Source organism: Erinaceus europaeus, chromosome 1 (assembly GCF_950295315.1).
Source record: "Erinaceus europaeus chromosome 1, mEriEur2.1, whole genome shotgun sequence".
NCBI classification, from domain to species: Eukaryota; Metazoa; Chordata; class Mammalia; order Eulipotyphla; family Erinaceidae; genus Erinaceus; species Erinaceus europaeus.
The window spans coordinates 179,130,952-179,203,040 of record NC_080162.1 but is presented as its reverse complement, the minus strand read 5'-3'; the positions used below and the strand labels follow the sequence as shown (position 1 = coordinate 179,203,040).

General features: G+C 36.8%; 1 protein-coding gene across 2 annotated transcripts; it reads left to right on the top strand.

The window, feature by feature from the left end:
* The first annotated feature begins 34,354 nt into the window (after positions 1–34,354).
* PI15 (peptidase inhibitor 15) lies at positions 34,355–69,943 on the top strand. Of its 2 annotated transcripts, none has more exons than XM_007525801.2 (6): positions 34,355–34,499; positions 35,063–35,372; positions 57,273–57,391; positions 58,312–58,444; positions 58,590–58,705; positions 61,804–69,943. In XM_007525801.2, the coding sequence occupies exons 2-6, from the start codon at positions 35,076–35,078 to the stop codon at positions 61,937–61,939; spliced, it is 801 nt and encodes a 266-aa protein (XP_007525863.2). In that variant the 5' UTR covers positions 34,355–34,499; positions 35,063–35,075; the 3' UTR covers positions 61,940–69,943. The 2 variants fall into 2 exon arrangements, with proteins under 2 accessions (XP_007525863.2, XP_060055965.1); XM_060199982.1 differs by having other exon boundaries at positions 35,036–35,372.
* The last annotated feature ends 2,146 nt before the right edge of the window (positions 69,944–72,089 follow it).

Here is a 72,089-nt window from a genome sequence, read left to right as displayed (position 1 = left end):
AATAATTTAAAGAAGACTAATAGCATACATGAAAAATTTTAAATAATGGATAAGAAAGAAAATATTTTAAAAGACTATAGTACAAAAATGACAAAAGAATTAATAAAAATAAGAGGAACAAAGGAACCTTAAAGCAACCAAAAGGACAGAAATCACTAAAGTTAGAGCAGAAATAAACAACATCGAAAATAAAAGAACCATACAAAAGATCAATGAAGCCAAATGTTGGTTCTTTGAAAGATTAAACAAAATTGACAAACCCCAAGCCAGACTCACCAAACAAAAAAGAGAGAAGACTCAAGTTAATAGAATTGTAAATGATGGAGGAGATATCACAACTGACACCACAGAAATCCAGAGAATCCTGCGAAACTTCTATAAAGAACTATATGCCACCAAGCTAGAGAATCTGGAAGAAATGGAATAATTCCTAGAAACATATGCCCTTCCAAAACTGAACCAAGAACTACAAAATCTAAATGCACCAATCACAGACAAAGAAATTGAAACAGTTATTAAGAATCTTCCCAACAACAAAAGTCCTGGACCAGATAGATGGCTTCACAAACGAATTCTACAAAACTTTCAGGAAACAATTAGTACCCATACTTCTTAAGCTTTTCCATAAGATTGAAGAAACAGGAATACTCCCTTCCACCTTCTATGAAGCCAAAATCACCCTTATACCAAAAGCTGATAGGGACAGAAAAAAAAAAAGGAAAACTACAGACCAATATCTCTGATGAACATAGATGCCAAAATATTAAACAAGATTTTGGCCAACCGGATACAGCAACATATCAAAAAGATTGTTCATCGAACCAAGTGGGATTCATCCCAGGAATGTAAGGTTGGTTCAACATCCGTAAGTCAATCAATGTCATTCACCACATCAATAAAAGCAAAGCCAAAAACCACATGATTATCTCAATTGATGCAGAGAAAGCCTTTGACAAAATCCAACACCCATTCATGCTCAAAACTCTACAAAAAATGGGAATAGACGGGAAATTCCTCAAGAGAGTGGAGTCTATATATAGCTAACCTACAGCCAACATCTTACTCAATGGACAGAAGTTCCATTCCCCCTCAGACCGGGGACTAGACAGGGCTGTCCACTGTCACCGTTACTCTTCAACATAGTATTGGAAGTTCTTGCGATAGCAATCAGGCAAGAGAAAGGAATACAGATTGGAAGGGAGGAAGTCAAGCTCTCACTATTTGCAGATGATATCATAGTATACATAGAAAGACCTAAAGAATCCAGCAGAAAATTACTGGAAGTTATTAGGCAATATAGCAAGGTATCAGGCTACAAAATCAATGTATAAAAATCAGTGGCATTTCTTTATGCAAACACTAAATCTGAAGAAGAAGACATCCAGAAATCACTCCCATTTATTGTTTCAGCAAAATCAATCAAATACCTAGGAATAAAGTTGACCAAAGAAGTGAATGACTTGTATGCTGAAAACTATGAGTCGCTACTCAAGGAAATAGAAACTGATACTAAGAAATGGAAAGATATCCCATGCTCATGGATTGGAAGAATCAATATCATCAAAATGAATATTCTCCCCAGAGCCATATACAAATTTAATGCAATACCCATCAAAGTTCCACCAATCTTCTTTAAGAGAATAGAACAAACACTACAGTCATTTATATGGAACATGAAATCACCTAGAATTGCCAAAACCATCTTGAGGAAAAGAAACAGAAATGGAGGCATCACACTCCCAGACCTTAAACTATATTATAAAGCCATCATCATCAAAACAACATGGTACTGGAACAAAAATAGGCACAGAGAACAGTGGAACAGAATTGAAAGCCCAGAAATAAATCCCCACACCTATGGACATCTAATCTTTGATAAGGGGGCCTAAAGGATTAAATGGAAAAAGGAGGCTCTCTTCAATAAATGGTGCTGGGAAAACTGGGTTGTAACATGCAGAAGAATGAAATTGAACCACTTTATCTCACCAGAAATAAAAATAAACTCCAAATGGATCAAGGACCTAGATGTCAGACCAGAAACAATCAAATACTTAGAGGAAAACATTGGTAAAACACTTTCCCACCTACACCTCAAGGACATCTTTGATGAATCAAACCCAATTGCAAGGAAGACTAAAGCAGAAACAAACCAATGGGACTACATCAGATTGAAAAGCTTCTGCACATCCAAAGAAACTATTAAACAAACAGAGAGACCCCTCACAGAATGGGAGATCTTCACATGCCATACATCAGACAAGAAACTAATCACCAAAATATATAAAGAGCTCAGCAAACTTAGCACCAAAAAAGCAAATGGCCCCATCCAAAAATGGGCAGAGGATATGAACAGAACATTCACTACAGAGGAGATCCAAAAGGCTAACAAACATATGAAAAACTGCTCTAGGTCACGGATTGTCAGAGAAATGCAAATTAAGACAACACTAAGATACCACCTCACTCCTGTAAGAATGGCATACATCAAAAAGGACAGCAGCAACAAATGATGGAGAGGTTGTGGGGACAGAGGAACCCTTTTACATTGCTGATGGGAATGTAAATTGGTACGGCCTCTGTGGAGAGCAGTCTGGAAAACTCTCAGAAGGCTAGACATGGACCTTCCATATGATCCAGTAATTCCTCTCCTGGGGTTATACCCCAAGGACTCCATAACACCCAACCAAAAAGAGGTGTGTACTCCTATGTTCATAGCAGCACAATTCATAATAGTTAAAACCTGGAAGCAACCCAGGTGCCCAACAACAGATGAGTGGCTGAGAAAGCTGTGGTATATATACACAATAGAATACTATGTAGCTATCAAGAAGAATTAACCCACCTTCTCTGACCCATCTTGGACAGAGCTAGAAGGAATTATGTTAAGTGAGCTAAGTCAGAAAGATAAAGATGAGTATGGGATGATCCCACTCATCAACAGAAGTTGAGTAAGAAGATCTGAAAGGGAAACTAAAAGCAGGACCTGATCAAATTGTAAGTAGGGCACCAAAGTAAAAACCCTGTGGTGAGGGGTAGACATGCAGCTTCCTGGGCCAGTGGGGGGTGGGAGTGGGTGGGAGGGATAGGTCACAGTCTTTTGGTGGTGGGAATGGTGTTTATGTACACTCCTAGCAAAATGTAGACATATAAATCAGTAGTTGATTAATATGAGAGGGGGAAAATCAATTGTATGTCTCAAAGTTTTTCAAAACACAAACTGAATCTTTTTAATATATAGGCTGTGTATTTGATATGCAGACTCTCTCAAAAGCCTAGACCAAGTAGATTAGAAGCATCCAATAGCACAGCTATATACAAGATACTGGGTACTGTACAGCAAACCATAACAAAAGGACTTTTCAAAGTTAACCTAATTACCAAATAATGTGATGATAACATTAACTATCAATTGTCTTTTTGAACCCTAAGACAGCAGGAACCTCACATCTCCACTATAGAGCTCCTACTTCCCCCAGTCCTGGAACCCTTGGATAGGGCCCACTTTCCCGTATGCCTCTCCCAATCCATACCAAATAATATTGCATCTGCTGATCGCAACCCAACCAACGCAACGATTTCCACCTCAACATGCTTCACCTCAGACTGTGTCCAGAGACTTCACGTGTGGAATGACAACCCTTCAGCTTCATTACTCAGGTGTGACCTTACCTTTCATAGTACACTCTAATTTCATGTCAGGTGGTTCACTTTCTAACAAAGTCCCAAAACCTAGATATACACCAGTTTCTGTGAGAGAGAGCTTATGTGCACACGTATCCATAAACTACTGCAAAATATATACCTGAAAGCAGAAGTACACTAGAGTTTGCAGTGAGTACCCCCCTAACACTTCCTCTCCACTATTCCAAGCTTTGGGTCCATGATTGCTCAACAATTTGTTTGGCTTCGTATGTTAACTCTCTTTTCAATCACCAGGTTCTAGATGCCACCAGGATGCTGGCCAGGATTCCCTGGATTGAAGACCCCACCAATGTGTCCTGGAGCTCAGCTTCCCCAGAGACACACCCTACTAGGGAAAGAGAGAGGCAGACTGGGAGTATGGACCGACCAGTCAACGCCCATGTTCAGCGAGGAAGCAATTACAGAAGCCAGACCTTCTACCTTCTGCAACCCTCAATGACCCTGGGTCCATGCTCCCAGAGGGATAGAGAATGGGAAAGCTATCAGGGGAGGGGGTGGGTTATGGAGATTGGGTGGTGGGAATTGTGTGGAGTTGTACCCCTCCTACCTTATGGTTTTGTTAATTAATCCTTTCTTAAAAAAAAGAATTAATAAAAATTATGATAATACATATCAAGGAAACAGATTATTATTTTTATTTTTTATTTTATTTATTCTCCCTTTTGTTGCCCTTGTTTTTTTTTTTTTGTTTTTTTTTTTTACCAGAGCACTGCTCAGCTCTGGTTTATAGTGGTGCAGGGGATTTAACCTTGGACTTTGGAGCCTCAGGCATGAGTGTCTCTTTGCATAACCATTATGCTATGTACCCCTGCCCACCCTTGTTTTTTATTGTTGTTGTAGTTATTGTTGTTGTTACTGATGTCATCATTGTTGGATAGGACAGAGAGAAATGGAGAGAGGAGGGGAAGAAAGAGAGGGGTAGAGAAAGATAGACACCTGTAGACCTGCTTCACCACTTGTGAAGCAACCCCCCTTGCAGGTGGGGTGCCAGGGGCTTGAACGGAATCTTTACGCTGGTTCTCGCACTTTTGCACCATGTGTGCTTAACCTGCTGGGCTACCACCTGGCCCCTGCCAATGTCTTTTTAATCTACTTACTGAGCAAAGAGCTAAAATATCTCCCTTTCAGTATATTACAGAACAATGAAATGAATGACAATATAGAACTCATGAAGCACAGAATCAATGTAGTTGATTCATCGATGGATATAAAATTTTCCTATAAAAATGATACTTTAAAAAGTTTCTATTGTCGGGCTGTAGCGCAGCGGGTTAAGCGCAGGTGGCGCAAAGCACAAGGACCAGCATAAGGATCCCGGTTCGAGCCCCGGCTCCCCACCTGCAGGGGAGTCGCTTCACAGGCGGTGAAGCAGGTCTACAGGTGTCTATCTTTCTCTCCTCCTCTCTGTCTTCCCCTCCTCTCTCCATTTCTCTCTGTCCTATCCAACAATGACAACAACAATAATAATAACTACAACTATACAACAACAAGGGCAACAAAAGGGAATAAATAAATAAATAAATAAAAAAATAAAAAAGAAAAAAAAAGTTTCTATTGTGCATGGAACATTTACAAGAAGGGTTAAATAATGAGTTTAAAAGCAAACCACAAAAAATTTCATAAAGCAGTAATGTATAGGCTACTTCTTCTGACCCTTAAGTGACAAAGCTAGAAATCTGTAATAAATTTAAAAGTCTGAGAAATTTTTCTAAACAACACTCCCACAAATGTATTAAATCAAAGATGAAATTAAATTTAACAGCACAGTACTAAGAAGGAAATGTCATATCTCAAAACATCACATAAAAAGCAAATTATAATCTTAAATCAACTTATTATTAAGGCAAGGAAACAGGAGGAACCTTCAAATTCTTTGTGTTTCCTTGTTTTTAAGTGGACATGAATGCAGATTTTTATATTTGAAACTATTTAATTTTTTTTCTTTTTTTTATTTATAAAAAGGAAACACTGACAAAACCATAGGATAAGAGGGGTACAACTCCACACAGTTCCACCAGAACTCCTTACCCCATCCCATCCCTTGATAGCTTTCCTATTCTTTAACCCTTTGTGAGTATGGACCCAAGGTCATTGTGAGATGCAGAAGGCGGGAGGTCAGGCCTCTGTAATTGCCCCCCCACCTTGAACATGGGCATTGACAGGTCGATCCATACTCCCAGCCTGTCTCTCTCTTTCCCTAGTGGGGCAGGGCTCTGGGGAATCAGAGCTACAGGACAGATTGGTGGGATTGTCTGTACAGGGAAGTCTGGTTGGCATCAGGCTAGCATCTGGAACCTGGTGGCTGAAAAGAGAGTTAATGTACAAAGTCAAATAAATTGTTGACCAATCATGAACCTAAAGGCTGGAACAGTGCAGATGAAGCATTGGGGGGGGGGGTGTCCTCCATTTTGTAGATAGCTGGTAGGCATATTTTAGTTATATTCCAAAGAGACTGAGGCTATACTAGTTTTTTTTTTTTTTCTTTTTTTCCCTGGGACTGAAATCTGATATGCAGGTGGATTCAAGTTATTGTCTGCGGAGATGATGTCATGGCTGGAAAAAGGATCAGAAAGCTGGATCAGGGAAGAGAGTAGCTCCCTAATATGGGAAAGGGGTATAAATATTGTTGACTGTAAACCCCATCAATTTGATGTGATCTGTTTCTCTCTCTCTCTCTCTCTCTCTCTGATAGAGACATAGAGAAATTGAAATGGATAGGCAACGAGTAAGAATCATGAATATTCAATTGAACAAAGAGTAAAATACAAAGAGATAACTAATATAGAGATCCCAAATCAACTTATAATTTATTAAAGAAATGTAAGATATCATAGTAATGATGTGACATATTTTTATCAAACTGAAAAACTTAAAAATATAATACTTAGTGGAGGCAAGGTTATAGTACCTTGGGCTTTCTAATACAAAACTGATATGATAACAAAGTACTTTAAACTGCAGGTGGGCTAAAGGCATTGTCTGGGGAGATGGTGTCATATTGGAAAGAGGACCAGAAAGCTGAATCAAGTAAGAAAGTACTCCTAAATATAGGAAAAGTGTATACATGCTGTTACCTGTAAACCCTGTCGATCTGATCTGGGGCCCATATTCAACACAGAAGCCTGTGCAGTCTCTGCATCCCTATAGGTGTGAGCTCACATTCTGTGGTCATAGCTAGGAACATTCTTGGCTGCACTCATTTCAAGATCTGTCTTGATCGTGGCAGAGTATGTTGACCAAATAAGTGACTTCCTACAGTGATCAAGTTTTAATGATTATAGGAAAATTAAGTGCTTTTGGAAGAGAATTCAATTTACAAATGGAATCAAAGGAGCTATATGCTATAGTCAGTCATACTCCTGGTGATGGTAGACCTCTATTTAGTCACAGAAAGAGACACAGGGTACAGATCCAGACTGTTTGGAAAGGATAATATAAAACTAGAAACCATCTAGACTCAACCAATCATTGTTCATAAAGCAGAATGAAGTTATTCAGGAACATAAAGGCAGAATTTTGAGACCTACCAAGAATGTATAATTGGTACCGATTTTAGCATCACGGACAATGAGTCTAATTTCAAGCTACATTAGAAGTAAACCGTGAAACGTCAGATGACTTTATGTCCCAATCTGAAATGCATCTAGATTTATAGGCAGAACTGAATGACCAATCCTACTGAGAGGATCTCAGAGAAAGAAAGGATATAAAACAGGGCCCGGCACTGTATATAATGGAGGAGAGATAGAACAAAGCTCCTGGAAGCTCAAAGATAAGTGAAAAGTATGAATAATTTATCCTCAACTAAAATTAAAAGTCCAAACTTATGGAAATTAAGTAATTGGAAAACTTTTAATTCTATGTTCCTTTGATTTATTATATAAATAAAAGTAAAAATGTTCTTGCTTTGAATGCAAAGTGGAGCTCAATCTATTTCCTAGTATTGTCACAATCATTTTAAGCACAATATTAAGGGATAGAATAAAATAAACTGTTTCTGAACAGATGTTTTTTGCTACTCTGGGAACAGCTAATATATATATGAAGGTCTAGTCTAGGAGCCAGTTCAAAAACAATGTTTTAGTTGGAATGAATGCTCTTGTGATTTACACCTAATACTGCTCTTAACTCTGACTAAAAGCCAAATGTTAGCAACAAAATGAAAACTAGTGTAATTTCCTGGTTCTGAGCAGCACTTACAAGAAGACTATGCTAACATTCAAAGGAGTTTTCTCATCTTGTCATCAGATGTTTGTAAATTGATAGACTCTAGTTCTGACTCAAAATCTACAAACTTTCCCATGTATACTGCTAATCTGTGTAAAAGTAAATGAGCTAAAATAATAAATCATGTATCTCTTATGAACCCTTTGGTTTTTGAGCATAAATAATGCTCAGAAGTTGACAAAGCTAGATTTTGAATCTCTTAAACACAGGTTTTTTTCATAAGCACCGAGTTTTTCTTATTCCTTAAGGTTTCATGATGCAGGTCTAATTTTAAGATGCATTAGATGCAGTATGTGAGACTTCTGATGACTTATATGTCTCAGTCTGAAATTCATCTAGCTTTCTGAAATCTTTACTGAAATTCATAATTATGGGTAATAGCTTCTCTTTGGTCTTCTCTTAGAATGATTTCTCCAAAGGCCAGGGCTTATTCTTTGACAGTTTACACTACCTTCTTTACATTAAATCCATTTAATTCCATTAAATTTTCAAAAACTATATATGTATGTGTGTGTGTGTGTGTGTGTGTGTGTGTGTGTGTGTGTGTGTGGTGAAGGAAGGGGGTTGCTTTAGACAAACTCAGGAAGCAGACATAAATTTTACTTGCATTATAATAAAATTAAAAACCTTTTAAAAAACACCAAAATATCACACACACACACACACACACACACACACACACACACACACACACACACACACACACACACACACGAGTACTGCTCTGACATTTTTTAGTGCTGGGACCAAATCCAGAACCTCAAACATGAAGGAGGTGGCTCTTCTACTGTGCTATCTTTCTGACTTGTAGGTTTCACTTTTAAATGTTCCTTAGGTCTACTGAGTTATTCCCTTTCCTGTCATTCTAGGTCACACTTTTGGAATGCCACAATTTTATTATTTCAAAAATATCTAGTTTCAGTCTTGTGTTCCTAGTTCCTTTTATTACCATCTATTCATATTTAAACCAGACTTTTAAGACAAATTCTCTCTTATGGTCCTTTAGATCAGAAATCTATAGGCTTTGCTATGGTCCAATGTGACATGTCTAATCACTTAATTGTTATTTTTTAGGTTTCTCATAAATAAGACCATAGCTTTTGTGCCAGTCCTGTCTCAAACCATCCTTATATATACTTTTGATAAGTCGTCATAATATTTCTCTTCTTTTCCCACACCTTCTATGTGACTTTTCTTTCACATCATTGCTTATGCTACTTTCTGGCCATGCCCTTTTAAATTTCAAGCCAAACCGTATTAATTTTTTAAGGTCTGCCTTTATTTAACCTAACCTCTCTCTATTATAGTGACTTTTTCCTTAACTATTTAGATTCCTATTCACCTTGAAATTTTTCCCCATTTGTTGCCCTTATTGTCTTTTTATTGTAGTTATTATTGTTGCTGTTATTGATGTCATCGTTGTTAGATAAGAAAGGAGAGAAATGGAAAGAGGAGGGGAAGACAAAGAGGGGGAGAGAAAGATAGACACCTGCAGACCTGCTTCACCGCCTGTGAAGCAACTCCCCTGCAAGTGGGGAGCCGGGGGCTCGAACCCAGATCTTTATGCCGGTCCTTGCGCTTTGCGCCACATGCGCTTAACCTGCTGCGCTACCACCTGACTCCCTCACCTTGAAATTTTAATTGTATTTGTATCCAAGTCACATATCACTTGATAATATATTTCTATGTAACACAACATTATTATTCTATGCTTAGTGTCTTTGCTTCTCTAAAACATCATATCTATGCATTATAGTTAATGTTACACATAAAATAGTTAAAGTCTTGACTGGCTGGTAAACATGCCCACTCTACTTCTTACATAAAAAATATCATGAACTTTTCAAAAGGGGATTTCAGAGTTTTGGACTGTGGTATTTGTGTTGTTTTAAACCTTTTAATATTCTGCTCCCAAAATATAATACTTTAGCGGGAAATCTCCTACAGTATTTGTATATATAGATCATGAGTCAGGGGAGGCATGAGGCAATTTCCCAGTTGAACTGTATCAAGATTAATATTCACATTTGAGATTTAGTTAGATGGAAAACAAAAATTAAATGGAATAATTGTATACCTTTAGTTTGCTTTCCCTGTAGGTTGCCTAGATGTTATGGAGAGGTACAGGAGATACATTTTCTTAACCAATAAGACACAAGTGAGGTGAAGAATTTGTAAATTGAATAAAAATACAAGTAAGACAGAGAAGGATAATGATGAAATCTTGATTAGACCTGTGCTAAAGATTGTCACTGATAAAACCTAACAGGGAGTTGGGCGGTAGCACAGCGGGTTAAGCACAAGTGGCACAAAATAGATCAGAAACAACTAATGGCACAGCTACATACAAGATACTGGGTACTATACAACAAACCCTAACAAAAGGACTTTTCAAAGTTAACCCAATTACCAAATAATGTGATGATGGCATTAACTATCCATTGTCTTTTTGAACCCTAAGACAGCAAGAACCTCACATCTCCACTATAGAGCCTATATTTCCCCCAGTCCTGGAACCTTAGGATAGGGCCCACTTTCCCGCATGGCTCTCCCAATCCATATCAAATAATATTGCATCTGCTGATCGCAACCTCATCAACGCAACGATTGCCACCTCAACATGCTTCACTTCAGACTGTGTCCAGAGACTGCACATGTGGAATGACAACCCTTCAGCTTCATTACTCGGGTGAGACCTTACCTTTCATAGTATTCTCTAATTCCATCCCAGGTGGTTCACTTTCTGGCAAAGTCCCAAAACCTAGATATACACCAGTTTCTGTGAGAGAGAGCTTATGTGCACACGTATCCATAGACTAGTGCAAAATATATACCTGAAAGCAAAAGTACACTAGAGTTTGCAGTGAGTACCCCCCTAACACTTCCTCTCCACTATTCCAACCTTTGGGTCCATGATTGCTCAACAATTTGTTTGACTTTGTATGTTAACTCTCTTTTCAGCCACCAGGTTCCAGATGCCATCAGATCAGGATGCCGGCCAGGCTTCCCTGGACTGAAGACCCCACCAACATGCCCTGGAGCTAAGCTTCCCCAGAGACCCACCCTACTAGGGAAAGAGAGAGGCAGACTGGGAGTATGGACCGACCAGTCAACGTCCATGTTCAGCGGGGAAGCAATTACAGAAGCCAGACCTTCCATCCTCTGCAACCCACAACGGCCCTGGGTCCATGCTCCCAGAGGGATAGAGAATGGGAAAGTTACCCCTCCTACCCTATGGTTTTGTTAATTTATACTTTCTTAAATAAAAAAAAAAAAAGAAAACTCCTACACCCAGAATATTGATTGACATTTAACAAGTGTTAGTAAAACAACTGAATTACTTAGAGATCTCTGGTTTTGCTGCACTGAAAGGAGGATATGGGTTTTTTGCTTTTGTTTTTGTTTTGTTTGTTTGTTTGCCTCCTAGCTTCTGTTGGGGTTGGTGCCTGCACTACCAATCCACTGCTCAGGAGGACATCTTTTTTCTTTCCCATTATTGTTGTTGTTGTTGCTGCTGTTGTTGTTGGACAGGAGATAAATCAAGAGAATAGGGGAAGACAGAAAGGGGGAGAGAAAGACAGACACCTGCAGACCTGCTTCACCACTTGTGAAGCAGGTGAGGAGCTGGGGGTTCGAACCAGGATTCTTGCACAGGTCCTTGCACTTTGCACTATGTACACTATGTACTCATCCTGAAAGGAGGATGTGTTTAATCATATTAAAAATGATAAATCTAAAGAGAAATAAATACAAAAATAAATATATAAAATATAAAAATGCCTCTTTAGCTTCCATCCTTTGTAATTTTTGATATTTATTTAAAAATGAACCTTCATATATTTCTCTGCCAACAGTATTACATATAGAATAACATATATGCAAACAAAATAAGTCAGTTGCCTTTTACAGTTAACCACTGATGACACATTTCTTCTGGTTGCCTTCCCAGATGTGCTTAACTATCAACACAACTCCATTGGGCTAAAATCTTATTAGAGATCACTTTTGACATAAGACCCAAACATTGCCAGAATAACTGATTTGGGGCCCTTCCAGGGATTATCTTGTCATTTGAACTTTGAGGCAGCAGATTCTAGAAGACCAAAACTCTGGAACTTCTTACTCTCCTAGAGCTCACGATCTCAGAACTTTTGGCTCCGGCCCTCTACCAAAGTGATGTTGTGGCTCTCCAAACGATGGGGTCATTGTTATTATTCTTCTAGTCTCCAAGGCAAAATGCATCGTGTGACTAGCCATGTGATACAGCCAAAAAGCACTTGGAAAAGGCCCACAGTTGTCACAGGGCCACATTGAAATGTGAATCATTGAAATTGCTGACCAGTACAAAACCATGACAATTTTGTTTTTTATCCTTAGGCACATGATGGTTAAATAAAAGGACCAAAGTAAAGACATTTAGAGGAAGAATTCAACTTGTTAAAAGTGACGTTTATTTTCTTCTGACTTACTATGACCCACATGATGTTATTCTAACTGACCTATTTAGAAACATTTAAGAGTAATATAACAAGAAGTTGGTGTATGGTTGGCAATTTTCTTAAGCTGGTTCATGCGTCACTCTTGCTTTTGTTTGTCCAGCTGCCAGTATAAATTATGATCTGTTGAAGTGGATCTTGCTTGGCATCATTTAAATTTGGCCCAGATATCTGGAGGACTGCATGTATCTCTTTCTGAACAAGTGCATCATCAATGGATGATGAGCTACTTTTGTAGCTCAGATGATACAGAGATACTCTGTAAGCACAGAGACAGTCACTATTGGTGGGAAAATGAAATAAAGAGAAATAGTAAAAGACACTTGAGTTCATCCAGTTCTAAATGTTACCCAATATGCTCTTCAGACAATGTGACACTGAGACCCAGTGGTCTAGCCATGTGGGATTTCCCAGACATTCTGACCTAATTACTTTACTGCTGGTTACTGTTAATGAGCTCTACACATCACCGCTCACTTCCCTGTAAAACCCTTCCTCCCTTCCCCACTCTCAATGTCTTTCAGGATTTGTCATCTACTGCTATTATAGCAAGTTGAACACTTCATACGAAGGAGGAAGATGGCACCTCTAAGTGGATATGGGTGATTATATCCCTTAGTTTCAGTGATTTCTTTTTGGTCCTTCCTCCTCCGCATTTATACAATTAAATCTACACTCTAAATTCATGAAATTAAATTGAAAAATTAACTCAATTGCTCTCTGATTATTTTTTCAATGATATACTGTTTAAAAGAAAGTGGTAGGGCCGGGTGGTGGCACACCTTGTTGAGCATACCCATTACCATGTGCAAAGACATGGGTTCAAGTCAATATTCCCTATCTGCAGAATGGAAGCATCACAAGTGATGAAGCAAGTCTGTAGGTGTCTGCGTTTCTCTTTCACTCTCTATCTCCTTCTCTCCCTCTTACTTTCTGTGTCTTACCTAATATAAAAGAAAGTGAAAGAAAGAAAAAAAATTGCCAGGAGTAATGGATTTGTCATACAGACACTGGGCCCCAATGATATGCTGGTGGTAATTAAAAAAGAAAAAAACTACAATAATAACAACAACAAAAACGATAAACAAGGGCAACAAAAGAGAAAAATATAGCCTCCAGGAGCAGTGGATTCCTAGTGTAGGCACTGAGCCCCAGCAATAACCCTGGAGGCAAAAAAAAAAAAAGTTAAAGTAATATAAGAATATGTTTCTTTCTTTTTTCTTACATCATTAATCTAGGGTTTCTAGACTAGAGACTCCTCACAGAATGGGAAAAGATCTTTATATGCCATACATCAGAGGCTAAGAACCAATATATATATATTCTTCACCATACTCAGCAACAAAAAAGCAAGTGACTCAATTCAAAAGTGGGGAGAATATATGAACAGAATATTCACTACAGAAGAGAGACAAAAAGCCAACAGACATATGAAAAATTGCTCCAGGTCATTGATTATCAGTTAAATGCAGATAAAGATGAGATACCACATCACCACTGTGAGAATGTCATACATTAGAAATGACAGCAAGGAAAAATGCTGGAGAGGTTGTGGGGACAAAAGAATCCTCCTGCATTGCTAGTGGGAATGCAAATTGGTCTAACCCCTGTGGAGAGTAGTCTGGAGAACCCTCACAAGGCTAGATATAGAGACCTTCCTTATGACCCAGTAGTTCCTATTCTAGAGAAGTATCCTAAGGAGTCAAACAACCCAACCAAAAAGAAATGTGTACACCTATGTTCATAGCAGGATAATTGTAATATCCCAAACTTGGAAACAACCCAGTTGTCCAACAACAGATGAGTGATTGAGAAAGTGGTGGTATGTATATACGATATAATACTACTCAGCTATGAAGATTAATGAATCCACACTCTTCCACCCATCTTGGATGGAGCTAGAAGGATGGAACCAGAAAGTGAAAGGTGAGTATGAGATGATACCACTCATAAACAGAAGTTGAGAAAGAAGACCAGAAAGGGAAACACAAATCAGACTTGACTGAGTTTGGAGTATTGCACCAAAGTAAAAAACTCTGGTGGGAGAGTGAGGGTAAATTTTCAGCTCCACTATAGAGGGGTGGGGGTAGCAACACAGACCTTTGGTTACAGGAATGGTGTTAATATATTCTCCTATTAACCTATAGTCTTATGAATCACTATTTACTCAATATGAGAGGGGGAAATAGATCAGATGTCCCGAACTTTTTAATCCCTAGACTTCAGTTCTGAGTATATATTCCTTCAGTCTAAGCACTTAAGATTTCAAATGAGAAAACTGATTGAATTTTAACATGTTAACTTAACTTGTTAATGCATTTCTAATAGTGACTATAAAAATATTAAATCATCTATAATCTTAGACCAAGGAAACCAGAAGCAACCAATCTTGTCAGTACATAAGACAGAGTTATTTGTAAATAGCATTAAATGACATAAATCATAGTAAGGTCTTATATGGTATACAGTTAATCCTAACCATGGGATTTTCAAGTTCCCAAATAACTTGGTTATAATATTAATTATCTATTGCCTTCTTAAACTCTACAACATCAAGGAACCTTTCTTATTCTCTATAAAACCTGTATTTCTCCCAGTCCTGGAACCTCTGGGGCTTTGTTCATTTTCCTTCATCCTTCTCTTGATTCATACCATTTGATCCTGCATCTACTGATCTCACCCAAATCAATGCAATCAATGACACTTCAACATGTTTCACTTCAGACTGTGTCCACAAATGCCAGGCGTGTGGTTCTAGCCCTCCAAATCCAACATTCTGGTGAGACCTTTTCTACTTCATAGGACTCATTAGTCCCATTTCAGGTGGCTCACTTCCTAACAAAGTTATAGAACCTAGATATAGACCAGGGCCCATTAGATAGGGCAAGTATGCACACGTATCCATAAGCTTGGGGGGGGGGGGTGAAATACCTTAAAATAAAAGCATGCAATAGTCTATAGTGACTCAATAAGTGCAACAAACATGTAGAAAGAACAAAAAAGACACCATAAAGTGAGATGCTTTTTACGGTGACTGGCAAGATTGCTCAATGGTAGTGTACAGGTCTTTATGGATATGGTCTTCCATTCAATTTTAGAACTGCATATGCCAGCGTGGTGTTCTGATTCCTTTAATAAATACATTTGTGCCTTTTTGGTTGGGTGTTATGGAATCCTTGGGCTATATCCTCAAGAGAGGAATTACTGGGTCATATGGTAGGGCCCTAGTAATTCCTCTCTTGGGGATATACCCCAAGGACTCCATAACACCCAACCAAAAAGATATTTGTACACCTATGTTCATAGCAGCACAATTTGTAATAGCTAAAACCTGGAAGCAACCCAGGTGCCCAACAACAGATGAGTGGCTGAGAAAGCTATAGTATATATACACAATGGAATACTATGCAGATATTAAGAACAATGAACCCACCTTCTCTGATCCACCTTGGACAGAGCTAGAAGGAATTATGTTAAATGAGCTAAATCCGAAAGATAAAGAGGAGTATGGGATGATCCCACTCATCAACATAAGTTGAGAAAGAAGAACGGAAAGGGAAACTAAAAACAGGATTTGACTAGATCTGGGGTAGGGTACCAAAGTAAAAATCCTGGGGTGAGGCTGAGGGTGGATATTTGGCGAGGGGAGGTGGGGGGGGCGGGTAGAGGATGGGATGGGACACAGTCTTTTGGTGGTGGGAATGGTGTTTATGTACACTCCTACCAATTTGTAGTCATATAAATCTCTAATATGAGAGGAGAAAAATTGACTGTATGTCTCAAACTTTTTAAAGCACAGACTTTGTCTTTTTAATGCATAGGCTGAGTCTGTGATATGTTGACTCTCTCAAAAGCCTAGACCAGGGAGAACAGAAGCAACCAGTGGCACAGCTATACACAAATAATGTCAAAGGACATAAATTATGGTGATGTTGGGTATTATACAGAAAATCCTAACAAAGGGATTTTTCAAAGTTAACCCAATTACCAAACAATGTGATGATAACAATAATATTGTCTTCTTGAACCCTAAGACAGCAGAAACCTTACATTTCCACTATAAGCCTATATTTCCCCCAGTCTTGGAACTTTAGGGTGGGCACACTTTCCTGCATGCTTCTCTTAATTCATACCAAATAATATTGCATGCGCCTATCTCAGCCTAATCAGTGCAATGAGTACCACTTCAGCAAGCTTCACTTCAGACTGCGTTCAGAGACTTCAGGTGTGGAATGACAATCCTTCAGCTTCATTACTTGGGTGAGACCTTTCCTTTCACAGTATTCTCTAATTCCATTCCAGGCAGTTCACTTCCTAACAAAGTCCCAAAACCTAGATATAGACCAGTCCCATGAGATAGATCATATGTTTACCCATATCCATAAACTAGGGCAAAATATATACCTGAAAGCAAAAGAACACAATAGTCTGCGGTGAGTACCCCCCCAACACTTCATATGCACTATTCCAGTCTTTAGATCCATGGTTGTTCAACAATTTGTTTGGCTTTGTATGTTAACTCTCATTTCAGACACCAGGGTCCAGATGCTAACATGATGCCGACCAGACTTCCCTGGACAGACGACCTCACCAATGTGTCCTGGAGCCCTGCTTTCCCAGAGCCCCACCCTAGCAGGGAAAGAGAGAGGCAGGCTTGGAGTATGGATCGACCAGTCAATACCCATGTTCAGCGGGGAAGCAATTACAGAAGCCAGACCTTCCACCTTCTGCATCCCACAGTGACCTTGGGTCCATACTCCCAGAGGGATAAAGAATGGGAAAGCTATCAGGGGAGGGGATGGGATATGGAGATCTGGTGGTGGGTATTGTGTGGAGTTGTAACCCTCTTGTTCTATGGTCTTATTAGTGTCTCCTTTTTAAAATAAATTTTAGAAATACATCTATGCAAATGTGAATATTTTTATGGGTTACTTGTATAAATTCTCACAACAACCTTTCAGGTACATTATTATATCACCTTTAAAGAAAAGTTTAGGTATAAGAAAGCTTAGGCAATCTGATTAGTAGCTTAGAACTGGGAAGTAGAGGAGCAGCAGAGTTTCTAATTCTAGGGTCATGTTATCAACTTCCCTTCTATGTAGTTGCTCACTTGTCCCCGACACAATATATGAAAACCTTCCAGTAAATGTGAGACTTGCATTCTTGCCTGCTTGGGGTTATTTACATGTAGGAACAGATATGAAGGAAGGAGACTTACTGCATATCTTTATGGCTCAATTTCCACAACTTTCTGAAAAGCCAATATACTTTTCTGTGTTCTCTGTTATAGAGCTTTTCATCTTTTGGATATCACTTGCTACTTTTCAGATCCTTAAAATCTGGCTTGAATTTGTGGCCCTCATCCAAGAACACAAGCTTGTAGGAGTTAAGGGATTACACAACTGACGTTATACTTAATGGGAGCATGCAAACATCAAAAAAAAAAAAAAAAAAAAAAAAAAGAACACAGCTTAATAAACAACTGGAAATTACAAGAAAGTGAGTAGTATGGGGTGATTTTCCCACCAGAATGTTGGGAAATTGTCCTCTTTTCTTTAATTAATTTAGTCAGAGTTGAAATTGCATGTAATGCTTGTGCAAGAAAATTTCACTTTAATTTCTTAAAGGGAAGTCACTCTATAAAAGCTACCTTTTATGTAAGTTTTAGGGTCTATGTTAATCACAGTTTAACATAGTTTATTCTCATAATCTGTATATTTTTTAAAAATAATTTAAATATTGATAGAGAAGGAGAGAATCAGAAAATCCCTTTGGTATAGGAAAGTACCAATAATTAAATTCAGGACCTAACATATGCAAGTCTTACAATCAACTGTCATTGAAGTAAATTTGATTTTTGACTTTTAGATGTCTAACAAATACAACAATGAAAAATATTGACTTCATATGTGTACAAAACACTGTTTTATATACTGTGAGATTATAAAAGATCATAATTATGGTCCACAAGAACTTTATGACTGCCTGATAATAAAATGATTAGTTTACATAAATCAGAAAAAAGAATAACATTGTTCATAATCAAGTGTAAAATAAAATGATATTAATTATAGGGGAGAAAATATTAGTTTTTACTGCTTCATCTTAATTACCAAAAAATCAGAGACCAAGCATATGAGTAAATTAGTGCAAGTGTCTCAGATGCCAGTAGAAGTGCTTTGCTAAAGTGATGGTAGTGAGCTTACCCTTAGAGATACCTCTTAACCAAAGTCACAGAGACTAGAATGAGCATAGGCATAATTTCATATAGAGTCAACAGTATAACTGGCCTATGAATGGGAACTAGGGATAGATAGTAATGGAAGAGAAGAAAGAATTCGTATTCATGGCTAAGAGTCATTAAGCTTCTTAAATGGAACAATAATGAAATATAGAGAAGTTTATAAAATTTTATCAACATGAAGCTATTCAAATATAATACAACTGTATAATCAAGCAATTCAACATTCATTTGAGAATCTCATATAAATTTATCATTAATTATAAAAATTTGGAGACAGGGCCAGGTGGTGCCTTACCTGGTAGAGTGCAAGTTACAATGCACAAAAACCTGGGTTCAAGCCCCCAGTCCCCACCTGCAGGGGGGAAAACTTTGTGAGTCATGAAGCAGTGTTGCAGGTGTCTCTCTGTATCTCTACCTCTCTATAAGTCCCTTTCCTCCAATTTCTGGCTCTGTCTCTATTCAATAAAGTACAGATAATACAATTTTTTTTAAAAAAAATAGGGATACAAATAGATAAGGAGCCATCTTATGGACACACTGCTAGTTTTCACTAGATTATATACTAGGAGTGAAAACTCATTATTTGAGGAATACAAAGACAACACTGAGATACTACTTCATGCCTAGGAGAATGCAATACATTAAACAGAATAGAAATGAGAAGTGCATAGGGAAAAAAGACTACATCTACACTACTGGTGGGAATGTAGTCTGGTTAAATCTCTGTAGAAAACATTCTAGAGGTTCTTAAGAACAGTTGAAATAGACCTCCCATATTATCCATCAGCTTTCCCCTTAGAAAATCCATTCAAAAAGCAAAAAACATCTATTGAAAGAGATGTACATCTATGTTCTTACCAGCACAATCTGTAATAGTTTAAACTTTTAAGCAACCCAGATGTTCAACGTTAAGAAAATGGTGGTATATGTGCACAATGAAATACTATTAATCTGATGGAATCATGTCAGGAGTGAGAAATTAGAAGAAGGCTAAATACTGATCAATCTTTTTTTTTAAAAAAGGACTGAATACTAGGTGATATTACTTATAGTTGGTATTTAAGAAGCAAAGCAAGAAAAAGGAAATACAGAGTGAATTTTAGACTGTGTTTGCTATATTGTGTCAAAGCAAAGGACTCTGGACTAGAAAAGGATGGGGGGGGGTGGGGAGAGGATACCAGGTAACAGGTACAAGAAGAGGACTTGAGTTGTTGGTGGAAATGAACTACAGGCACCAGTCATGAGATAGTAAACTGTACCTATGTGTTAACAACTGTCCTGTAAATCTTTATTTTCCTAATAAAATTATTTGGAGAAAATATTGTGGAGCATGTAACAATTTATCTATCATGATACAATTTATCTATCACTGTTGTTACTTAAGACAGTTCTGAATGCAGTTTGGGGTTTGAATGAGAGGTTCAGTTTGAAAGTGAAGACTTCTAGAATACTTGTATCTTAAATACCATGGAAAGATAAGGACTCCAAGGCGGGGAGCGAATGTTTGGTAACAGAAGTTTAATGTGGAGATAAACAGATTAAAGTGTCAAAAAACATATTCAACAGCTATTCTAAAATAATCAGAAAATTTAATCTGCCTAGTTCTCTTATACATAAGTATCTATGGCACTATTATGTAATAATTCCTGAAATATGAGAAAATTATATTAACTTTGCTAATATAATTTCCCAATTCTTTACTTCATGCATATTTTAAAAAGCACAGTTGGAAGAAAGGAAAACACTATATATCTATTTATATTCAGAGTGTATATCTCATGAACTTATCTGCAGTACTCTGGCAATTTGTGTGTCATTTTTTCCTTAGATAAGACTTTTAGAGATAATGACTCATAAAAATGTCCACAGGCTCATAGTTGTTGTGTAATCTGTTCAGTCATGAATAACATAATATGCAACATTTTTAAATATAAAAATGCTGTTTATGTAGGGTGAGGGTGGATGTTCGGCTTCACGGGATGGGACACAGTCTTTTGGTGGTGGGAATGGTATTTATGTGCACTCCTATTAACTTATAGTCATATAAATTACTATTTAATTAATATGAGAGAGGAGAAACTGATTGAATGTCTCAAACTTTTTAATGCACAGACCATAGGTCGAGTCTTTGAAATGTTACCCTCCTATAAGCTTAGACCAGGGAGAAGAGAAGCAACCAGTGGTGTTACTTTATAAGACATATCTATATACAAGTAATGCCAAAGGATATAAATTATGGTGATGTTGTGTATGATACAGCAAATCCTAACAAAGGGATTTTCAAAGTTAACCCAACTGTCAAATAATTTGATTACAGCAATAACTATCTATTGCCTTCTTAAACCCTAAAACAGCAGGAACCTCCCATTTCCTCTATAGAACCTATGTTTCCCCAAAGTCCTGGAACCTCTAGGTGGAACTCATTTTCCTGCATGCTTGTCTCAATTCATACCAAATGATATTGCATCTGTCAATCCCAATCTAATCAATGCAATGAGAACCACCTCAGCGTGCTTCATTTCATGATGCCAACCAGACTTCTCTGGGAAGACAGCCCCACCAATGTGTCCTGGAGCCCCACTTCGCCAGAAGCCCAGTTCCACTAGGGAAAGAGAGAGACAGGCTGGGATTATGGATTAACCTGTCAACGCCCATGTTCAGCAGGGAAGCAATTTACAGAAGCCAGACCGTCCACCTTCTGCACCCCATAATGACCCTGGGTCCATACTCCCAGAGGTAAAGAATAGGTAAGCTATCAGGAGAGGGGGTGGGATGTGAAGTTCTGTTGGTGGGAATTGGGTAGAGTTGTACCCCTCTTATCCTATGGTTTTTGTCAGTGTTTCCCTTTTATAAATAAAAATTTTTTAAAAAATGCTGCTTAAAGGTTGGGAGTATGGATCAACCTGCCAACGCCAATGTTCAGCAGAGAAGCCATTACTGAAGCTAGACCTTTCACCTTCCGCACCGCATAATGATCCTGGGTCCATGCTCCCATAGGGATAAAAATAATAGGAAATCTTTCAAGGGATAGGATAGGATCCAGAACTCTGGTTGTCTTGTTGATATTTTCATTTTATAAATAATTTTTTTAAATGCTGTTTAAGATGATATGAAGTTCAGTTATTTGATACTTTGGTTTACTTCCAGTGGAACTGTTAATGTATCTTAAATTAGTTCCTATTATCATTATCCTTAATGCAGGCTGTATAATTAAAATATTTTAATAAGTTTAATCTTCTGGTTAAGTAATCATTAATTTGATAAAATTAAAATAGAAAGCACCAGGTAAGAAAGAAACAGTAAACAACCTGGCATAATTATAACACAGCAAGTTATGAAAGAATAAATGGTTAATAGACTCTTGAAATTTCTCCAAAACACACATATTACCAGTCATTGTATGTTCATGGAAAGCCACTTCTACACAAAGACATCCTTAAATTAGGTTAAGCCCTTTATTGAGATCGTATTAGACTGACAAACATATTCATTTATTTTAGTACAGTCATTACATGCTGATAAGTTAAAATGAAATATAATCATAATATATTCATGAGTAAAATACTGCCACTTTAAGGTAAAATTCCTTCTTTTTTAAAATTTTCTTCTTTTTACTTCTTAATCCTCTTACTTTCTAAGAATTCTGCTCTAATCTATGTATCTCTCACATCATCACATCCTTGAAGGGCTAATTTGTGTTCAAGGATTTCATTCTCATATCTACTCTGAATGTTATATATACATATATGTATATGTATATATTAGTTTCTAGTCTTCTAAGAATTATTTGAAGATATAGTGCCATTTTATGTAATTGTAGTCTACTACTTGGTCAAAGTTTTTCTCCAGTCCCTCAATCTTCTCCACCATTGGAGCAGACTAAAGTTTGCCTTCTGTGATATTTGTGATAAAAGGGAGATTTGACATATGCTATATTTCCTCTGCTAAAATATGACATACCAGCAATGTTATTATACCATTTGGCTGTGGGAATTTCATATCGGTACTGGCAATATGAAATGGTCTCTCATTACAAAAGTCCAAATTAGATGTGAGTTAAAAATTTTCTACTTTTGGCTATAAACTTTGTATATATGAATTTTCAGTTTTTTCCCATCCATATCTCATTCCAGGATAGTAAACTTGGAAAGAAGTTATGACTGTACTATATATCTTCCTGTTTCTCTTTTTATTGTGCTTCTTTCTCTACATTGTAACAGTGAAGGCTTTCATTGTCATTTCTTTACCCTTGAAGCATTATCAATCCTTTCCATTCCTTGTGGTCATAGTATCATTTAGGCTTTAGATAATGCAATTTACAGAATAACAATCATTTCAGTTTGTTATTTTCAGAAATATCAACTATAATTTTATTTAGTTATGTCTCACAATTATTGATTACTAGGTTATCTAAGGTAAATATCAAATATATGGAATGGTCTTTTCAAAAGATTTTAATGTTTTCCCATCACTCTTCACAAAGGCTGCCTGACTGCACAACTCTACTCATTGTCTTTGCGAACGACAAATGATCAACTTTGTGACATAAAGCCTAATGACATTCAGAGTCCTTATATGAGAATCATTCCATATGTTCATTTCACAGTTTTTACTGGGAAGCACAGAAGACTTTCCCACAACTTTATCTAGACCTTCCCTACAGAAAAAAAGACCAAAGAGAATTGATGACTCTGGCACGAGTGCCAGAATTTGGACGTTTTTGGAGAGTCCAAGTTTTTTCTGGCTGTTTGCTGAGGTCCTGGATTAAAGAAAAGCCACACTGACATAAAATGTGTTTATTTATCAACTTTAAAAATACATATTTTGAATGTCTACTATAGGCAAACGCTGAAGTGTTGTCACAAATAACTACATTTAAACCTCTGTTTACTTGACCACAATATGATATACTTGAGCTTTATTTTGACATGGAAAGTAAACATGCTACACTTGAGTTATTGTGTTGTTCTTTACTAGCATCAATTTATCATACACATTAGAGGATTACATGTACACATGTACATATACATATATATTAAGTATATTTTAATATACTTAACATTTAAGTACTTTTCTCTGTAGTATGCCCATATAATATTTGATAGCACTATTACCAAGGTCCTAATTTCCCTCATTAAATGGCCAGCATTGTATTTCTATTTCATCTATCTGACTGTTAAGTGCTCTGGATTCTTCATGTGTTTCACCAGATATAACTAATATTTCAGACCCAGTTTTACCAGTGTAACTACATCTTTTATTTCATCACTATTAATGTGAGTTTTTTTTCATACCTCCTGGAATCAGATGGTTATAAATCCAACTATACAACCTTTCAGATTTATTAAGTTCTAACGAAATTATCATCTTCTTAGTGGAAAACAATATGGCTCTCCAATCGACTGTTTTTCTGACAGCAATACAACATATTTTCTGTCTGCCAAGTTCCTTTATCCTTGTCCTACTTCAGGTTCAGCAAAGTCTATAAATTATCTACACAGAGTATAGGATTATTTTTAATTCATTACTCATTTTGCCTCAAGATCCTATTTTAAATTACTGTCTACAATTTCTGAAAGATATCTAGAGGGGTCCAGAGAAAAATATGTCCCCATTATAAGGACTGATTATAAAAATGAATGGGGCAGCCTGCAAGATAACTAATCTGGATAGTGTGTTTGCTTTTTCATGTTCAACCCAGGTTACAGAATGGGTGCTTGCCACATCAGAAGAAGCTTCAGTGCTGTCGTATCCTTTCCTTTCTTCATGTGATTGCTGTTTCTCTGTCTCTGTCTTTTTTTTTAATAAAGTTTGTCTGAAGTTGTAAATGATGAAAACAAAACAAAAAAGATTGGATGGGATGGCCGGGCAGTAGTGAAGCGGGTTAAGCTCAAAAAGATTGGATACACTTGTCCTTTATTAACTCTAGAGAAATTATGAGCTATAGTGTTCGTATACTTTAAAAGAAATAGCACAATGCCTGAGATAATATTTAAGGATACTTCTGCTTAAAATAGGAGCAGGAAATATCTACAGTATCAACTCTTATATACATATTCACTCAGCCCCCACTGAATCATACTAAAACGGAAGCATAAATCTGGATTCAATAACACAAGGGAGGTAGACAAGAACCACTGGAAGCACGACAGAAAAATTCTAAGACGGGAGTCAGGCGGTAGCACAGTGGGTTAAGCATATGTGGTGAAAAGCACAAGGACCTGCGTAAGGATCCCAGTTCGAGCCCCGGCTCCCCACCTGTAGGGGAATTGCTTCATAGGCGGTGAAGCAGATCTACAGGTGTCTTTCTCTCCCCCTCTCTGTCTTCCCTTCCTCTCTCCGATTCTTTCTGTCCTACTAGCAACAACGACATCAATAACAGCAATAATAACTACAACAATTAAAAAAAACAAGGGAAACAAAAGGGAAAAAATCTAAGAAAAGGTTATTGAATTATTATAGTGCAAGACTCCAGTCAGGACACATAAAATATAATCAATTCCAATGAGTAAGCTCTTAGGAAAACTCAAATGCAGTTTCAGTTTTAGGTACATCTCAACTTTTCATCATATGTTTATTTTCTTAGTAGACATACTCTAATCTTCACTTTTTATCAAATTAATATGTGCTAATACATTCATTTATTTTAACTAGATGGTAAATGCACATATCTTTAAAAGTTAAATAGTTCCTATAAAGTTAATATTTTTCTTTCTTATTTGATAGGACAGAGAGAAATAGAGAAGGGAGGAGGAGATAGAAAGGAGGAGAGACTCTTACCTCATACTTTATTTCCCGCAAACACTCTATCTACTCAACTAACTACACAAAAGAAAGTAAGATGCAATTCCTAATCTCTTCCGACAAGATCAGAATTATTGTTACCTCATTGACAATCTTTAGAAAAAAACACTGTATACAATTTGCAAAGAGATATAATAAAATAAATATATATCAATTAAAGAACAATTACTGTCTCCATAATAACCTTTATCAGAATCATCAAACATGTAAATAAAGTAAAATTTGAGGTAAACTTAGACCCCATTAAAATCCTTGGCATATGTCCTCCCCAATAAAAAGAAAAACAGAAAAAAAAACCTGGTCCTTGCCCCTAGTTATGTGTGCACTCTACTGGGTGCACCGCCACACAGTTCCTATAAATTATTTAAAATATGGTAGTCCTATTATTTCTCACTGCTGTCAATATTTCTGTTCTCTAGAAGCAACCACTGATACAACTCTCATTTTGGTAATTACCACCACATTTTCAAGTAGCGGCATGCTTCTTAAGTTCAAACAATAAAAAACAAAACTAAATAAACAGACAAACAAAAAAAAAGCCCAGACTATTTTCAAGAATGTCTTGTGGAAGCCAATTATTGGGTGACCCTTAATAATTCTCATCCGCTATTTCATGTGTTTGTGTAGTCTCCTCCCACTGTGATTAGGTCTGAGTGATTCTCATAAACAAGAGAATCCTGTAGAGGTGCTAGTGTCTGTCTGCCTTCTACATGTAAGTCAGATTACACAGTGGGTCTTCTCCCTTTTTATTTTTAAAAAGGAAACACTGACAAAACCATAGGATAAGAGGGGTATAACTCCAAACAATTACCACCACCAGAACTCCATATACCATCCCCTTTCTTGATAGCTTTCCTATTCTTTAACCCTCTAGGAGTATGGACCCAAGGTCATTGTGGGAGGCAGAAGGTGGAAGGTCTGGCTTCTGTAATTGCTTCCCTGCTGAACAGGGACATTGAAAGGTTGATCCATACTCCCAGCCTGTCTCTCTCTTTCCCTAGTTGGGTGGGGTTCTGGGTAATCAGAGTTCCAGGACACATTGGTGGGGTTCAGGGAAGTCTGGTTGGCATCATATTAGCATCTGGAACATGGTGGCTAAAAGAAGAGTTAACATCTAAAGCCAAACAAACTGTTGAATAATCATGAACCTAAAGGCTAGAGTATGCAGATGAAGAGTTGGGGGGGGGGGTCTCTGTTTTGTAGATAGCTAGTAGGCATATTTTAGTTATATTCCAAAGTGCCTGTGGCTATACTAGTTTCTTTTCTTTTTTTTTTTTCCTTTCCCCTGAGTCTGAAATCTGATATGCTGGTGGATCCATGTTATTGTCTGGGGAGATGATGTCATGGCTGGAAAAAGGATCAGAAAGCTGGATCAGGGACAAAAGTAGCTCCCAAACATGGGAAAGGAGGCAAGCTCCTGCAAATAAAGCCTAAGTAAGATAAAATAGTTCATATTGACAAGGCAGTAGAATTTGACTATATGGAGAATGAACAGCTGACAAATATAAGTATAAAGAGACAGAGATAGAGATAGTTGTATCACTGATTCTCAAACTTTAAAGAGCCTACAAATCACCTAAAAAGACTAATGGTAGAGCACAGCCACTATCATGTGTAAAGCCATCAAGGACATAAGTCAAGCCCTGGACCCTAAAGTGGATCTTCTATTGCTCACTTACTCTGGAGAGGACCAGCTTTAAAACTCAGAGGATGCTCCCATGGTTTTATGGGGGTGGTCCATGTGGTGAGATCCATATGTGTCAGCCTAATGCCAACAGTACTGATTTTCTAACTATGTGAACAAACCATGCTGGAAGCTCTTCTTTAAGATCCATCTAAATATCAGCCAATTGACTACAACCTTATAAAAACCCCAGAGCCAAACTACTAAACTACTCCAGCTAAACTACTCCTGAACTCCTGATTCACAGAAGCAGTATAAAGTAATAAAAACTCAGTATTAGAAGTTGTTTTAACTTCTAGCTTTTGGGATAATTTCTTAAATAATAATTGATAGGTTATATATTCAATTTAAGTGAAGGTGAGCATTTAATTCCTTCAGGTTCCACTCCTTTTCTGCTAAATATGCACATTGATACATTTCTTTCATACTTCTAGTTGAATAATTTCATTTCTATTGGCTATGTCATTATTCACTGTTTATATTACTATTACAAATATATAAATATTCATAAGAAGGACATATTGTGATTATATTACTTCCTTCTATCATATTCTATAAGACTCTTAAGTTTCATGAAATAAATTTCTTCTTTTGAAAACACTATCTTGGAGCAACTTATATTTTTAAACCAATTTGATTTCTTTTCTTTCTATTTTATTTGATAGGACAGAAAGACAATGAGAGGGGAGGAGGAGATAGAGAAGAGAGAAAGATAGATACCTGCAGACCTGCTTCACCATTCATTAAGCATGGTGAAGCAGGTCTGCAGGTATCTATCTTGTCTGGTTCCTGGAAGCCCTGCCTGCTGCCTGCAGCACAGCCAAACCATTCAGCTTTAACCCAGACAGCACATTTGATACCACTGCAACACCTCTCCCTTTCACTCTAGAAAGTGGAGACCTCTCTCCCTCCCCATGTTCTTACTTTCTGGACACAGGGCCTTTGGTACCATTGGTGTTGGTACTAAAGAAGCTGGTTCTGCAGGTCCAACCATATCTTGAGGTCTATCTCTGACCCAAATGATCATCAGCTCCTCCATTCTGGCAACAGTGATGTTCTGCTTTTGCCGCTGGGGAGACCTCGTTGGCAGGGAACCTGTGGAGGAGGGCTTGTCAGTGAGTTCTGGGAACGGCCAAGATACAGAGACCTCTGCCTATGCTTGTCCAGCTGTGGCAGAGCTGTTGTCCACAAGCACCTTTTATTAGGGGAAAATGATAAAATCAGTTTTGTTCCTCCAACCTGGACTCGACACATAGGACCTTCTTTAACCCTTAGATGGTTCTGGGACGGGGACACATGGCGCAAAGCACAAGGACCAGCATAAAGACACCTGTTCGAGTCCCTGGCTCTCCACCTACAGGGGAGTCACTTCACAGTCAGTGAATCAGGTCTGCAGATGTCTTCCTCTCCCTCTCTCTGTCTTCCCCTCCTCTCTCCATTTCTCTCTGTCCTATCTAACAACGGTAGCATCAATAACAACAACAATAATAACTGCAACAACAATGAAAAACAACATGGGCAACAAAAGGGAAAGTAAATAAATATAAGAAAATTAATTTTAAAAAAGGGATGGTTCTGGGAATGCTGCAGAAATATTATTTAATGAGTATGTGTTATTTGAACCCCTTTTTCCCTGGAATTCTTTCTTACACTTATGTGGCTTCAGCTATTTCTTGAATTCCACATCTGCTTCTTTCTTGAAGTGTCACTTTTTGTTGTAGAAAATCTTAGAAAGCTTTTCCACTAAAAAGGAAATGTGGATATTAAGTTTGTAAGAACTTATGTGAAAGGGAGTCAGGCGGTAGCACAGCGGGTTAAAGCACAGCTGGCGCAAAGCACAAGGACCGGCTTAAGGATCCCAGTTCGAACCCCTGGCTCTCCACCTGCAGGGGAGTCCCTTCACAGATGGTGAAGCAGGTCTGCAGGTGTCTGTCTTTCTCTCCCCCTCTCTGTCTTCCCCTCCTCTCTCCATTTCCATTTCTCTCTGTCCTATCCAATAATATCTACAACAATAAAACAACAAGGGCAACAAAAGAGAGTAAATAAATATTTAAAAAATTTTAAAAAAGAACTTATGTGAAAATAAAATAACTTTATTCTAGTCTTACATTAAATATTTCACAGAAAATGTTGTTGCTGTTGTTGCCACCATAGTTATCAGTGAGATTTGATGCATGTAGGATAAATCTACCACTCCTAGCCTCAATTTTCCCTTTCTCTCTCTCTCTCTCCCTCCCTTTGCCTGCCTTCCTCCCTCCCTTCCTTCCTTCCTTCCTTCCTTCCTTCCTTCCTTCCTTCCTTCCTTCCTTCCTTCCTTCCTTCCTTGTTTCCTTCCTTTCTGTAGGACAGAGAGAAATTGAGAGGGGAGGAGGGGTGAGAGAGGGAGAGAAAGAGAGACACATGCAACACTGCTCCACTACTCATGAAGCTTTCCTCCACAAGTGAGGAACAGGGGCTTAAACCCGTGTGTTTGTCCGTGGTAACATGTGGTGTGTGCTCTAGCCATTGTGCCTCTGCATCATCACTTCTTTGTTTATTTTAAAATCAGCCATTTCAGGTACTTAAAAGGCTGCGTTAGAACCTTGTTTTTCAGAAATACTTCTAATTAGAATCTCAAGTTTGGTCACACTCAAAATTGTTAATTTTTATGCTTTTTCAATTGCAGAAAACCTGAAAGCGTTTCTTTTTTAACTTCAAGAAAAATAAATGCAGGGTGGGGGTAGATAGCATAATGGTTATGCTAACAGACTCCAAAGTCCCCAGCACTACCATAAACCAGAGCTGACAAGTAAAAAAAAAAAAAAAAAAAAGCAAGCAAGCAAGCAGTTGGAAAGTTGGAATACTAACACAAATATCAGTTATCCTTATGTGCTATTTAGTCCTTAATCATTTTTAAAACAGGATAGAGAGAAAATAAAGGTGTATTAAAATGAAGATATTTAATTTGGCCTCACAGTGCTAAGTAATATAAATAAACTATAGTATATATACAGATGGCATTATGTCTTACAAAATTTATCAAGTATTATGAAAGTGCAATATTTAGTATACATATAACATGTGTTTATTATGAGATATAACATCTATATCTCATAATAAAATAAAATAATAAAATAGATACTACATATGTAGATATATAGGCATTATTCATCTATAATTGAACCATAGATATATATAGCATATATTATATATTACTATATTACTTATCTATAATATTAATTGGGAAGAGGAAACCCAAATCTTAGACATTGATATGTATTTATTATGTCCATTTTCAAATCCTATAAATTCACAATGCTTTTTATTGCAAGTAACACATTATATGTCAAATCTGCCATTCTTACAAGGTCTTCTTGCAAAGCTCATTTAGATATCAGATAACATCTGTTAATGCTATATGATATGTGGAATTTAGAAATAAAATCAAATAGTTATCTTTTTTTCTTCACTAGATCATTCTTTAGTTCTAGCTTCTGGGGTTGTCAGGAATTGTAATGTGTGTGCTTAACCAGGTATGCCACTGCCTGGACCCTAGTGCCAGGAATTGAACCTGGAATCTCAGAGCTAAAGACATGAAAGTTTTTTTAAGGAACATTATGCTGTCTCCCTGGTCCTACTATGTTATCTTATTGTTTGCTAGCCTCTACTTACAATAACACAATTATCTGTAATAATTTCAGTATCACAAGAACAAATGCTACTATCTTACCAAAAAACATCTATCTTACTGAACTGAATGGGAAAAGGGAGTGGTGAACATGTATAGGAGAATAAGATACAGCTAGAGAAGAGAAAGAAAAAGGAGACATACTGCTGCAAATAAAGCCTAAATAAGATAAAATAGTTCATATTGACAAGGCAGTAGAATTTGACCATATGGAGAATGGACAGCTGACAAATATAAGTATAAAGAGACAGAGATAAAGATGTATGTGTCACTGATTCCCAAACTTTAAAGAGCATACAAGTCACCTAAAAAGACTAATGGTAGAGCACAGCCACTATCATGTGTAAAGATACCAAGGACATAAGTCAAGCCCCTGACCCTATTTGTCTACTGATGTAGGGGGTTAGGGGGAGGGAAGCTTCATGAGCAGTAGAATAGTGCTACAGATGATTTTTTTCTCCCTCTTTCTCCCCTGCCCCATTTGTCCTTGGCTCTATAAAAAAGATATAAGTAAATTACAAAAATAATATTATAATATCATATAAATACATAATTATATACAATATAATAAAAATAATATAAGGGTAAAAAGAAAAGCTATATAAAATACTTGAATTTCTAACAAGTTCCAGGTGGTGTCCCGACTAGAAAAGACGTGTCACACCCTTATACAAGACTTATACACCCTTATACACATTAAAGTGCCTGGGGATGCCTCAAATGTATCTAATTGTATAGCCATTTTTTCTATAGGTTTCAAGGTGGAAAATAATTGCTACCAACTGTATACATATTTCTTATAAGTAATAAAACAATATTCCATTCCAGCCTCTGTTGGCAAGTCACTGCTCCACAGGTTTCATGTACGTCAATGGTCTTTTTAAAGAAGATATCTTATAAATAACCCCTTCATTGTTTGCTGTTCATTAATACAACTTGGATGCATATCTCTTAATTTTGTCTAGTTATATTTTAATTAATTAAAGCATTTCTACATACTTTTTCTGGCGATAAAGTCTGTGTGGAAGCAGAAATCTTAACACACCCCCCCCCACAGGTCTTTTATTTTATGATTCTATAGCCATGTGGGTCTAAGAGCCTGACATTCCACAACATAATCCACGTGTTTGAAAGACATCTGAAATCATTGACATGCCTTAGGGTCTCAGGTTTAAGCAACTACTGGCTCTACTCTCATGCAGTTGAATTCAAAGAGGTAATCTATTTAAGCCCATCTCAGAAATCACTTCTCTTTTTCTTCCTCCATTCCTCTATCCTTTCATAGAAGAAATATATCTGTGGTGTAAACAAATTTTTCAAGGAACATATATTTTACCCCAATGGAATTCCCTCAGGAGATGAATATTATCTCTTTATGCATGTGGCAAAGAAGGTAACCTTGACAGCAAAGGTTGGTTTTTATGAAGATCCAGACAGAACTTTATTGAAATAGAGAGCCTCATCTTCACAGCTTAGACATCAAAAGCTATTTAGTTCCCTATGCCAGATGACTTTAAGATATATACTGAAAGTATAGTCTATTCAGTGCTGAACTGGGCAAGCAAGACAAAATGTTGCCTAATCCTATTTCATTATGAAATCCTCACCACAATATCCTTGAGATTCATCAAGGCCCATGAGACTTGATGAAAGAGTAAAACCATAGCTGGACAGCTCCAGCTGTTAAACATCTGCCAGTGGTAGCAATCACATGTTGTGCTCCCTTCATACTATTCCTACTGATCTCTTGTTCTTGTATGCTCTGTTCTTTTCAATTCTACAGTGCTAATTCCTACTGACTAATTCCTATCCTCCTAAAATGACTTAAGTTAGGCATATAACTCATTAAGACACAGAAAAACCTGGTCCAGGACGATAGTTCAGCCTGTGAGAGCACCAATATGCATGCTCAAGTTCCCAGAGGCCACAGGTTCAATCCTCAACACCACCTTCCTTATACCAGAGCTGAACAGTACTGTAGTCTCTTACTCTCCTCTCTCAAAATAAATACATCTTCCTATACATAAAAAAACCTGAACTTTTAAAGATGTTATTGACTTGGAAGACTTTATTTCATCTTTGCACTTTGAACTTTTGTGGCAGTTTTGCTTAAGACACCTTGCTGATCACTTAAGCAATTTGAAGAAGTGAGTCTCACCATCACTTTCACCTTCCATTCTTAGAGGCACCAGTGAAGTTAAACAAATTGTATCAGGCCACACATACTGCTGGAGAACCAATTGAAAACGTAGCCCAGAAACTTGGCTCCCAGTCCATTGTGCATCTAACCACATGACCACCATTTCTGACCACTAAAATTCATGTAGTTTCTCCCCACAAAAACTGAAATATTCAGTAAGCAGTCACATCTGCACACTGCACAAGGCAGGGTATGTTAAGTACATTTCTAAACTGAATAATGAGTATGTTCCAAAATTCCCGTTGCCACTATGAATGACCCATAGTCTGTTAATTCTATGATGCATGGCATTTTTGAGGATATTTCATTACAGACTGTTCTAATTATCACTTTCTTGGCTCATGCATTGCCAGGGATTTTGCTTCAATGGCATCTTTCTAAGAAAGTAGTGCTAACTGTTGGCAGCTATTAAAATTCTTCATGGCCTCTGTGCTGTGCCCTCCAATATAGTTCTTGAGAAGTTGAACGTTCTCTGCTTAAAATTTCAACTATATGCTTCTAAACCCGAAACAGATGTTATTTTCGCTGCTGCTATTTGCCATGAGCTTCTTTATTTGCATTCTATGCAAGACAGGTGAAAGGCAGTAGTATACTGCCTCACTTTGTAAAGGAACAACAAAAAAAAAAAAAGAGGGAGGTAAAACAAGAAGGGGACAGGAGCAAGAAAAAAATACATAAATAGAGCAGTAAGACCACATGTAGCTAGAAAGTACAACCACATCTATTATCCCAATAGCATATGCTATAGTTTGGCTACTATTTATTTGCCTGGCATCCCTCTTAAATCATTTTTGTGCCCATCCAGATTAACTGTGTGAGCTGATGATACCTTGACTTAATATAAGGTTGCTCTTTTCAGTTCACGTGTCATTTAAAGTCTTAAAAAAATTCACTGCTTGTTATTCAGTATTCTGTGTTTTCATGAACTGAGTACATTTTTTTTCTTTTATGTATGAGAACCACGGACTAGAAAGCAGAAAATATGAAAATTAACTACTCACTGAGAAGGTGGAAGCTTGAAGGAGAGAGGGAGAGAGGGAGAGAGGGAGAGAGGGAGAGAGGGAGAGAGGGAGAGAGGGAGAGAGAGAGAGAGAGAGAGAGAGAGAGAGAGAGAGAGAGAGAGAATGAGAGTCTGTCTTTTACGGTTTGTACTTTGTAAGCTGTGGGTGTAACTCAATTTCCTCACCACCCACATAAAAAGGTTGCCACCCAATCACTGTTTTTTCTAGCCCAAACCCCTCCTCTTTGAATTTGGCTAGAAGAGAACCTAGAAAAGACTGCCCTTTCTGGACATTGCACTGTGACATATAAAAGCTGCTAGCGGCCTCTGTAGCCAGCAGCACTCAAACCTTGCAGAGTTTTGCTCTGAGAGTTTCTAATAAGACACACTCCTCTTACAAGAGTTCTTGCTACAACTTAGCAAAGAACTGTAAATTTTTGGAAGGACAGTATATTCATTTTGGCAGTGTGCAGAGGTAAGCTCTTTAGCTCAACAGGTTTATTTTGCATGCAATTATTTGAAAATAGCTCAGATTATATTGTACTTTTTTTTTTTACAGAACTTAGATTATATTATTATAATTTTTTGTCTGTGTTCTCTCACTTGGTTGGTGTCCATACATGTCTGGGAGATATGATCAGCACATTTTCTGTTGCAACCTGTGGTGCATTTTTCTTCTTCACTCTCAAGATGAACATCAGTTCCTAAAGATTTCCCTCTGAAAATAAACAAATAGTAATGGACACTGTGGTTCAGGCTCTAGGGATAAAGGGCTCACACCCATTTTAGGATTAGTAGTCATGCTGTTTCTTTCCATCTATAGGAATTTCCTCATAATACTCAGTAAACAGAGACTATACTAGGATGTCTTCAAGACCTATGCACAGCATTTATTTGATTTTCTTTTTTTTTTTTTTTGAGAAAATAAGATCAAGCAATGTTTCCTAATGATGACTTTGTACATCTATATATTCTCCCCCTTCCTTTTTTATTTTTTTTTCCTTCTCATAGACCCTAACTCTACTTTCTACTTTAAAGCAAAGCTCACCTGATGGCCTCTCTGGCACCACTCAAAATGACAGTGTTCTGTGCCTTCAGTAGTGTACTCCTGTTCTCCCTTCTCTCGGAAGCAAGTGCCCTTGCCTTACTCAATTCCACTGACTCATCCCCGCCAACCAATAATTTCACTGACATTGAAGCGGCTCTAAAAGCACAGCTAGATTCTGCGGATATCCCCAAAGCCAGGCGGAAACGCTACATTTCACAGAATGACATGATCGCCATTCTTGATTATCACAATCAAGTCCGGGGCAAAGTGTTCCCACCAGCAGCAAACATGGAATATATGGTAAGAAAACTTTGTTTCCCTTGAGTTCTGGGTTATGGAGCTTTATTTTAAGTGTACATTTGAAGAACTTAGTCTTTATATGTTAAAGGTTATGGGTGGGACTATTTTATACATTTTGATTAGGAATTGTTCTCAGATTACTGTTAAATACTGTTCCCTCCAAGAATTAAGATGGTGTGTGTGTGTGTGTGTGTGTGTGTGTGTGTGTGTGTGTGTTATGTTGACTGGTCACATTTGAAAAGTTCTATAATTTTTTTTTTCATATGGAACTTTTTCTGTGACTTCTTTATCAGGTAAAACATTTCTTACAAATAATGTCTTAAAAGTTACAGGTTTTATGTGCCAATTTCTGGACAATTGTCTTTTCCTTTCTTGGGCAGATCTCTTCCCAGAAGCTAATCTATTTGTGTTCTCAGAGAACATGCTGACTTTACCCTCCCTGTGATTTAATGCTTTGTCCTGTAGATAACAGAAGAGCCAGAACTCATACACACAGTTCCAAATTGCCATGAACACATTCTTTGCTCGCTTTTAAAAACAGACTTTCTGTGTTTAAGCCATTTTACTTAGGAAGTAAAACAAAATAAAACCCAAATTGATATCAAAAGGAAAAATACATTTTAAAGCTTTGTTTTAATTTTTGGTTTTGAATTAATACAATATTTTGATCCAGCACCTTACCAAGAGCAAAACCTAGAATTTGTGTAACATAATAAAGATTACTGATAATAGTAACTATATTGTGGTAGGAGGAGACCACTAGTGACTTTTTATAAGTGTGGAGATAACATTTAGAATTCCTAGAAGATTATAAATTCATCTGTTTTATTTAGATAAGTTTTAACTTTGACAAATTTCTGATGTTAGAGTAACAAGACAATCAAAGGTAAATTATGAAAGTCACCATTCAAAGAAGACTATAAAAATGCATTTTCCCAGGACTTTAAGGAAATAACTAAAATTAAGTGTAATGGATGGATTTTTTAATTACTTTTTTTTTTTAACCAGTGCACTGTTCAGCTTTGGCTTATGGTGGTGTGGGGGAATTGAACTGGGTCTTTGGAACCTCAGGCATGAGAGTCTGTTTATATAATCATTATGTTATCTATCCCCCCGCCCATTACCACTGTTGATGTATGAGAAGTAACATAGTAATTATGAATGGAAAATCTGAGTTCTCTAATACAAATGCTTGGGTTCAACCTCTAGACCTGGAATATAAGGTGCATAATTTTTTTTCACCTCACTGTGTTCTAAATTATCAGCTCTAACATAGTGATTAAAGAGTATCAGCCACATAGCACTGTTATAAAGAATGTAACTAGTTAAAAGGTTAACAGTTATACTGCAGTTTACAGTAAATATATGTATTATATAAAATATTTATTTATATATTTATAATATAATATATAATGTATATTTATATATTATATAAATTTTATATATTTATATATTACATATATAATATGTAAATTATATATAATATAATTTTGCTTTCATGGGTTTCTGTGAACCTGTGGAAGATATGCAATGCAAACTCATTCAAAACATAAACCAGAAACAAATATGCACATCATCTTGTTTAAGAAATTGATTATGAGAGAAATGTGAATAGGCATCTTTCTATATGAGATGGGAAAAACATGAAGCATCCTAATTTTGGGCTACAGACTATTATCTGGCAGTGATTTTATATAGACTACAGTGAAGACAGCAGGGCCAGCTTTGGAGGTGGCTCAAATTTTAACTCAGTTACTTACAGAACAGTCTTGTGCACTGGTTATTTAAAACTGCTAAGACACAATTTTTCTCATGTGTAGAAGGATATAACCAGTTTACCCAATAACCAGTTTATACACTATGCAATTCATTATTTTTATTGATACTGAAGAAAGAACAACCATCATCAGAAAGCTGAGGTGGAATATAACATATAAAAATAGGTCAGAAAAAACCCACATTGCACATTATCAGAACTTCACTAGGATGAGCCAAGTTTTTTAGACAGAAACAGAGAAGAGACCAGAACACTCAGGCTTCTCAGGCTTCCTTAGGGCTGAGCTCAAAGCTGGGTCAGAGCATGATAAAGCAATGCACTATCCAGGTGAGTTATCTTCCCTGCCCACCACATTTTTACAGTTATATTTTCCCCACTGATCAATAACTAATTTATTCCACATGCACATTTAGTTATTTCTATGTGCCAAGGACTTAGATAATTGCTTTCATAGATGACTTGCATCCTTCCTAAGTGGTCACGATTGTGATCTTCATTTTATAAAGATGAAATCACTTACACCTTGAGACACTAATGACTGGGCCAGTGTGGTATGTGCAATGAATGTTAAGCTTTGGAATTTAGGTTTGAATGATTTCAAAATCCATGCTTATACTGGAGAGAATCTTATCTCCTAAATCTAGCACATGTTCCATTGCAGTGAACCCCTAGAAATGTCAGAATATCTTCTTCAAAATGCCAGCTGAAATACTGTAGAACAACATTTTGTCATCTCTCCATGGTTACTCAGTTATATAGTTAAGTGCTTGTAAATCTTCCTTAGCTAAGGTAATGAGAAAACGTACTTAGAAAATCAAATAGGACTGCCTTCACCTATTATAAAGGAACTGCAAATAGTTCACTCATCCATGTGTTAATTTATTAATATTCATTTATTATTTATTAAAATTATAAATTAATTTATTAGTAAGCATAAATCTTTAACTCTGGATATTTTCTCATTATAGCTGACTGAGTTGTAAATCATTTCTTCAACAAGTTTCCACCACAGTCTCTTTCATACCACTGACTGTCCTGCTAATGTTTCTACTTTACTTTTCTCCATGATCTAAGAACCCTACCCTTCCAGTTACTCAGAGTGTTATGTCTTAATACTTATACTCATAGTCACATTTCACTACTCCTTTCTTTGAACTTCTTTCTTCATGTCAATAATGCTAAGTTCAGTTGTCAGACTTTATAGTTTTTTGTATACACTTCTTACAAACTTTATATATAACTCATCAGAATGCTGTCTATCTAGATTTGCTAACTTTCCTACTTTTACTTTCTTATGCAATTTCTTGTGGATAGAGAATGATCAACCGTTACTTGATAAATTTTGTTGAAATCTCTGTGAAATGCTGTTTATAAGTAGGACCAATATCAACATTATTTGAAATACTTCATTTCATAAATGAAGTACCTTTCAAATGTAGTGATATAGATAGGACTTAAGACATACACGTTAAGCTTCTTGACTTGGGACTTCTGTTCTACAATTAGTTTGCTGACTAATTTCCAGCGTTCCTTAGACACCAGCTGTTTTTCATTCTTCCCAAGGCCAGCTTAAAGTATGACTTTAAACCACAAACCACAATAGTTTCTTAGAAGAATTATCCCCAAAAGAATGAAATTGCAAGACTCACACTTAGGGTACATTTTATAGGCTATTATATGAATTGAAGTCAATTGAGTAGACTAATTAAAATATTTTTAACTCTTTCTATTAAAAGAGTACAATCAAAGATATTAGAATCTTTAAAGTATAAATTTTCAAAAAATAAAAGACCAAAGCAAATAAAAAACAAACAAAAAACTCAACATATATCAGTATATGGTGTTAAGTAAGACGGATGCAATAGAGGGGCTACAGATAAATATGGTGGGAATACAAAGAAAGAAGTGGTAATATCTACTTAACAAAACATGAAAAGCTCTTTGTGGGAGGAACACTCAGTAGGTGCTTAAGAAGAAGCATGGTTGGATGTCACCTTAGATGATGGGATGTGTGAATAAAATCATCAGGAATGAAAAGCCAGGTTTGTTTTACTTTTGTGTAGTTTGAGGAAATATTGGAAATTCTTTATACAAAAGCAATTTATTTTTGTGTTGGTGGTATAATGTTAAGTATATCTGCCTTCCAAAAGCAATTGGAAGAGTAGGAAATAGTGTGTGAAGCCCTGGGATTAATCCAGGGTACCACATGGGAACACCATGGACAGCGCAGGGGCCAGTGTGTTGGTGTTTTTCTCTTTTGTTCCTCTTTTACTCACTCACTGTGTGTGTGTGTGTGTGTGTGTGTGTGTGTGTGTGTGTGTGTGTGTGTGTGTGTTGAAATAAAAATAAAAAAATGGACTGTGTGGTACCTACAGTACAGGAGATAGCACTCCTCACAAATAGTACAAAGACCTGGGAGCAGGCAATGTAAAAATAATGACAGAAGCCAAAGAAGTCAAACGTGAAATAAAATGTAATATGATTTCAAGACATCAATGTGGCCATGATGACAACATCGTTTACTTTTATTTGTTTCCTGTCTGAAAATGTTATTTTCTGTGATAAGGTTTTCTATGATGCTCTAGAAAAGAGTAAATGTTATTTGTTACCAAGTTACAGGCATTATTAACAGAATGCTAGGTTGTTGGAAAAGTCATGACATACACAATAATTCATGACCTGGGAAAAATAAAAATATTGATTTTGTTTATTGGGCTTCATGTGCAAGAGTGAGTATATAGAATAGACTTCTTTTGGTTTTATCAGTGGTTGACTAAATACTTGTGATGTCTATCCTAGTTATTCCATGGCCACACTTCCCCTGATGTCTATCCTTATCATTTTTCATTGAAGGCATACATAGTCCCACATGGCATATTTCCTCTCAATGAGGAAAGATAACTACATTTTCTTGTTATCAATAGGGAATATTTGGTGTGCCTATGCCTAATCATTTCAATGAATGTTTTTATGAGCACTAGAAAGTCTTGGGATTTCCAGACAACTGTGAAGTGAGAAACATTGCTGACAGAAAGGCATTTCTCTAGCATATCTGAACCTGTCCTTTTAAATGTAGAAAGTTTGTAAACTCCTTGATTTCAAGTGGAAATTGGGGCACATTTTATAGAAGTTCTTTTCCAGGATGCATGTCACTTGGTGATGCCTGTTTAGTTTTACTTATATAAAATGATGAGTATCACCTATGGGACCAGCTGATAGAAGAATATCTTGCAATTGTATTGAATGTATATTCTAAGAAAATACAACTGTGAAATTATCAACAAGAGATGATTTGGAGCTTCACCACTAGATGGCAGACAAAAAATGTAAAGTGCACATAAGCCTCATATATGGCAACTCTTGTATATTCATCACTACTTTTTTGGTGGCAAGTGAGATTAAATCACATGTAACAGTACAAAAAAATAAAAGAAAGAATTTTTTTTTATTCCTAAGAGGTCTTTAAAGATCTTAGGCCATAGTTAGGTCACTGACAACAGTAAATATTTGTTGTAGACGTGAATAAAGTCTCTCAAGCCAGAGGAATAGTCAAGTCTGTTAGAGCACCAACTTGTATGCCTGAGGCTCCGAAATTACCTAGCCCCACCTTAAGCTGACACTTGGAAGTACTCTAGTCCTTTCCTTCTCTCCCTTTCTTTCTCTCTGCCACTCTTTTTTTTTTTAACTTTTAAAAAATTTTTATTTACTTATTATTGGATAGAGACAGAGAGAAACCAGGAAGGGAGTAGGAGATAGCAAGAAAAAACAGACACAGAGAGAGACACCTGTTGCCCTGCAGGTGGGGACTCTGCTACTTTCTTAATAAATAAAACTTAAAAAATCAATCTTTCTCACTTTTCCTGAGCATCCTGTGTAAAGAGCATGTAGCCATGGTGCTCCAATGGGGAAGAATTAGGCACTCAATCTATAATATTTACTCATGAACCTAGTATTTAAGATAGAGGACTGAAAGTGGAGCTCGGAAAAACTTACTAGGAAATACTGTGAACAGAAAAGGTGCAAGGTTGTGAATTGAGTGCTATAAAAAAGAGAAATAGGGGGCCGGTGGTGTCCTGGTTGAGTGCATACATTACAGTGCACAAGAACCTGGGTTTGAGCCCCTGGTCCCCCCCATCTGCAGGGGGAAAGCTTTTCAAGTGGTGAAACTGTGTTGCAGGACTCTCTCTCTCTCTCTCCCTCCCTCCCTCTCTCTCTCTCTCTCTCCTCCTTCCCTCTTGATTTCTGGCTGCCTCTATCCAGTAAATAAATAAAGATAAATAAAATAATAAATAAGATAAAATATACTCAGGTATCTGATGATAGAGTGGGACCTGAGTTGAGAGTGAGAGTATTTGCAGACGTCAGTCATGGGGCAATGAGAAACTATGCCCATGTGTCAACAACTGTAAACCAATAGCCCCATAATAAAATAATAAAAAAGAATAAATACAGGTGTATTCATATCATATGAGGTATGTCTTAACCCAGACATGATCACAGGAAATTCTTCTAGATGGAAATGATTTAAAATATCAAATGTAATAAATAGAAGTTGTAAAGGAGGGTTCTTTAAATTAAAGTCATAATAATTAATGTGACCTAGATTTAGCATACTATAGAATAAAATAAGGTTTGATGAAGCCAGAGAAGGCATGCATAAACTTGAGTTTTATTTTAAGATAACAAGAAGTGGTTGAAGGTATTTACCCTTGAGTAGTTATGAATGTGACATATTTTATTGTCTTACGAGAACTTAGAAGTAGTCATTTGCTTCAAGGATAGGTTAAATTAAAAAGAAAACTCACAGTTTAAACTGGTCAAGCAAAATACCTTAGAATGAAATATCAAGACTGAGGTTCTGGAATGATAAGATTTGGATTTTTCCACCTATGTTACCTACAGTCAGGAATAAAACTTTTTTTTTTGGAATAAATATGGAAGAATACTCAACAAGTTGTGTTTTTAGGGGCCACGTAGTGGTGTACCTGGTTGAGCACATGTTACAATGCACAAGGCCCTGGGTTCAAGCCCCCATCCCCACCTGTAAGGGGAAAAGCTTTACAAGTGGTGAGGTAGTGCTGTAGGTGTCTCTCTGTCTCTCTTCCTCTCTATCTCCCCCTTTTCTCTCAATTTCTAGCTGTCTCTGTCCAATAAATAAATAAAGATAATAAATTTAAAAAACTTTAAAAGTTGTGTTTTTAAACTAAATTTTCATGCCATCTTAAAATTTCACACTACATAGTACAAACTGAAATAGTCAAGAAATGTTACTTAAGGACACAATATTTTTCCACTAAAAGTACATCAAAATCATATTTCATAGTCTTGCTAAATATGAACATTCTACTAAATCTGTCTGCATTCCAGTAAGATCATATTTTCAGCAAGCAGTAGGTAGGCGGAAAGGCATTTGAATTCTTCTGAGCATTGGCAAGATATGAAATTTGCATGCTTATCACAAGCCAGTTTAACAATCAAAAAATAAATGTTTTGATTATTATAACAACAAGATGCAAAAATTAACCACTTATGAAAATGTCTTCCTAGATCCTAAACACAGTATTAAATGGTAGCTAATGGACATTATGTTTCTCTAGACAGGAGACTTACTACTAAAATAAATCAACAAGTGGTCATAAAAGTCAAAGATAAAACATATCTTAAAGTGGGACTTAAGGAGCAGAATCAGTAAATTTTAAAACTTTTAAGTTTCCAATTTTTAATTTTCCCAGAATGTTACTTTCCCCAAGGGCAAGCTCCTTGTTTATTTGTACATAATTCTACTATTTTGGGGGCACTTTTTTCTTTACTAATGCCTACTTAGGTAATCTTTTTTTATTGATCTAATAATGATCAACAAGTTTGTAGGACAAGAGGGGTACAATTCTACACAATTCCCACCACGAGAGTTCCATATCCCATCCCATCCATTGGAAGTTTACCTATTTTTACCCCTCTGGGAGTATGGACCAAGGATCATTATATGGTGCAGAAGGTGGAAGGTCTGGTTTCTATAAATGCTTCTCCGCTGGACATGGGCATTGGCAGATCAATATATACTTCTAGTCTGTTTCTATCTTTCCATAGTGGGGCAGGGTTCTGGGAGGTGGGGTTCTAGGACATATTAGTAAAGTCGTCTTCTTAGGGATGTCAGCCTGGCATCACGGTAGCAACTGCAACTTGGAGAGTGAAAAGCATTAAGATATAGAGCAGAACAAATTGTTTAATAATCAAAAATCTAAAGGTAAAAATAGAGCAGATGAGATTTGGGATCTCCATTTTGGAAAAAGCTAGGAAGCCTATTTTAGATATATTCCAAGGAGCCCATGACTTTAATAATTTTCGCCTGAGCCTGACATTTAACATAATGCTATGTTCAACAAATGAAGCAAACAAGTAGAAAGACACAAAAAGACACCATAAAGTACTGAATAAAATAGTTTCTACTTAGACCTAGATACCCTCCTCACCTACTGCCTATTTAGCTTCCCTCAATTATACTTAGGTAATCTTAAAACCTGATTTCTTCAGGCTGCAAAATAACATGACAAAAACATGACACAATTCTAAGCTTAGTAAGTTTTTCTAGTTCAGTGACCTCACAACCATGCCACTGTATAAATCTCCAGTAACTACTACATACACTTCTGCACTAACAGAACTGTGCTAAGGATTTTTCTTTTTTTATTTTTAAATTGTCTTTATTTATTTGTGGTATAGGGACAGCCAGAAAGTGAGAGGGAAGGGGGAGACAGAGAAGAAGAGAGACAGAGAAACATCTGCAGCGCTGCTTCAACACCTGCAAAGCTTTCCCCCTGCTGGTGGGGACTGGGGGCTTGAACCCAGGTCCTTCAACATTGTAACATGTGTGCTCAACCAGGTGCACCACCTCCCAGCCCCTGTGCTAAGTATTTTTCAGTTACTATTCTAGCCTTTCTAACAGACTTGAGAGATAGAGACTATATTATCCATTAAGAAAGACACTCCAACTTGGTGAACATAGGTGACACTGACAAGATCACAGGGAAAATAAATCATAAAGATGAGAATGCAGGCTTTTGAATGGTATACAACATATGTCCCTTTCCTCTCCTATGCTTTAGCACTTCCCATGTGGCGCTAGAGTGAAAATATTTAGTTTAGTTAAAGGTTATTAAAAGTAATGTGTAGTGGATTCATAGTCCAGCACCTAGCCCCAGTGATAACCCTTGAGGAAAAAAGAAAAAAGAATGCAAAAAAAATGTGTAATACTGAGGGGACATGTGGTGGTTCACCCAGTTACACATACATAATATTCCACACAAGGACACGTTCAAGCCTCCACTCCCCACCTGCAGAGGGGATGCTTCATGAGCGGCGAAGCAGGTCTGCAGGTGTCTTTCTCTCTTTCTCTCTCTATCTCCCCCTCCCCTCTCAATTTCTCTCTGTTCTACAGAATAAAATAGAAAAAAAAAAGTATCAAATAGCTGCCAGAGGCAATGAATTCATAGTACAGGCACCAACAATTCCCTATGATAACATTAGAGGCAAAAAAAAAAATTAAGGCTGAACTAATCAGTATTAGCAGTAAGGAGAGAAGCTGCTTTGAGGAAAGAAGCTGAGGGAGATATTACCAAAGACCACATGGGAGCCTGGCAGCGGTACACACAGCAGAGTGCACACATCATCACCAGGCACAAGAACCAGGTTCAAGCTCCTGGTCCCCAGTTGCAGAGGATGAAGCCTGACTAGTGGTACCAGAGCTTGAACCTGGGCTACATGTATGCAAAGCACATGTAATGCTTTGCTGTAATGGGTGTGTTACCTGTCTGGACTCCTATATCTTATCTGACAACATCGCTGAATATGGCTAAGTTACAGAGTCATCTGCAAAGCAGATTCTTTTTATGTATTTTGCTAATTGTTCTAACTAGGGATTCTAACACTATGATAAATAATAGTGGTGAGAGTAGCACTCTTATATTGTACTGGTTACTGGAGGAATTGATTTCTTAATTTTTCATAATAGAGTATTGTGGTTTACATGATTCTTACTACATTCAGAATTGCTCCATCTATCCCCACTTACTGAAAAAGTTTATCATAAATGAATGTGGAAGCTTATATTTTATCTATATTGATTGATATAATCATATGCTTTTTTTTCTTCATTTTATATGGTATATTATAGGAATTGATAATTGTTTGTTGAACCATCCTTGCATTTCTGAAATAGAACCCACTCGATCATGCTGTATGATCCTTTAAATATACTACTGAATTAGATCAAACATTTGTTTTTTTATTTTATTTATTTTATTTTATTTTTTATTTTATTTAAATTTTTAATTTAAGAAAGGATTAGTGAACAAAAGCATAAGGTAGGAGGGGTACAACTCCACACAATTCCCACCACCCAATCCCCATAACCCACCCTCTCCCATGATAGCCTTCCCATTCTCTAGCCCTCTGGGAGCATGGACCCAGGGTCGTTGAGGGTTGCAGAAGGTAGAGGGTCTGGCTTCTGTAATTGCTTCCCCGCTGAACATGGGCGTTGACTGGTCGGTCCATACTCCCAGTCTGCCTCTCTCTTTCCCTAGTAAGGTGTGTCTCTGGGGAAGCTGAGCTCCAGGACACATTGGTGGGGTCTTCAATCCAGGGAAGCCTAGCCAGCATCCTGGTGGCATCTGGAACCTGGTGATTGAAAAGAGAGTTAACATACAAAGCCAAACAATTTGTTGAGCAATCATGGATCCCAAGATTGGAATAGTGGAGAGGAAGTGTTAGGGAGGTACTCACTGCAAACTCTAGTGTAATCCTGCTTTCAGGTATATATTTTGCAGTAGTTTATGGATACGTGTGCACATACGCTCTCTCTCACAGAAACTGGTGTATGTCTAGGTTATGGGACTTTGTTAGAAAGTGAACTACCTGAGATGAAATTAGAGTGTACTATAAAAGGAAAGGTCTCACCCGAGTAATGAAGCTGAAGGGTTGTCATTCCACACGTGAAGTCTCTGGATACACACTGAGGTGAAGCATGTTGAGATGGCAATCGTTGCTTTGGTTAGGTTGTGATCGGCGGATGCAATATTATTTGGTATGGATTGGGAGAAGCATACGGGAAAGTGAGCCCTATCCAAGGGTGCCAGGACTGGGGGAAGTAGGGGCTCTATAGTGAAGATGTGAGGTTCCTGCTGTCTTAGGGTTCAAAAAGACAATCAATAGTTAATATTATGATCACATTATTTGTTAATTGGGTTAACTTTGAAAAGTCCCTTTGTTATGGTTTGCTGTACAGTACCCAGTATCTTGTATATAGCTGTGCTATTGGAAGCTTCTAATCTACTTGGTCTAGGCTTTTGAGAGAGTCCGCATATCAAACACGTAGCCTATCTATTAAAAAGATTCAGTTTGTCTTTTGAGAACCTTTGAGACATGCAATTGATTTCCCCCTCTCATATTAATTAACTACTGATTTATATGTCTACATTTTGCTAGGAGTGTACATAAACACCATTCCCATCACCAAAGGACCGTGACCCATCCCTCCCGCCCATTCCCACCCCCCACTGGCCCAGGAAGCTACATGTCTACCCCTCACCACTGGGTTTTTACTTTGGTGCCCTACTTACAATTTGATCAGGTCCTGCTTTTAGTTTCCCTTTCAGATCTTCTAAGTCAGCTTCTATTGATGAGGGGGATCATCCCATACTCATCTTTAACTTTCTGACTTAGTCCACTTAACATAATTCCTTCTAGCTCTGTCCAAGCTGGGTCAGAGAAGGTGGGTTCATTGTTCTTGATAGCTGCATAGTATTCCATTGTGTATATATACCACAGCTTTCTCAGCCATTCATCTGTTGTTGGGCACCTGGGTTGCTTCCAGGTTTTAGCTATTATGAATTGTGCTGCTATGAACATAGGAGTACACACCTCTTTTTGGTTGGGTGTTATGGAGTCCTTGGGGTATAACCCCAGGAGAGGAATTATTGGGTCATATGGAAGGTCCATGTCTAGCCTTCTGAGAGTTTTCCAGACTGCTCTCCACAGAGGCTGTACCAATTTACATTCCCACCAGCAATGTAAAAGAGTTCCTCTGTCCCCACATCCTCTCCAGCATTTGTTGCTGCTGTCCTTTTTGATGTATGCCATTCTTACAGGAGTGAGGTGGTATCTTAGTGTTGTCTTAATTTGCATTTCTCTGACAATCAGTGACCTAGAGCAGTTTTTCATATGTTTGTTAGCCTTTTGGATCTCCTCTGTGGTGAATGTTTTGTTCATTTCCTCTGCCCATTTTTGGATGGGGTCATTTGCTTTTTTGCGGCTGAGTTTGCTGAGCTCTTTATATATTTTGGTGATTAGTTTCTTGTCTGATGTCTGGCATGTGAAGATCTTCTCCCATTCTGTGAGGGGTCTCTCTGTTTGTTTAATAGTTTCTTTGGATGTGCAGAAGCTTTTCAATTTGATGTAGTCCCATTGGTTTGTTTCTGCTTTGGTCTTCCTTGCAATTGGGTTTGATTCATCAAAGATATCCTTGAGGTGTAGATGGGAAAGTGTTTTACCAATGTTTTCCTCTAAGTATTTGATTGTTTCTGGTCTGACATCCAGGTCTTTGATCCATTTGGAGTTGATTTTTGTTTCTGGTGAGATAAAGTGGTTCAATTTCATTCTTCTGCATGTTTCAACCCAGTTTTCCCAGCACCATTTATTGAAGAGAGCCTCCTTCTTCCATTTAATCCTTTGGGCCCCCTTATCAAAGATTAGATGCCCATAGGTGTTGGGATTTACTTCTGGGGTTTCAATTCTGTTCCACTGGTCTGTGTGCCTATTTTTGTTCCAGTACCATGCTGTTTTGATGATGATGGCTTTATAATATAGTTTAAGGTCTGGGAGTGTGATGCCTCCATTTCTGTTTCTTTTCCTTAGGATGGTTTTGGCAATTCTAGGTGTTTTCAGGTTCCAGATAAATGATTGTAGTGTTTGTTCTATTCTCTTAAAGAAGCTTGGCGGAACTTTGATGAGTATTGCATTAAATTTGTATATGGCTCTGGGGAGAATGTTCATTTTGATGATATTTATTCTTCCAATCCATGAGCATGGGATATCTTTCCATTTCTTGGTATCAGTTTCTATCTCCTTGAGTAGCGACTCATAGTTTTCAGCATACAAGTCTTTCACTTCTTTGGTCAACTTTATTCCTAGGTATTTGATTGATTTTGCTGAAACAGTAAATGGTAGTGATTTCTGGATGTCTTCTTCTTCAGATTTAGTGTTTGCATAAAGAAATGCCACTGATTTTTGTACATTGATTTTGTAGCCTGATACCTTGCTATATTGCCTAACAACTTCCAGTAATTTTCTACTGGATTCTTTAGGTCTTTCTATGTATACTATCATATCATCTGCAAATAGTGAGAGCTTGACTTCTTCCCTTCCAATCTGTATCCCTTTGATTTCTTTCTCTTGCCTGATTGCTATGGCAAGAACTTCCAATACTATGTTGAAGAGTAACGGTGACAGTGGGCAGCCCTGTCTAGTCCCTGATCTGAGGGGGAATGCTTTCAGCTTCTCTCCATTGAGTATGATGTTGGCTGTAGGTTTGCTATATATAGACTCCACTATCTTGAGGAATTTCCCATCTATTCCCATTTTTTGTAGAGTTTTGAGCATGAATGGGTGTTGGATTTTGTCAAAGGCTTTCTCTGCATCTATTGAGATAATCATGTGGTTTTTGGCTTTGCTTTTATTGATGTGATGAATGACATTGATTGATTTATGGATGTTGAACCAGCCTTGCATTCCTGGGATGAATCCCACTTGGTCATGATGAACAATCTTTTTGATGTGTTGCTGTATCCGGTTGGCCAAGATCTTGTTTAATATTTTGGCATCTATGTTCATCAGAGATATTGGTCTGTAGTTTTCCTTTTTTGTTCTGTCCCTATCAGCTTTTGGTATCAGGGTGATGTTGGCTTCATAAAAGGTGGAAGGGAGTATTCCTGTTTCTTCAATCTTATGGAATAGCTTAAGAAGTATGGGTATTAACTGTTTCCTGAAAGTTTTGTAGAATTCGTTTGTGAAGCCATCTGGTCCAGGACTTTTGTTGTTGGGGAGATTCTTAATAACGGTTTCAATTTCTTTGTCTGTGACTGGTGTATTTAGATTTTGTAGTTCTTCTTGGTTCAGTTTTGGAAGTGCATAGGTTTCTAGGAATTGTTCCATTTCTTCCAGATTCTCTAGCTTGGTGGCATATAGTTCTTTATAGAAGTTTCGCAGAATTCTCTGGATTTCTGTGGTGTCAGTTGTGATATCTCCTGTATCGTTTACAATTCTATTAATTTGAGTCTTCTCTCTTTTTTGTTTGGTGAGTCTGGCTAGGGGTTTGTCAATTTTGTTTATCTTTCAAAGAACCAACATTTGGCTTCATTGATCTTTTGTATGGTTCTTTTATTTTCGATGTTGTTTATTTCTGCTCTAACTTTAGTGATTTCTGTCCTTCTGGTTGCTTAGGGTTCCTTTGTTCCTCTTCCTCTAAGTCCTTGAGGTGTGTAGTAAGTTCGTTCATTTGGGCTTCTTCTTGGTGTTTAATATGTGATTGTATAGCTATAAGTTTCCCTCTCAGTACTGCTTTAGCTGTGTCCCAAATATTTTGATAGGTTGTGTCTTCATTTTCATTAGTTTCCAGGAACATTTGAATTTCCTGTTTGAGTGAGTGTCTGACCCAGTGGTTCTTAAGGAGCATGTTGTTTAGTTTCCAAATTCTATGTCTTTTAATAATTTTCCGTTTGTTGTTAAAAGTTAGTTTTACTCCACTGTGGTCTGAGAAGATACTTGGGATGATTTCAATGCTCTTGAATTTATTGATGCTGTCTTTGTGGCCTAACATGTGGTCTATCCTTGAGTATGTGTTGTGTGGATTTGAAAAGAAGGTGTATTCCAGTTTTTTGGGGTGGAGGAGTCTGAAAATGTCCAAGAGGTCTAGTCTGTCAATCTCTTCATTCAATTCTCTTGTATCTTTATTGGTTCTCTGCTTTGTTGATCTGTCTAAGTGTGAGAGTGGGGTATTGAAGTCTCCCACTATTATTGTATTACTATTGATGTATTTTTGAAATTCTTTCAATAGGTGTTTAATGTATTTAGATGGTCCCTCGTTGGGTGCATAGATGTTAATAATTGTTAAGTCTTCTTGGCTGATTGATCCTCTAATCATTATGTAATGTCCTTGCCTATCTTTTATTACTTTATTTAATTTAAAATCTATCGTGTCTGAGATGAGAATGGCTGTTCCTGCCCTTTTTTGTGGACCGTTAGCCTGTATGATAGTTTTCCATCCTTTCACTTTAAGTCTGTGTTTATCTTGTTGTGACAGATGTGATTCTTGCAAGCAGCATATGGTTGAGTTATGTTTTCTGATCCATCCCCCCACCCTGTGCCTTTTGATGGGTGAGTTTAAGCCATTGACATTTATTGATATTATGGATTTAATGTATTGTAGTGCCATTGTTCTAAAAAACAATTTGTTTACTCTGATATATTACAAGTATTATAGTGATGTTCTTGTTTATAAGAGGTCTTTTAGTACCTCTTTCAGGGCCGGCTTGGTGATAGTTGCCTCCTTTAACTGTTGTTTGTCTAAGAAGGTTTTGATCCCTCCATCTAGCTTGAATGAAAGTCTAGCAGGATACATAATCCTTGGTTGAAACCCTTTTTCATTCAGGGCTCGATAGATATCTTGCCACTCCCTTCTGGCTTTTAGAGTTTGAGTTGAAAAATCTGCAGAAAGTCTTATGGGTTTTCCCCTGTATGTGACTTTTTGTTTCTCTCTTGCAGCCTTTAGGATCCTTTCTTTATCCTTACTTCTTCTCATTGTGACTATGATGTGTCTTGGTGTTTTCAGGTCTGGGTTGATTCTGTTTGGTACTCTCTGGGCCTCTTGCACCTTGATATCCTTTCTGTTATTCAGGTCTGGGAAATTTTCTTGTATTATTTCCTCTAGGATGTTTGCTTCCCCTTCCTCTCTTTCTTCCTCTGGCAGGCCAATTATACGAATGTTACTTCTTTTGAGATCATCCCATATGTCTCTGTTGTTGTTTTCAGTGTCTCTCAATCTCTTTTTAAGCTCTTTCACCTCTTTCTTAGTTTTCTCTAACTCATCCTCTGTCTGACTAATTCTGTTTTCTGCTTCTGTTAGTCTGCTTTCCCTTGCCTCAGCTTCTTTCTTCATTACAGCTATTTCAGCTTTCAGTTCTCTAATTGTCTCAAGATAATCAGTATTTTCCTTGGGGGTCTCAACTGTTGTTTCCCTAATACTGCCATTTCTTTCCTCCAATGTTGTTTTCATTTCTGTGATTAATAAGTTTATTATTGCTTGCATACTTTTCTTATCTATGGTTACTTCTGACTGATTTGTGGTTTCTTCTGGGCTCTTGTCTTCATTCATTGGGGTAGCAGTTTTATTTGTTTTTAATCTACCCATTTTTTTTTTAATTTATGTGTTTCTCTCTTTTTTTTTTTTTTAATGCTCTGTTGTTCCTCAGTTGTTGTGTTTTGAGCACAAGTAACACTGTACTAAATACCTTTATGACACTTGCACTCACCAACCTCCGGAATAACAGTAGCAACTGAAGTAAGTATTGAAGGAGTTTAATCGTTACCAGTTAGCCAAACAATTTCTCCAGTCCATGAAAAAATAGTAACCAAATCCCAGTGAAGAAAGAGAAAAGGAAGAGAGGATAGCAAGAATAGACAGTTATGCAAATCTACTATCCAGTGTATATTCTAAGGGTAACAAGAGTGTAAAGGGAACTAGAGCAGAGATACACACGTAGAGAGTCCACTCTGGGTCAGATTTCTTCCCCAAAGTAATTCACAAATTCAGAAAGGCAAAGAAGAAAGAAGTGTATGACAAGATTAAAAAAAAAAAAAAAAGAGAGAGATAGAGAGAGAGAGAGAAAAGGGAGAAGATAAGAAGAAGAGTTGTAATTAAAGAGCAGTGCGAGGAACTTCCCAAATGTGTATCAGTGAATTAAAAAAAAAAAAAAAAAAAAAAAAAAAAAAAAAACCTTTTTGGTGGTATGGGGTATCCTGCTAGTAGCTGGTCCCAGGCACTGCTTATGGGGGGGGGGGGGGGGCGGAAGGATGTATGCTTGAAAATTAAAAGGAAGAAAAAAGAATTTTTTCCCCCTACTCTAATTCTTAACCCAAATTAAGTTATAGACACATCCTTGGTATGACCGTTATGGCCCCTTATTGGCTGGCCTGCTAAAGGCAGAAAATCCTATTGTTTACACGAGATGTGTCCGGAGCTCAAAGGCTGGCCGCTTCTCCGGGCGCCATCTTCCGGGAAACCCCGCCCTCCAGACTTTTTTAAAGGATTTCTCAAAAATGAAAACTAGCTCCAAGTCCTTTGATCCAATGAGAGCTATACTCAAGAAGTCTTTGGATCCACCCTCAGGGTCGCGGTGGACCCTGGCGACTCCCAAGAGGCAGCCCCCGAGCTAAAGTGCTCTCTCTGGGTCCTCTGCCTGCCGGGCTCTGCAACCGGCGGAGGAGCCGCCTTCCCGGGCGGGCGGAGGACAATGCCCGGCGCACTCGCCTTGCCTGGCGCCGCCTGGGAATTCTGGAGCCCCGCTAGTCCGTGTCACCTTTGCTCTAATTGTTAACCCAAATTAAACTGTAATCACTTCTTTGGCGCCACCCCCTTATTGACTGGCCTGCTAAAGGCAGAAAATCCTACCGTTGCCGACGATGCTATCAGAGCACTCGCTGTCAGCGATTTCTCAGGCCGCCGCCATCTTACCTCCTAGATCAAACATTTGTTTTAAATAGTTTCAATATTACTATTATGGAAACTTACTACATTAAAATTTAGATTTTTTCATAATTTTTTATTTTCATATTTATTAGTTTATTTCTCCCACATGGTAGGTACTTATATCTCAATCTATAAGGTTATGGAAACTCCCCATAATTTCTAATCACCAGGAACATGATCTGCTATCTCTGTATTTTAATTCATATGCCACAGACCACTCGTTCCCATCTCCTGGAACATGAAAACGTTGTTAGCTTGTGTCTAGTACTACACAAGTGATACATGCCACATGTGATTCAGGGTTTCTTGGCTGTTATGCAACATGGGAAGATTTAGAGATACTGATAACACTTCTTGACATCAATTAGAGAGAAGCAGCCTCTTAGAAAAGGGGATAAATTCACTTATTTTCAAAAAGTTTCTCTCTCTCTTTTTAAATTTTATTTAACTGCTGATAGCTCAAGGATAGCATTAGCTGCAGTTTGTCATCCTATATGCCCCGCAGCACTTTACTTAGTTTCATTATCAGATCTGGTCATGCATTTCTCTATAGCATTGAATATTGCTTTCCTATATTTCCTCAACATTAGTCCTATTTAAAGACCTCTTCTCGATTTCTAAATGTTCTTTTTTCCCCCACAGCTTTATTAATTTAAACACTAAATTTTATATATACAAAATATTCCTTTAGGGTAGTCGGGTGGTAGCGCAGCAGGTTAAGTGCACGTGGCGTCAAGCACAACGAGCGGCTTAAAGGTCCCAGTTTGAGCCCCTGGCCCCCAGGGAGTCACTTCACAGGTGGTGAAACAGGTCTGCAGGTATCTGTCTTTCTCTCTGCCTCTCTGTCTTCCCCTCCTCTCTCCATTTCTCTCTGTCCTAACAACGACAACATCAATAACAACAATAAAAAGCAACAAGGGCAACAAATGGGAAAATAAATAAGTAAATATAAAAAATATTTATTAAAATATTCCCTTATGAGATTTATTCAATACTCTCAATAACAGATGATAGTGGTTTTGATCAATACAATGGTAATAGTGGTGATGACCAGGTGTTCTGAAGCTAAAAGAAAGACAAAGCCATTTATTGACAGAAGGGAGGCAGAAGCTGTCTGTCACTGGTGGGAGTGATGGCAGAGCTGTGATCATCTATATCGTCATTTTGAACATGTTGAGATTGGAAGTACTTGGGTGGATAGATTCATCTGTAACTCTATGGGTAGCTATACTGTGGAATAATTCCAACAACATATAAATATTATTTCAATGCGTGAAGCTAGATATGATTCTCTGAAAGCAGAAAACATGGGTGAAACAGAGAAGAAAGAAAGAAGTGGACATGGATTGAGTTCTAGACTTTGCATTATGCAGTTTGGGTAAATGAAAAGAATCAACAAACCTATGGAAAAACAGCAGTCAGAGGAAAACAAGGCAAGTGTGTGATCATGAAACCAAGGGAAGTAAGTAGGTCAGGGAGGAGGCATAGGCCAGACATTTAAAAATTACTGATATAGGGAGTCGGGAGGTAGTGCAATGGGTTAAGCGCACATGGCAAGTACTCGCATAAGGATCCTGGTTTGAGCACCTGGCTCCCCACCTGCAGGGGGGTCGCTTCACAGGCGGTAAAGCTGGTCTGCAGGTGTCTATCTTTCTCTCCTCCTCTCTGTCTTCACCTCCTCTCTCCATTTCTCTCTGTCCTATCTGACAATGACAACAACAATAAAAAAAAAAATACTGATATGGGGCTGGAGAAGTGGCTGGGCAGGTAGAACACAGACTTTGTATGCAGGATGTCCCAGGTTTAATCCCCAGCGCTGAATTTGATGAAGCAGTGCTCCGGTCTCTCTCATAAAAGCCACTGACAGACCAAGTAAGATAATAATCTGAAAGAAGCTATTAATAATCTTGAAAAGTAGATAAAGGTGGGTTGGGGGGCCCACCTGGGGTGGGCTCAAGAGAAAATGATGGAAAAACCAGAAATCACCAGATAAGACAATTCTCAAGGAATTACATTATAAAAGGAAAATTATGATACCACAACTTTAAGTGAAAAGGGATCATGTAGGGGCAGATTTATTGGTATTTTAAAGAAATATTTGTTGTATTCACAGTTTGTGTGTTTGTTTGTTTGGAATGTAGGTGTACCATCAAGTTGCTGAGTGGATACCTTTGGGGAGTAAGTCAACAAAGCCAATATATAGTGAAGAACTTTAGTCAGTGCTGTGCTATACTAGTCTTTCAGATATATTCAGCATTTCAACCTGATGCTCCTGAAGATTCTGAAATAAAGATAATACTTTGTCCATTCAAAAACAGACAAGACAAAATATTCTCTCTCAAAATAAGTGTACTTTCATGATGTCTTTATATCATCTTCATGAAAGTAGTACTCCTTTCATTTAAGGGATGCCTTAGTTTTCTTCTTTTGAATTATTGAAAAATGCATAGGGTCTCATTTTGATAGCTTATTATATAATGTAGTTCTACATTTTACAGTTACTTCAAAACTTTGAGGGGATTTTGAAGGCTACTTCTTTTATAATGTAGAATCCTTTTAATATTTAATTAATACAATCAGTGCCAAATTTTCCTTATGAAAGATTTTTATGTTCTTCTGCCTAGCCTCACCCCATCACCTCTACCCTCATCAAAGCCCACCTATCTGACTTAATATTGGATTTTATTCATTCAGCTCTTATTTTTCTATACTATACTCTTATTTTTATATATATCTGTGAAATATATTTTACAGATATTTCTGTCTAATGGAATAAACCCACCAATTTCAAAACAGAACAGCAGTCATGGTCACAAAGTGCTTTAAAAGCTTTTGGCTGCCTTCTGGGGAAATAATTTTGTCATCACTTAGTTTATTTTTAACAACCCTCTCTCACAATCTAACCCAGAAGAAGACCAAAAAGCTCTAGCCAGTTATTTTTTTTTAAACCAACAACTTGCTTCTCTAAAATTTTCTTCACTTTGTATCTGAAGATATGTGAAATGATCATGTAAAGTCTAAGAAAATTGATTTCTGAAGATATCTCCAGTGATAATGCTACTTTAACATTCTTGAGGACAGTCAATTTAGAAATCTGTTTCCAAAAAGTCAAAGTGTGCTATTTTAACTTTAATTTATATCTGTGAATTTGTTTTAATCTGTAGAATGAAATTTTTCATGAGGCTCCATTGATTTAAAAATCAGCATTCTCAGTCATTTCTAAATTTCATGTCAATTAATCAATATTTTCATTCTATCTGTAAATCTCCCAGAAATTTTTTTCTATTTCACACACTTTTATTAAGTCAATAATATAGAAAACATATTTTCCATTATTCTTTTAAAATATTTTCTATTTCTTCCGCCTTCCTTCCTTCCTCCCTCCCTCCCTTCCTTTCCTTCCTTCCTTCTTTCCTTTTTTCCTTCCTTCCTTCCTTCCTTCCTTCCTATGGAAGAGTGCTACATAGAATAAGACGCAGAGAGAGTCCAGATCGTTGATTAATTCTGGCTTATAGTATAGTGGTGCTAGAGATTGAACCTGTGATCCAGAGCCTTAGGCACGAGAGTCCTTTGTATAACAATTATACTGTCCCGGCAGTCCTATATTTTCTACTATATTTGTAAATATATGAGGAAATAATCTAACAATTATAATGAAATATATAAATACAATATTCTATATAATATATATGGTGCAACTGCTTGAGTGCACTTGTTACAATGCACAAGGACAGGTATTTGAGCCCCTGGTCTCCATCTGCAGGGGGGAAAACTTTGCAAGTGATGAAGCAGTGCTGCAGATGTCTGTCTCTCTCCTTTTTCTATAACCCCCTTCCATCTCGATTTCTGGCTGTATCTATCCTATAAATACATAAAGATAATAAAAAAAAACAAGGGAGTCAGGCGGTAGCACAGCGGGTTAAGTGCACATGGCGCACGGCGCAAGGACCTGCGGAAGATCCCAGGTTCAAGCCCCCAGCTCCCTACCTGCAAGGGAGTCACTTCACAGGCGGTGAAGCAGGTCTGCAGGTGTCTTTCTCTCCCTTCTCTGTCTTCCCCTCCTCTCTCCATTTCTCTCTGTCCTATCCAAAAACAATGATATCAATAACAATAAAACAACAAGGGCAACAAAAGGGAAAAAATAAATATTTTTTAAAAATTTTAAAAAGGGTTTACATTTGCTTTGTTTTAGTTACAAAAATCTCAGGAACCATAACTCAGTAACTTTAGGAAATAACTAGCATTTTTTTCTCCTACTATTTGTCTATTACTAGCAATCCTAATTCAAAACAAAACAAAAAAACTGAAAGTGTTTTTCTCTTTACAGGTTTGGGATGAAAATCTTGCAAAATCTGCAGAGGCTTGGGCTGCTACTTGCATTTGGGACCATGGCCCTTCTTACTTATTGAGATTTTTGGGACAAAATCTGTCTGTACGAACTGGAAGGTAGGAAGCAATTTCCCTGAAGTTATTTATATATATAATTTTATTACTTATTAATTCTAAGGGGTAGTAACATTAATTAGAAGTGAAATCAGCAAATATGTAGTGCTCACTTTTATCAGCACTGACACTTGACAAATGATGTTGCTGAAATCTTCAAGGATTATTAAATGGCTGAAAGATTCTAGGAAAAGACTGATTTCTCTATTTACCTCTGGAACACTGTAACCTGGACTTATTCCTCACTTAACTCACAGGATGTCTGAAAGAGTTATATGCTCCTTTGACCTTCTACTCCAGTAAAATTCCCTGGATAGCAGAAGCTATTCTTGTGCATATGCAAGTTCTCATGGTTGAGTGTGTGTGTATGTATATTTTATTAAATACATGTTTTTAAATAATATATTATATTAAATATATGCAAGTGCATGTAATCATAGGAAACTTGTACATATTTTCTACATAGCTGTACATGTATTCGTGATAAAATTATATATTCAAAGTACAACTATGAGAAAAGTGTTTTTATTCATAGGACTAATTCTTTACCACTGTGGATTGTCATTACCCCAAATTCCAAAATCTCATTCCCTTCCTGTACAGGAGAAAATGAGATGAGTTCCAGCATTATGAGGTTTTTAAATACCTAGTACTTTGTGAATAAAAATCTCTTGGAGGGGATATTTGACACAGATTAACAGAGTAATGATGAAACAAATAGGCACATGCCTAAATACAGGATAAATACTTTCTTTGATTCTGGGAATCGTCATGCTTGGCCTTACATGGAGAAATAGAGAGTTCCATTAGATAGTGATGGTAATTGTGAAGGGTGGGGACAATTTATTTACAATTTAGCAAAAGGTGTCCACTATATATTGCCACTGCAGTACCTAAGTTCTCATGTTTTTCTTGACATCTAGATATCGCTCTATTCTCCAATTGGTCAAGCCATGGTATGATGAAGTGAAAGATTATGCTTTTCCATACCCCCAGGATTGCAACCCCAGATGTCCTATGAGATGTTTTGGTCCCATGTGTACACATTACACACAGGTCATGTCTGTTGTCTTATTACTTTTTTATTCATATATATATGTATATTACATATTTATATTTAAAGAATGTTTTTTCTGTTTTGGTGTCTATGAATTTCCTCAACTCTGACTTTACTAATGGTGTACTGATTTATTTTTCACAGATGGTTTGGGCTACCTCTAATCGAATAGGATGTGCAATTCAAACCTGCCAAAATATGAATGTTTGGGGAGCTGTATGGAGACGTGCAGTTTACTTGGTATGCAACTATGCTCCAAAGTAAGTGCCAAGGGTGGTTCTACTTCCTGGGTCCTTTTAAGATATTAAGTATCTTCAGTATGATAATATGTAAATAGTATGAGTAAAACTTAGTTAAAATATACTCTAAATTCTATATATGCTCCATACACATGAAAGACAATAAGCTGAAAATTTTTTTCATAAAAGTTTATTAGCCAAACCCTAAATAAAACAATCTGAGATGTGAAGACAGGCTGATTTCTTTCTCAACATCTTTCTTTATTCATGTGAATCATAAAATATACACTGTTGTCCCAGTGCCTTGTTAGCCTTGTAAAAAACAACAGTAAAGAATCTTTGGATTCTGGTCCATTATTCTGGTCATAATCATCAATCCAGACTTAAAAACATTTAGCACAGAAGTTGATTCTGTTTATCGTCACCACAATATTTTCCTCTCAGTCAAAAAGAGTATTGGCTTTTTTCACTAAAATGGCAAAACACCTCTCTTCCTTTTTAAAGATCACAATAGGGAGTCGAGTGGTAGCACAGCGGGTTAAGCACATGTGGCATCAGCACAAGGACTGGAGGAAGGATCCTGGTTCAAGCCCCTGGCTCCCCACCTGCAGGGGGTTGCTTCACAAGCAGTGAAGCAGTTCTGTAGGTGTCTTTCTCTTCCCCTCTATGTCTTTCCCTCCTCTCTCCATTTCTCTCTGTCCTATCTAACAACGACAACATCAATAACAACAACAATAATAACTACAACAACAGTAAAAAAAAAACAAGGGCAACAAAAGGGAAAATAAATAAATATAAAAAATTAAAGATCACAATACAAAGTTTACTTATTCTATAGGCGATTAAGGATGTATTCATCAGAAAAGAAAAAAAATATTGGGGGGTTAAAGTAAGCAACTATAAATAACAATTTTTGATATATGTAGGGGGCCCAGGGTTGGGATACTTGCTTAAGTGCACATAGTACTAAGTGCAAGGATCAGTTCAAGGATCAGGGTTTGAGCCTTGAGCTCCCCACCTGTCAGGGGAAGCTACAGCGAGGAAGCAGAGCTGCAGATGTCTATTTCTCTGTTTTTCTCTCCATCTCCCCTTTCTTCTCAATTTCTCTCTGTTCTATCCAATAAAATGAAAAAAAAAGGGAGCTATGTATTCTTAGTGCTGACACATAGCCCCAGCAATATCCCTGGAGGAAAAAAAAATGAATAGTTTGAGAAGACTTATTGGCAAGTAAGTATGATTACTCTAATGTCAGTATGAAGCTGTCTTATGCCTAAGTTTTTCGAGAAGGTAATAAGGAAGGTGTGTGTAAGAGAGAGACAGAGAGTGTGTATGTCTATGTGTGTGTATATGTGTGTGTGTGTGTGCATACACACAGATAAGTATAACAGCAAAAAAAGAGGGAGAATCTTAGATGAAATATGACAAAAAATAAAATATGTTCATAAGTTGACTGATGTGCTAATCAATACAACTCATTTTTTGCAATAAAATCTTAATACTTAATAATTTCACTTAGAGTGAAATTATGTTTTTAAATTGGTATTTTGAAAGCATGTATCATGTAATTTATGTTATATAAATAGGAAAATATGAAATTAAATAGCATATAGTATACCTGTATAATTTTGTAGCTTTGGATAGAAATATAGAAGAAAAATAACATTCTAAATATGTAATAGGAAAGATATGCATAAAGTAGTGATATACACTTAGGAAAGAATTTGTTCTTGAATATTTCTAACCAAATATGTGATATCATGAAGCTAATGTTCAAAACATTGAACATAAGGGCAGAATGTAGACTGTTCACTGAGGAGATGTGAATAGTCTTGGGGTTTCCATTTATTTTGTACTATTAATAGCTATTTTATATGTATATATACATACATAAATTCCCCTCTATAGTTTACAGATATTTTATTAAGTTTTGATTGACCTATGCAAGTATTTTTATATACTACAGATAGATTTTTATGAGTGTTGTAAGGTAGTATAATTATTTCTAGTGTTCCAATTACAAATTGTATGAAAGTATATTTCTTAATTTCTCCTTTATAATTCAAAGACTTACATAGCAGTAAGTTAGACATTTATCCCAAATAATAAATTTGGTCCATTATTCTGGTCACAGTCATCAATACAGACTTAAAAACATTTAGCACAGAAATTAATTCTGTTAAATGTATTCAGCATTATTAAAAGAAAAACACAAAACATTAACCAAATTAAAATGGTTATGACTTTACATATGGAAAAAATGTTATGACATGCTATTTCTTCTGAAGCATGTTATAATTTTCTTAGTATGCAAACAAGAGTTTTTCATGGTACACCTTATGACTATGGAGAATTTAAAATATTTCACAATATTTTAAATCTTGTGAATATTTATCATCTATATTTGTGCTTATAAGTACTTTTTAGTTACCCTATCATTTCTAAAGCTTCCAAAATATCTCATATCTGCCTATCTATCTATCTACCTGACTATTCTTAGAAAAACATCATAAGTTCTTTAATTTTTTTTTACTTGTATATAATAACATAGGTCTCAGTGATGGCTCCCATTAGAGCACACAAGTTCCCACGCAAGATTTAAGCCCCTGTTCCTCACCTGTTTTGAGGAAGTTTCAGGAGTTGTGGAGTAGTATTATAGGTATCTCTCCTCCCCTCTGACTCTCTCACTTTCTCTCTTTCTCCCTCTCTCTCTCCCTCCCTCCTCTCTCTCCCTTCCTCCCTCTCTCTGTCCCTGTCCATGTCTATGTCTATGTATATAATTGATGACCAGGAATGGTGAGCTGTGCATGCACTGTTCCCTAGCAATAACCTAGTGGCAAAAAAAAAAAGGAAAGGGAAGGAAAAAATAATCATGATTATGTGCTATCAGGAGACAGGTGTGGTAAGTTGAATGAGCACCATGCTAGATGTGCTATCATCTGCATTGTAGTATCTTCTTGGATTGTAGTGCATTTATAAATTAAGATATATTGGCTTATTTTAAGATAAGTATTTTAAAATTAGAACATATAGAATAAGTTATTATAATCTTTTGATTAAAGATAATCTAACTGATAAATAGGTAGTTACCACTAATTCTACTTTTTTTTCTTTCTTTCTAGGGGCAATTGGATTGGAGAAGCACCATATAAAGTAGGGGTGCCATGTTCTGCTTGCCCTCCAAGTTATGGGGGATCTTGCACTGATAATCTTTGTTTTCCAGGAGTGACATCAAACTACCTATACTGGTTTAAATAAGCCTACTTTTTTCTCCAAGAAAATAATATGGTTTCTGAAAATAATAGACATATACATATTGCATATATTATATATTTTATTATATCCTTTTATTAGCCGTTGTCTGATACTTATCTGATTATGTTTGTTTAATCTTTTCAGTTGATCAAAATACCCATTTTATTCTCTAACTCTAAATTAAAACACTATATAACTAGTACAGGTATAATTGATGTATCTAATCCCAAAAATTGGTTTCCGATGGAACTGCTGTATTTTCTTAAGGAGTGCTTTATATATTTGACATGTGCTGTATGCATATGTATTATACAAGTATGTAATAATATAAGGTGGCAGGACATCTTCGGCACCCAGTTCTTCATGACTCACAAAATAATTGTCAGATAATACTCAGTGATATCTAGATATAGTAATTACAGTAAATATGGATTTAATCTGGAGCTAATAATTCACCTTATTTGGGTTCACAAAAAGATATGCACAATTTATAAAAATTTCAGATCATGCTATTTATTCAATCTCCTTTATTGAATCCATAATACGTTGAGTATTTCCTGTGTCCAAGGTGCTGTGCTAGGTAGATTATGATGATGCAAATAAAATATTATTTGTGCCTTAAGAAGTTCTCAAAGTAATCCAGAAATAATGAAACCTAATGACAAACATGTGAAGATGTTAAGTAACTTTATTTTCATGTAGATTTATGGTTGGAATAGGTGGCAGTCACAATGTATATTAAGAAAAGATTCTGATTAGTATGATGCCCGAGATGTAATGTTTAGAATAGAAACACAAAGAGAAAAAGTAGCAACTATGTAGAGATAACTAGATTAAAGCAAATAATTTTGATTCTGAAGGATAAAATGTAAGGTGCTAAGAAAAACAATGGCAACCATAAGAAGAAAGACTTAGGGGACAGGTATAAAAAGTCACAGGAAAGTGCTTGGTTCAGCACACATTACAGTGTGCAAAGATCTGGCTGGGCTCAATTGCCCGGTCTCCACCTGCAAGGGGGAAAGCTTCATGAGCAGTCAAGTAGTGTTTCATGTCTCTATCTCTCTCTTCCACTCTCTCTTTTTGCTCTCTTTTCCTATGTTTGTCTACTCCCTCTCATTTTATTTCTGTCTCTATCCAATAAATAAATAATTTTAAAAGTCCATGAAATAGGCTTATTGCACAAAATAACAGGTACATAGATTCAGGTGGGTATATTCTAAAAGTCCAGTCTATCTCTCATCAGGAGGCAAAGCATGCCAGAAAGAAATATGGAGTATTCCCAGGTCAACTTCATCTGTTCATTGTTTTGTCAGTCATTATTTGAGGGGTATCAATATAATAATCTAGTGTCCTTATGTATGGCACTAAAAATCCTGCTTATCGGTAGTAGGGTTTTTAAAAAATATTTATTTATCCTGGGGAGTTGGGCTGTAGCGCAGCGGGCTAAGCGCAGGTGGCACAAAGCACAAGGACCAGCATAAGGATCCCGGTTCGAACCCTGGCTCCCCACCTGCAGGGGAGTCGCTTCACAGGCGGTGAAGCAGGTCTGCAGGTGTCTATCTTTCTCTCCTCCTCTCTGTCTTCCCCTCCTCTCTCCTTTTCTCTCTGTCCTATCCAACAATGACAACAATAATAACTACAACAATAAAACAACAAGGGCAACAAAAGGGAATAAATAAATAAATAAAATATTTAAAAAATAAAAAACAAAATATTTATTTATCCTTAGTTACTTATTATTGGACAGAGACAGAGAAATAGGGAAATAGAGAGAGAGAGACAGAGAGACTGAGAGACACCTGCAGCACTGCTTCACCACTCGTGAAGCTTTTCCCCTGCAGGTGGGGACCAGGGGCTTGAACTTGGGTCCTTGTGCACTGTAATGTGTATGCTTAATGAGGTGCACCACCACCTGGTCCCCAGTAGTAGTTTTCTAAAACAGCCTTTTCACAAGACATTCTAAGGGTCAATTACTAAATCTAACATCTACATTTGGGTAGAAGAAAATTTTTCAATTCTTCACCAAGATGTCTGGTTAGGAATTCAAGTCAAAGCCACTATGAAATTTCACTTACGTGATTTTGAAAACGTAATGTTTCCTCACTTGAAGGAATCACTTTCAGAAACAAACATTGGGCTAAGACATTCAAAAGTGTGTGAGTGAGTGTGTATCTGTAAGTGCATATGTGTGCATGTGCGTACAAATAAAATTTGTGATGTTTTTCACAATATTAAAGAACAAGTTTACATAGTTCTAGAGGGCAAATAAAAAGAGGTTACCTATATCACTTTCCCTGAATAGTGGCTAGGTGGTGGCTTTACACAGCATAGCACACACATTCCCTAATGTGTGAAGACCACAGTGAGGGCCCTAGTCCCCCCATACAGGGAGAAATCATAACTCACAAGCAGTAGAGCTTTGCTGTCTGACTCTTATTCCCTCTCCTTCTCTATTTCACTCTGTCTCACTCTCTATCAGAAAAGAAAGAAAAAGAAAAATGGTCACTGGGAATGGTGGAGTTGTGCAAGCTCCAAATCCCACCAATAGTCCTGGTGGGCAAAAAAAACCAAAAACCAAAAACAAACTGCTTATACATGTCCACTTTCTCCAGGTGGATGCATTGAAAGATGGTAGATGGTTTTATTTGGAGTGTTGCTCTACACAACCACAAACAACTGAGTTGATCCATTTTATAAACTGAATATAGTGACAAAATGTTTTGATAGCATATTACTCTGCTTTTGTGATATATATATATATATATATATATATATATATACAATGTATTAAAGTAAAAAGTATCTTTGGAAAGTAAAATGAAGAAAAGAACAGGAATTATAAGTTTCTAGCACTAGCCCAACTTTTACATAATCTATCTAGACAAATGAAGAGAAGGTTCATTAGTAAGATAGTCACTTGATTTATCAAGTATGTTACTATCCTCAATTTTGTTATTCTAGTTCTATAGAAGCAGCAAAAGTTCTATTAAGTCAAACACGACTATTCTCAGTTCTACTTCCGCTGTTGGTTTCTTTTTGTGACTTAGTTTCTTGATTTTGAAGAAAAATAATGATACTGCTGCCTATTTTATAGAAGTTCTTAAAGGCAAAGAGTACTATGTTAGTAGAAATATATTGCATTAAAATTATCACTAGAGTTGTAATAGTTTTGAGATACATTAATTTTTTTACATTATTTCTTTGCTATGTCTAATTCTATGTGCTTGTCGCAGCTTTTATTATAGTTTATGTAACATAGCTTTTTAGAATTAACTAAAATGGATAGAATTACATAGCTTAGAGGAAGCTTACCATTTCAACCTTTATTAGCATAAAATGTCTGAAATATAAAGTTTTGAAAGCATTAAGAGATTAGATACACCATTAAACTGATTAGATTGAGACTAGAGTCTACACACATAATTTACTAGTATATATCAGTGTTTCCCAAATTACAAATATAAGTACACGTTTATTTATAAGCTAACAACTCAGTTGAATATATAACGGGTATATTTGTTAGTCTACCTTCGGTTTTTAAAGTTAGTCATATAACACTGTCATTTGGTATGTTCTATCTTCTAGACTGTGGCAAACCAGTTTGCAAGTATCAGCATAGCATGCCATATTATCCACAGGATGGTCCTGAGGCAGTTCCTTTTCACTATAATCCTCAAAGGCAGAAAGGGTTTGGATATAAGCTATTTCCTAAAAGCAGCTTTAAACAGGATTGAGGTGTTCACTTCAGAAGTATCAGTAGTTGGCACCCATAATGTCTATCATTGATCTTTTATGGCATACATTTCTCTTATCACCCTTTACATAGAAAAAAATAAATAAGTAAATAAATCTATTCAGTATAGACTTTTTGACATCCATGTCAACAGAAGACTGGAAAACTTTTAATTTCAGTCTTAAACAGATAAATATATTTTGAGAATTTGATCTGGCTGTTGCAGCCTATCTTGAATGTTCCTAGTTATGGAATGTAAGGTTGATTTTTAAATGTGGCAGAAATGACTGTCAATGTTAATATTTCTGCTTCTACTAAGTTGTGTAAGCATCACTTTTACGGCCCATCTAAGCTGCCCTGCCAACTTTATTTGGCAAGGTTGCAATGTTCACTTGAAACTTTCATAGAAACAGTCATTTAAAGCTCCATGGAACTTTAGCAGAGGTGGGCAAACACTAAGGGAAGTGCAATTTACTCAGAATATTTAAATTGGAGTAACATTCCTTTTTCTCAGTAAGATCTGGTTGTGCTAATCAAGTTGTACTATCTACATAAGCAAATGTAATAAACAATCAGGGCAGTTCAAAACATTGTCTTTATACCCTGATTATTAAATAAAAGAATGTGCTAACCAGATCATCCCCATGTGGCCATGAAGTAAAAGAAGTGCTTAACCTCTGATTTATGTTCTTTCCCTGAATAATAACTAGTTTCCTCATTTTTATAGGATTCAAATTTGCCATGGGTGGAAACTTTTAGCAATCAAAGTTTCCAAAGTTGACAAATTTAAAAAGTACGCTAGGGGGTTGGGCGGTGGCACAGTGGGTTAAGCGCATGTGGCACAAAACGCAAGGACCGGCGTAAGGATCTCGGTTAGAGCCCCCGGCTCCCCAACTGCAGGGGAGTCGCTTCACAGGCAGTGAAGCAGGTCTGCAGGTATCTGTCTTTCTCTCCCCCTCTCTGTCTTCCCCTCCTCTCTCCACTTCTCTCTGACCTATCCAACAAGGAACAACATCAACAATGGCAATAATGATGGCTACAACAACAGGGCAACAAAAGGGGGAAAAATGGCCTCCAGGAGCGGTGGACTCATAGTGCAGGCACCGAGCCCAGCAATAACCCTGGAGGGAAAAAAAAAAGTACGCTATATACTAGATTTTTAGAGAGGTCATCAAGAAGTTTGAGCATCAAAGATAATAAAACTCCTCCTCAGAGAGCTGACTTCTCTGATTTTAGATGATCTCATGAAGGAAACTTAAGACATAATCATTACATAGGTCATTTGCTCTGGTCTCTATACATCATTCTTATAATGTATACATTTATTGTAATCTTTATTGAAGGCAGCTTTTCTAGCTGATTCTGACTACCAAAGTAATATTTTCATTTCAAAATTATAAGGGAAATTTTGAAGATTTATTCATTTTGACGTGTAGAGGATTTTAATATTAATATATATATTCTCCTGGGGGGGGGGGACTTGGGCCAGGGAGATAGCTAATCATATTTTTGTTGAAGAGTTCATTCTTTTTCTGATGAATTACTTTTTTCAAGGGGCTAGTGGTAGTGCAGCCAGTAGAGTGCACACATTACTGATGAATTACCTTTTTAAAATTTCTTTACTGGGGGATTAGTGTTTTACAGTCAACAGTAAATACAACAGTTTGCACATGCATAAATTTCCCAGTTTTTCCACATAACAATACAACCCCCACTAGGTCCTCTGTCATCCTTTTCCAGGACCTGTATTCTACCCCATCTGCCCCAAAGTCTTTTACTTTGGTGAAATACACTAATTCCAGTTCAGGTTCTACTTGTGTTTTCTTTTCTGGTCTTGTTTTTCAACTAAATTTATATTTAAATATGATTTTATGATATAGAAAGTATTTAGGAGATTAAAATTAGATTTCTAGCAATATCTGGTATTATCTTTGTACATAAAGTTATTGTTATTTGTGTAAGAAGACTATAAATACATATAAATAATTTTTAAATGACTTCATGAGGCTGGGGAAATAGCATAATGATCTACAGGATAGACTTTCATGCCTGAAGAACCAGAGGTCCTAGGTGCAATCCCCACCACCATATATCAGAGATGAGAAATTCTCTAATTAAAAAAATGATAATAATAGTAAATTAATGTTTTTTAAATGATGCCATTATTTAACTTTGACTTATGAAAAGTTAATCAAAAACTCAGAAATTCAGTTACAAATGGTGCTAAAGACACATCACAACTATCGTAACCACTTTGCAACTTAGAGGTTTCATTGTAGTTTAAGTGCACTCTTTATATTCTCTGGTGCTAAATAAATGGTGCTGACTGAATTGCTAGTGATAATAATTTTACTCTTTTTTTATTCAGTGTAAGCAATATTGTCTATTCAGTTCCTCACTCAGATATGCTAATAAAACCCTCTTAAATTAATTTTAACAAACATATAGAATCGTAAAATCTATTTTTAATCTAATAATTCAAAATTATTTAGGTGCTACAGAATGTATCTGTTGGATGTTATTAATGTTCTTTTCAAGGCATTTTTTTAAACTTAACATCCAAAAATATTTCAGTCACTGGCTCCATCTGGTGGTTGTGAAAATTAATTTTTGCTGCTTACTTGAGATAAATGCCATTAAAGTTTAAGTTATGCAATATAGTGATTTTCAGATATTCTCTAAATCTGATAGTAATTAAATTTTTGAGTCTATTCACAACTTTTTCAAAAGGAGTAAATAAAATGATATATCAGGGTACCACATTACTATAAATGCTTTTTACATGATTTTCCAATTTTTATATTCTGGTTTTCCTATTTCATTTTGAGGTGCTAATTAAAGTGCTTTAATTAGTTATCACTATTTTTATCCAGTTTACATAAGAAATACAACTAGAATTAAAATAAGGACACAAAATTATATGTATCACTTTCAGGAGCTCTGGTTTTTATCTAATATACTACATGAGATAAAAGGAGCTATTTTAAAATAATTCCACATATAGGGAGTCAGGGAGCAGTGAAGTGGGTAAAATGCAGGTGGCACCAAGTGCAAGGACTGGCGTAAGGTTCCCGGTTCAAGCCCCTGGCTCCCCACCTACAGGGGAGTCACATCACAGGTGGTGAAGCATGTCTGCAGGTGTCTTTCTCTCCCCCTCTCTGGCTTCCCCACCTCTCTCCATTTCTCTCTGTCTTATCTAACAATGATTACAACAATAATAACTACAATAATAAAACAACAAGGGCAACAAAAGGGAATAAATAAAATTTAAAAAAATAATTCCATGTATAAAATATTATTTTTCCATATTTATTTGTCAGTCTACAATTTGATAATGTTCTTTTGTAATACTAATGAGCTATAACTTTTTATTACATGACTCAAATCTTCCTAGTCTTATATCTCCCATAATAATTAGAGATGTTCAATTTGCTGATTGTTGCAATAAATTTAAGCAAAGATGTTTCTTAAATGTTAGCACAAAATAAAATGCAATCTGAAGCATTTTTCCAATTAACATTTAAAATATCTTTTTTTTACATTTAAAATATCTTAAACCAACAGAACTTCTATAATCTTAACCCTATATAAGTACCACCATATGGTGCTCATAAAATGAATATGCTTATTCCCCAAATCTTCCTCAGTACCTAGAAACTTTCTTTTGAGAGTTATAGAATCTCCAACAAATAGAAAAATATTGTGTTTAAGTATTCAGCTTCCTAACTTTCTCTAAAGTAATCAACTAGTTAGTTAAAGCAAAAAAAATCAACTAGTTAGTTATTGCAATGGTTGTTCTTTTCATGTCAAAGGTTGCTCTAAATACCAACTTCATTTTACCTGTGTTTGAAGCTTATTTGATGGAAACTTAAATGTCGAACTTAACTCTTAACTGTTATTTGAATATAGGTTACAACATCCTGTACTTTGGTGACAAGCATAATATTGGTACCTACCTGAGTATCTGGGGGATTACAGTCTATTGTGATACATGTATGAAAATAACTTTCTAAAATGCTTAAACATTTTGAATATGTAGATAATCCTAATGTGTACTGTATTATCTCATATTTCAAGAAAACTCTATGAGGGTAAATTTATTCATTGCCTAACACTGTTGGTAATGAAAAGGTGCCTTCCCTGTTGTTTTGTTACAATGTCATTAATGTGTATGTCCACAAACCTGTGTAAACCTTTGTTGTTACAAAGCATAGCATGTGAAGCTTTTTGAGTTTTTTTTATTTTTTCAATAAATATTATAATATTATTATAATTTTTCAATAAATATTATATTAACTGTTTTAAAATATATGTCATTGTATTCTTTTAGATAGTTTTTTAAAATAATTGAAAACTAGATGGCAGGATAATTTTGATCACAAGCTACTTTTATAAGGCAATAATGATTACCTTTAATGCATGACTAAGATATACTAAGTTTACAGTTGCTTTCCACTTCTTTTCCTTTCTGCATTTTCCCTGAATCTTATATTTAATTTCAAATTACACTCTGAGGTACAGCTATAAAAGATGCATCCATGTAAGAAGAGAAAAAAAAAAACCCTGGAAGGAAAATTACAGAAATTGAACATAACTATTTTTATGCTTCCACACATAGGGAGCTTAAAGAAACACTGTGACTGTGACCAATTCTGGGGGAGAAGTGCCATCCTCAGCAAAAAGTCATAGTCTGATTAAGACTTGTGCTTCCCTGGTAGTGCTGCCTTGCAGAATAAATCTGCCCCTGCCCTCCACCCAACTTTGAGAAGATAGTACGATCCAGAGACCAGTTCTCTTGAGAACCAGAAGCTAGGATTTTTAAATCTTTCATCATACTTCATACAAGATGGCTAAGCTTCGCTAACTTGGAGACTCTTGTTGAGTAGTTAGCATAATGGTTATGCAGACTCCCTTGCCTGAGGCTCTAAAGTTCCAGGTTCAATTCCCTGCATCGCCACAAGTCAGAACTGAGCAATGCTCTGTTAAAAAGAAGAAGAAGAAGAAGAAGAAGAAGAGGAGGAGGAGGAGGAGGAGGAGGAGGAGGGGGAGAGGGAGGGGGGGAGGGAGGGAGGGAGGAAGGAAGGAAGGAAGGTAGGAAGGAAGGAAGAAAATGAGGGGGGTGAGCAGTGTTGCACTGGGTTAAGCAAGCTAGCTTAAATAACTGCACAAGGATCATGGTTCCAACCCCCAGTTCTGAAGCAGGTCTGCAGGTGTCTTTCTCTCCCTCTCTATGCCCCCCTCAATTTCTCTCTGTCCTATCCCCCCAGAAAAAAAAAAAGAATGCAAAAAAAAAAAAGGCCACAAGAGCAGTGCAGACATTGAATCCTAGTGATAACCCTGGAGGAAACAAACAAAAAAAAGTCTGCTAGCTATCTGTTCTTCCATCCTACGCTAGTCCTCCCTTTGCACTCTACCCTCTCTTCTAGCAAGTCTCCATTTATCCACTACCAAATTTTGAGCAATTTCATAGACGGTGTGCCTCCATACATTGTGTGTGTGTGTGTGTGTGTGTGTGTGTGTGTGTGTATGTGTGTGCGTGTGTGCAATTTCATAGATGGTGTGCCTCCATACATTGTGTGTGTGTGTGTGTGTGTGTGTGTGTGTGTGTGTGTGTGTGTGTGTGTGTAGCTACACACTTTTGACTAGAAGAACAGGGACGAGGACAAGGACGAGAGAGGGCGGGGGCAGATATGTGTGTGCTGATCTCATTCACTGTTTCCCTCTACTCTGTAGAACTCCTGAGAAGAAAGTACACCCTGAGAAGGCAAACATCAGCTTTCTTAGAAACTGCAGACTATAGTAGAGTAGTGCCCTCTCATCCCAGAGTAGTGCTTTCCAAAACCTCCAGTGGATATTTGAAACTACAGATAGTTCCAAATCCTACACAGCTGGTGGCTGAGTAATGTCCTTCTGTTTCAACTTTGTTTTGTTATAATAATCATAAGTGAAAAGGACTCTTGACTGGCATTGAATGCTATTATTCAAGGAACTGCTTTCATTATATACTATATTTCTACATTTATTTATTTTTTCATAAATGAGAAAAAGAAGAGAAACACACACACACACACACACACACACACACACACACACGGGGTGGGGGAGGCATAGCACGGCCATCAATCAGTTCTGGTAATTGTGGTATCAGGGATTATCCCAGAACTTCATACATGCAAGTTCTGTGCTCTTGTATTGAGATGTTTGTTGCTTTCCTTTCTTTCTTTTTAAAATTTCTTTATTGGCAGATTAATGATCTACAGTCAACAGTAAAATACAATAGTTTGTACATATATAATATTTCCCAGTTTTCCACACAATTCAATCCCCACTATGTCCTCCTCTGCCATCATGTTCCAGGACCTGAATCTTGCCCCCCCCCCATCCCCACCCCAGAGTCTTTTACTCTGGTACAGTACATGA

Bases quoted from the DNA above. Each gene is read 5' to 3' on its own strand.
- PI15 (XM_007525801.2), top strand. From the start codon at position 35,076: ATGGCCTCTCTGGCACCACTCAAAATGACAGTGTTCTGTGCCTTCAGT. The intron at 57,392-58,311 runs GTAGGAAGCAAT...CTTGACATCTAG, and splicing joins CTGTCTGTACGAACTGGAAG to ATATCGCTCTATTCTCCAAT. The intron at 58,445-58,589 runs GTCATGTCTGTT...TATTTTTCACAG, and splicing joins TGTGTACACATTACACACAG to ATGGTTTGGGCTACCTCTAA.